Source organism: Delphinapterus leucas, chromosome 21 (assembly GCF_059928025.1).
Source record: "Delphinapterus leucas isolate spDelLeu-1000000601 "Yukka" chromosome 21, BTC_Dleu_Yukka2, whole genome shotgun sequence".
Lineage (NCBI taxonomy): Eukaryota > Metazoa > Chordata > Mammalia > Artiodactyla > Monodontidae > Delphinapterus > Delphinapterus leucas.
Genome location: NC_143149.1, coordinates 27,304,664 through 27,376,752, shown reverse-complemented (window position 1 = coordinate 27,376,752; position 72,089 = coordinate 27,304,664). Strand labels below are relative to the sequence as shown.

Below are 72,089 nucleotides of genomic sequence, written 5' to 3'. Positions count from 1 at the left end.
GCCTGGAGAGAAATTCGCTATTCAGTCTAGCTACAGAGAAATTTAGATAGTATGACCCTAAAACCACAGGTTTTATATATACTCTACCTACCTACCTACATATTTAAATCCAATTTTTCAGGAAATTCTTTTGACTTACTCTTTCACATATACCCAACACTATACATACAAGGTGTGATGGGCTAAACATCAGATTGTTAACACTGGCTATCTTGGAAACTGGAGGGTGCTGGAATGGGATATTTAAAACCAAACCAAACCCTAACCGAACAGAAAGACTCTAGTATACTCTAAAATTAAATTAAAAAAAAAAACCCCACAAAAAAAATTCTATCCATATTAACATAAAGCCCAATTATTACATACACATATGGAGGATAACTAGAAGGTAGCTTTTTTTTTTTTTTTTTTTTTTGGCAGTACGCAGGCCTCTTACTGTTGTGGCCTCTCCTGTTGCGGAGCACAGGTTCCGGACGTGCAGGCTCAGCGGCCATGGCTCACGGGCCCAGCCGCTCCATGGCATGTGGGATCTTCCCGGACCGGGGCATGAACCCGTGTCCCCTGCATCGGCAGGCGGACTCTCAACCACTGCGCCACCAGGGAAGCCCGAAGGTAGCATTTTTTTAATGAAACCTTTTTTTGTTTTTAAGAAGGTGGTGAAAATCCATTATTTTAACACTTTTTCAATATTACACCTTTCAAAAAACTATTCCTTATTTTATACTTGAATTCAGAGATCGACAAGGATATATGGGCAGTGAAGAATTGAGTATTTATTCTAGAATTCAGTATTACATTATACAGACAAACAAATATGTCATCAAGTGTTAAGTATGTAGGGTTTGAAGGGCTAGTACAAATCTACCGTATAAGATGGGGATTTTGTTTTAATGTTTATGTCTTCATTACGCTGACAGTGGCGTTAAGAGCACACACACAATGCCTCAGCGCTGATACCAAGAACCATATTACTCCATGCCTTCTACTTCCTAATCCTCTGCCCGTCAGATGGGCTGCGAGCGCTTTATTCAATGTTAAAGGTCAATCCCCCTTTCTGGTAGGATATGTTTGCCCGACAAAGTGTGCGCACAGCTTTTCGACAAAGGTTATTTAATCCACACAACCAACTAAGAAACTTCGTCACAGATCTTATTAACTTCTCGGGCTCTCCAGTCACCAAAATTACAGATATTCTGACATAACTCCACATCCCCACATGGCACCTCTCCATCTGGAAGTCCAATTGTCACCTTAAACATATCCACAACTGAAATCCCTAACCCAAGATGATACAAGATCCCGCATCCAACTTGATAAAAATGAACTTATTTACAAAGCAGAAACAGACTTACAGGCTTCAAAAATAAATTTATGGTTACCAAAAGGGAAAATGGCAGGAGAGGGGGGCAGGGGGGGAGGGATAAATTAGGAGTTTGGGATTAACACATACACACTACTACATATAAAATAGGTAATCAACAAGGACCTACTGTATAGCACAGGAAACTCTACTCAGTATTCTGTAATGACCTATATGGGAATAGAATCTAAAAAAGAGTGGATGTATGTATCTGTACGGCTGAATCACTTTGCTGCACACCTGAAACTAACACAACACCGTTAATCAGGTATACTCCAATATCAAATAAAAATTAAATTTAAAAAAGCTGTCTGGAGTCACTGTTGGTAGACTTTTTTCTCACATCTCAAATCCAATTATCAGGAAATCCCTCCTGTGGGCTTTCCCTTCAAGGTATATCCAAATTGGATCTGTTTCTTACTGCGTCCACTGCTCCTACTCTGATCAAAGCACTCATAATTTCTTGCCTGGACAAATCATTGTAATAGCCTCATAACTAGTCCCACCGCTTTCTCCCTTGGGCTCCAACAGTCTGACAGAAGCCAGAGCGATGGTTTGAAAAGGTAAAGCACATCATTTCATACTTTGTTCAAAACCCTCAACTCCTCATTCTCATATATTCCCCCTACTTGAACTCTCCCCACTTACTTCTACTGTAGAGGCTCTGCTTGAGCTTCTCCTTAAGTGTTATTTGGTATCTACATTGCTGACTTCCCCTTTCAGGTTCAAAGATTTTCTCAATAAGGGCCACCCTATCTACTCTAAATAAATAGCAGCCTCTCCTGATCTCCTTCACCTTGCCGTCTTTAATAGCACTTACCACCTCTGGAATTCTCTATAATTCACTTAGTTATGAGGTTTATTATATGTTTTCTGCCCTGCCTCTGCTTGAATGTAAGCCCTACAGGAACGGACATCTGTGTCTATCTAATCAGCAATGTATCCTAGCATTCTAGAACAGACCCCCAGATCTACTAGGCTGACAAAAAATATCATTTAATAATGATCTGTTTTGCTTTACTATACCACCCCGAATTGAAAGAACCGAACAATGTGAAGATTTTGTCCTTCTTTCTCGCTACCAAGAAACTTCTTCAAGTTTCCTCAGGAACTCCAAAGAACAAGGATCAGATCCCTGTAATGCCTAAACAAAATAATTCGCAAAATCTAGCTTGAGTTCTTCGTCTCACTGACAACTTGAACAAAACAAAGCCTTTCTTCTTCTAGAGATTCCAAAATGCCTCAGGGCTGCTTTCTTTAGTTTCGATTTTTCCCTAACTTAGTAAAATTTATTTTTTAAGTGACAAAATGTGTATTGCTATTTATAACTTTGGTTTCCCTATTCTTTGAAAGAACATTGTTTTGATAGTGCAATCACGTACCTTCAAGAGCAAATATAAAGAAACCTCTTGTCTATGAAGACCATGGGTTCAACATTCTACATTTAAATCATTAATTTATTATTGAAATAAAACACAATACAATACTGGAAGCTGAAATGATCTTGAATAGACTTTTAGCATGTAACTGACAACTCAGAAGAGACAGTAATAGTTTGTCAGGGATCACCTTTAGGAAACTACGTGGTACAGGTTCAGTGATTAGTGCCTTCCAGAGGACAGAGGAATGGATTCGCCGCATTTTAATGCATATATTGTTAATGGAGGCTTCCATAGCCCTGGAATTGACACTTCGGCCCCAGTAATCAGCTCATTTCAATTCCTTTGTATTCCTTCTCTAACAAAATACCTTAAGAATCAAAGCCTCGCAAAGACTAGCAACTAATTTATTAGAAATCCCAGGCGACTTTCTGTCCCAGGTTTGAGGCTAAGCAGGCTTACTGGTTTGTGTGTTTGTATCCTCATAAGGCACAAGTAAAGCTTTCCGAAGCCTCTAAGAGCAAACAGTCTGGGTTTGATAGAAAATGCAGCAGCCCAGTACTGAAGATGTCTCTATCAACAACATTCCTCTTTCTGAGCTACAAACACAAATACCATTTCTCCAAGTCTCTCATTCTAAAAAGACATTATGCTCTTCAAAGACTTGCCCTTTGTTTCACTCCGAACATTCTCCAAAACCCTCTTCTACAATGACTAGCTTGAGATGTAATTTAAATAAACTCAATAGCTAAGCGTGAAGACTGCAGTGTAATTCAACCAACAGAGCCTTAACTCCCTAATGATCTCATTAAAAGCAGGTTAAAAAGAAAAAGGGCTGTACTTGACTTTTTGCTTCCTCAGATACCTCACTCACACTTGATCAAAAATGTTTAATGTTATTAACACATCGCAATACCAGTACCGCTTCAGAGCTGCTTATTCAAAAACACTGAAAATAAAGCCAAACTAAGGAGCAGAACTCGGTCTATCCTTTCAGAGGCAGATATATGCCTATTAAGTCAAGCTCGGTCTTTTGCTTTAAGTGTGATTCCCTTATGGACAAATAACCTTAGCAGCAAGCAGTGAGGGATGGGGAGACCACAGGCCCTTGTAATAAGAATCTTACTAAGAACCGACGATGAAGGCTAAGTTTGCTTATATATTTGTATCAGAACATTAAAGTACAATGTTGCAACAATTTTATGCTAACAAGTCACTTTGTAGAAGCTGCTAAAGGAAAAGGGGCTTTCATATTTGTGCTTCTAACCTGTGGACTGTTATGTGGATACAGATCGTACTTTTAGGTTGTCGACTCAAGTCTGTATCTCAGCAGGTAAACTAAGGCCCCTGTGTTGGCTTTCTCATGGCGGCTCACTCAGTTTCTATCACATTGTGCAATAAGCTAAATAAAAATTCAAAAACTTTAAGTGGTGAGCCCGTCTGTGTTGATTATTATAATAAGAAAAACTCCAAACTAGAGATTCTCAATATTGCCCTAAGATGTGTCAATATCTAAGGGCCATGGCGAGGAAGAGCATTGCTAAGTGCGTGAATTATGAAATCTGCGTCCAGGTCCTTCTTAAAATGGAATTATCTGTTGATTAAATAAGGCCCTTTATCCATCTTCATTACTGATGTCAGCTCTGTGGCACAGAATTCAAAATTCCTTATGAATATTTACATTTATCAATGGTCATGTTCAAAGATTGTCTTCCTACTTAAATCACTAGTTTGGGGAACAGAAATATAAATGGAAACAATAGAAGTGGTTAATCACTTCCGTCTGTGTGGTCACCAGCAAACGTTCAGGACATAGTGGAGTAATGATTTTTATAAGCTGCACTGTGTATCCAGATGTTACCACTGAGTGTCGATAAATAGATGTTTGGTAAAAAGTACAGAAGAACAATAAGATATTAAATTTCTGGTCCACTGTGAATATAGCTAGTTTTTAGTTTTTACTATTCTTTTTCTTTCCCTGTTGCTTAATAGCCACCCATGACTATCTTTGATTGGGCATCAGAATACCCTGTTTATAGCTCCATTCAAATTTTCCCCCTGAAAACACAAATTCAAGAATAATTCTTTCTGAGCAAAAAGCGACATCATTAGCAGCGGCATCTTTATACAATGAGCATCATAAAAATCATCTGTGAAGAAAGAAAAGCAGCTCATTTTCAATGATGTGATACAGGCTTTGAAATTATGCAGGTAAATGCCCAAATGTTATGGAATGGATGAGAAAGAGGAAAAAAGATAAAAATACGATGAGTCTCAGTTTATGGAAGCAATATATACAACAGGAATAATTATTATGGAAAGTGAAAAGGAAACTCTTAAACCTATCAAAGAGAAAAAGTAAAAGGCTACATTCTAAGATTTAACAAAATTAGGCCCCCAATTTAACAAAATTAGGCCCCCTTAATTTTCACTTTCAAAATTAAGTGAAAACAATCACAAACACAGACAAATATCCTTTTTTTTTTTTTTTTGGCGGTACGCGGGGCTCTCACTGTTGTGGCCTCTCCCGTTGCGGAGCACAGGCTCCGGACGCGCAGGCTCAGCGGCCATGGCTCACGGGCCCAGCCGCTGCGCGGCATGTGGGATCTTCCCGGACCGGGGCATGAACCCGCGTCCCCTGCATCGGCAGGCGGACTCTCAACCACTGGGCCACCAGGGAAGCCCACAAATACCTTTTAAAGTACAAAGAAAATTATCTTAGAAGACTAGGAGGGTCTTGCAGCACTTCAGGTAAACCAGAAGGACCCACAAGAGGGCTGCCTGGTCAACAAAATGGATGTTGATAACCATTCAAATGAATGCCCTCCTAGAATGATCACAGAAGGAATGAGATGCAGACTTCAGAGAGATGGGCCTAATTCTAGCAGTAAGGGAGGAAAAATAACAAAAAAGGGGAGCAGAATGGAAGTCAATATTAATGCCAGAATGGGTGATCAAAGCATCCAGACCCTGGGCTGTGAAGCTTGAAAGAAATGAAAAGATACATACATATAATCCTTCATTTATTTTTCCAGCCTGAGTCTGTGGAGAAGAATAAACAGGAAAGAACTTCTATCAATGGAGCCTGTCTTAATTTTCAGGAGAAGGCATGAATTTCACATGAGGCTCAGCTAGAACAAGAGGTCTTGAAGAAGGCAGGGCGGGAGAAAACAGAAGGAAAACTTGGCTTGGTAACAAACTAAGGGAAGACAGACACTTGTCAGTGGTGGTGCTGAGGACAGACATGGCTCTGAGCCTTTGTCACGAGGTTCCAAGTTAAGACCAGAGCGTGTTCAAGTTCTGTCACAGGAAATACCCTCTCTCCCATCTGTCTTCATACACACTCCCCGAGTTACATTCCTGGGAAAATACTGATATAAATGAAAGATCAGATAGTCATCCAATTTTCGAGTTGGAAGAAAATTTTGTAAGCATTTCGTAAGACACTTTAATAGCTAGATGAATAAACTAATACCCAGAGAGGTGAGGTGTCTAGTTGATGTCGCGGCAGAGCCAGGGCTAGAACTCAGGCACCGCTTCCTCGAGGATGGTATTTGTGGATCCCAGTATGCCTGCCAAGGCCCACGCCCCAACTTCCTGGTTCTCAACAGTTGTGTCTGCAGCAGAGTCATTTGGACGCTTATCTAAAGGGGACTGCAGGAGGCAACAGCAAGAGACAGCACGCAGCCCTGAGCCAGGAAGAACAACTCCAGCTCTCACGGCATTGACACAGGCTGGGACGTGGGACCCTTAGCTGCAGCGCTGCAATGTCTGCACCTGGACAAACGTCTCCTCATGCAACAAAATACAAAGAAACGGTAAGGGGCTAAAAATAACTGTGTGCATGCACAGTTGGGGTAAATTCTGGAAAAGATACAAAGAGACCAAAAAGCCCAACTGCCACTTCTGAAGAACAAAAGTCTGGAGCAAAAGCAGGGGGTCTGGAGCAAAAGCAGGGCACTGCGCATGCCCCCTGCACTCAACACCACCAAAGGGGTGGGCAAAACACCTAGGCCCCCCCTCCAGCCCCACCCCTGGATGCATCCTTACCCTCACCCCATTTATCAGCTCACCCCCCTTGGGGAGCAAGCAAGCAAGGGAACCTATTATTTGTTCTTCCTCCCCACTGCTGCAGCAGGGGCCCCAGTGAAGCCTTGGCTGAATTTCTCGTCTGGCCTCTGACCAATTTCTATTGATTAAGGAGGCCAAGAAACATGGTTGGTAACAGCATCACTACTTTAAATCCAACAGGAGAGATGTTAATTGAGGTCTCTGTGTTTAAGGTGCTGCCTGATGATGGAGTCACAGATGAAAAACACTGCCTTCAAACAGCTTCCAATCCAGTAATACACTTATTTCAGGCCAAGCATCCAGTGGGTGCTCTATAAACAAGTTGAAAATGATGTTGCTAGAACCTGCCAACTGGTGCTCAGCACACGCTCCACAGTCGAAACAAAGGCTACCTCTCCAAGCATAATATGGGTTGCAAACCCCCTACATATGCTCACAACAGAAATGAGGATGGGTCTGGTCGTAAGTACAGTGTCAACAGCATGAATCTGTACCACAGTTTTTTAAAAACCTGAAGAACAAGAAATTAGGACCTAGACCAATTTGTCCCCACCTCCCTGTTAAAACAAAATGCAAAACAGAAGTTTCTGTAATTCCGGAAGAAGGAGCCAAACGTGCCTCCCACGCTTCTCCCACACACCTGTTCAGAGGGGTCAGGCCTGGGCTATGGCTGGGTCCTTTGGGAAGGGCTGTTCAAAGCTAGAGTCACGAGAAGCCTGCAGCTCTTTAAAAGGCTCAAGGCCCCACACACCAAGTACAGAAGCACAGGCAAGCACGGCGTTCGAGTCCTGGGACAAAGGCAGCACAGGGAAGGAGGTGGCCAGGCTCTGGGTGGCTGTGGTCACTGCTCTTATGTCACCTTTGGGGCATGCATGTGACTGCTGTGTGTGCACGCCTAGCAAAAAGGGACAGGCCATGGAGAAAACTAGGTGTGCAGCCATCCCAGACTCACCCTGTTTTGTCTTATCATCTCATCGGGGTGCTATTTTTATTTTGGCCGTGCCCTGCGGCATGGGGCATCTTAGTTCCCCGACCAGGGATCGAACCCGCGCCCCCAGCAATGGAAGTGCTGAGTCTTCACCACTGGACCGCCAGGGAAGTCCCAGGGTGCTCTCATTCTGATGGTCACTGTTAGCATCAAGCGGAGACTCCTGAGTTCAACTCCTCTATTTAACATTTTTATTAATGCTTAGGAAAAATAAAACAAAAACAAATCCAACCACACACACTCTACTCCTTACACCTGAATATTCTTTCTTATTCCTCCAAATGTTGAAAGTCCAGATTCAGCCTCCCAAACTCCACTGGGGGCTGGGGGGGACACTGACCTCAGTCTGTTTCTTCCCTACAATTTAATCCCCCATGATTTAAATAATTCACATAATGAATGACGTCACCCACTGGAGCTCAGATTATCAACTCCAACCACCTATGGAGATTTTTATGATTCATCCTTCTGGTGGGCCTCCTTTCCACCACTGTAAAGCAGTTTAGTTCACTAAAGCCTTATATAAAATTTTATTGGGCTTCCCTGGTGGTGCAGTGGTTGCGAGTCCGCCTGCCAATGCAGGGGACGCGGGTTCGAGCCCTGGTCCAGGAAGATCCCACATGCCGCGGAGCAACTAAGCCCGTGCGCCACAACTACTGAGACTGCGCTCTAGAGTCCGTGCTCTGCGGCGGGAGAGGCCACTGCAGTGAGAGGCCCGTGCGCTGCAATGGGCGGTGGCCCCCGCTCGCTGCAACTGAAGGGGGCCCACGGGCAGCAACGAGGACCCAGCGCAGCCAGAAATAAATTAACTAATTAAAAACAAAAACTTTATTAGTCACGATAGTTTGTCTTAGCTACTGCAACAAGCCATGAAATCTCAGGGGCCTCCGACAATGAAGGGCTATTCCTTGCTCACAGAAAATCCAAAGCAGGTCAGTGGGGGTGAGCCTCCATCCAGAACTCGGGGACCCATAATCCTGCCATCTTGTGAGGCCACCATCTCAACAGGTGGCCTTCAAGTTTGCTGAGGCAGGGAAAGTGAGAAGGCACCCCACTGGCTTTTAACTACCTTGACCCAGAAATAAGGTAGCATATTTATGTTCAGGGGCCAGTTAGTCTCATGGCTTTACCCCTAACTGCAAGAGAGACCAGTAAAACTAAGGAAGCACATGGACTATTGAATGTGCACAGACCCTAAGAGAGCAGTAATTATTTGCATATAATAGTAGCGTATACATCATATCTGGGAGGATCTTTTATCCATATTCCCATAACCCACATCTCAACAGTTGTCATCTCTCTTTTGGGAGCTAGGAAACATTCTCTTCCGGTGCTCTAATGAGGTGTGGGTAAGTTGAAAATCGTTTAAAAAATCCAAACCAACCAAAACAATGCCAAACAGAAAGAAATTCTTGTTTATGCACGTACTAAGGACCAGAAAGTAGAAAAGAACTGCGGTAAACAATCAGGAAAGGGGTGAGTAGAACATAAAAGGAAAAATCCCAAGTGGTAACATCTCTGATGAACAGATCACATGGATTTGCACCTGAATGTCAATCTCCTACAGTCCAAGTACACACACACACCCCCAAAACACCACCGTTACACTGTCAGTTGTTTGCTCATATGGCAGGCTCTTAATACTCCAAAGCGAATGGAATCTAATTGTTATCCTGGTGGTTTCTCATCTCCACCAATCCGGGTCCTTAGTTGAGAATGCTGACTTAAAAAGCTTAGATGTCCTTCACATCATTCTTAGAGCTGTTGAGGGCTCTTGAGCTTGTGAAGGGAACTCTTTCAACTTCTGGATGAGTGCCCATTATTGTGCAATGGTTGGGAAACAGTAAGAATCTGAGGAATAGGCTCATCACCCACCCATCTTCTCATCGTCCATCCAACCATCCATCTAAACATTCAACAAATATTGAATGCTTGCCCTAGGCCAGGTACTAGTCTAAAGTTTTCTGATATAGCAGTGACTAAAGCTTACAAAAATCCCTGTTTTCATGGACTTTACCTTCTAGAATAAATCTGGATTCCATAGTTTATAAGACACCTTTCTAGCTGGGCATTTCCTTTCATCTTCCTTTTCTTCCCGACCCCCCACAGGTGAACCAGATAGGCCTATTTCCAGATCCTACACCCTCTTACTCTTCCCATGTTGTCAGTTGAGATTGACCTTTTTCCTTGTAATCGAGGTCATCAGCACATTCGTTTCTTGGAGGCTCTGTCACCAACTGTCAGGGCAATCACACTGAACGAAACATTACATTCTACAATGGACAACTTGAATATTATTTCCACATCCTGTTTTGCCTGGCTCATTGCTCTGTCAGCGTGACAGGAGGACAACTCAGGTTCGCCTCTAATTTCTGTTTGCTACTCACACACCTGTACCATTGAACCTGTGTGGAAAAGTTGGCCTCCAACACTCCACCTTTATGCCATGCCTTCCATCCCGGTGTCATTATTTACTATCTTTCAGTCTTTCTCAAATCTCTGCTCAGAGTTTCACGTCACGGTAGGTAACTTATCATGGAAAGATCCAGGGTGAGAGGAAACTTGGGATCTATACTTATCTTGGCAACTAAATACTTGTTACTTTAAGCAAGTCACTTTTCCTACTTTTTTGCTTCAAGAGGAATCTTGGTGCAAAATGTGAGCCAAGAACATTTTCTCCCTCTTTTGTTTACCAAGGGGTGATGGAGAACACACGCTCTATTTTAATTTTCCCAGAATGGTCTATTTCCCACATCCCTTCCCATAAGCAGGCTTATCACTCTTGTTGGACTATGTCTTAGTTTCCATTAAAAACACAAGTTACAGTTCATAAGGTGCTTACCAGGGCATTCTATATTCAGATCAAAAGCTTCACACTTTTCTCAAAGTTGTTTTTTCTTTTTCTAAATAGTTCTTTTTCTAGCTTCTTCCCACTCCATTCATCGCAACTTAAGACCACGTATCAACTTACTGCCAATCCTGCCATCCTACTCGTGTCTCCAGGAATTATTCATATTCCCTCATTTGTGGACTGCTCTCCTGGTCCGATGCTCACCAAATGCACTCTCTCTCTCTTATTAGTGCAGGTTTGAAACTACTGCTGCTCAACTATTATATATAGAATGGATAAACAACAAGGTCCTACTGTACAGCACAGGGAACTATATTCACTATCCTGTAATAAACCGTAATGGAAAATATGAAAAATATAGCTGTATAACTGAATCACTTTGCTGTACAGAAGAAAATTAACATAACACTGTAAGTCAACTATACATCAATAAATTAAAAAAAAATAAACTACTGCTACCCAACTGTTGTATCCAGAATGGATAAACAAGGTCCTACTGTAGAGCACAGGGAACTCTATTCCATATCCTGTGATAAATCCTAATGGAAAAGAATATGAAAAAGAATGTATGTATACGTGTAACTGAACCACTTTGCTGTACAGCAGAAAATAACATTGTAAGTCAACTATACTTCAATAAAATAAATGTTTAAAAAATAACCTACTGCTCACTCCTGCACTGGCACCCCCCAACCCCAACTACGCCCCCAAGGCCTACACAACACCGACATCCCCTCTCCTTCACTGTGAAGCTTCTCCCAACCTGTGGGAATAGTGAAGTGCTCCTTGAGGTGACCCTCTGGTCTAACTACACAAATCTCAAGACTCGTCTTGCTTCCTTATAGTAGATTCGATCCCTAGTTTCTGCTTCAGTGGAAAACTTCATTTAAACACTATATACTTGAGGTCTGTCTTACGGTCTCCTTACACTTTGCTCTTGTTGCCTTAACTCCTTAAAGACAGAGACTATGAAAATTCGACAGCTTTCCTTGTCCAGCACTGAACCACAAAGCAAACACTGAAGTGTCTGCTTGTTTTAATTGATATAGCCATTAAATGGTTGGCAGTGATCTACCATAAGGCTTCAATATATTTCACTGTAATGGCTGCTTCCTTTTGATAACTCAGTGGATCTTTAAATACTCAAACACTGCAGTGTACCATAGCCATCAGGCAAAAATGTGTCCACCAGTAAATGTCTGTTTAATTTATTAAGTAAAACAAAAAAGTGGTTGTCTGCTGCATCTCCAATAACATCCCTAGATCCCAGAATACTAGACGGAGGAAACAGGGATACATACTAGCAACAGAAAGATGTAATATGACACTATATGATAAAAGCATCAGTAGGATGTTTTTACTATGCTTCTTCTGGTATGGATTGCTTTAAGGTCCACTAGGGAACTTGAATTAATACAGTAAAAAACTATGTAGTGTCTTCCCCAATGTTTTTTATGTGGGGTTGCAAGGTTGGGTTGCAATTCATTTTTATTATAAGTGCTTTCATTGAATGCTTTCTTAACTAAAATATGATGAATTTTATGCAATGCCTTCCAGTTGCAGGGATGGGGATGGCAAGGAGGTGCTTCGCCTACTTCCTGAATTCTCTATTCCTGGTGAAACATTTTAATCAAATCTACTACAGCATACAACAAATCACGAAAGATTTGTTAACTTAAGGAATCTCTTGAAATAGTCATTCCTTGGATATTGAGGGTTTGAAATAACTGAGGTGATGAGGGTGTTAGTGTCTAAACATTATCACTTTTAGATGCAGAGGAAGGTCACCAAATAGTCCTTCTCAAGCAAGAACTCCGAAGGAGGGGTGTGAGTTGGGTAGACAGCTGTGATCAAGGAATGGGCTCCATGCTACTAGAAACGGGAAATCCAGGGTCAAGTGCTGGGACCTCTATTAGCTTGCAGTGTGAACTTAAGCGTATTCTTGAAACCTTTGAGTCAGTTTTTGTAGTTGTGAAATGAGAACTCAAAGAGAGCTGTTGCAGACTTAAGTGAGATAATCTCTATGGAAGCACATTTTAACGACACACAGAAAATAAAAGTCCTTGAGGGGGCAGGGCGGGGGAATTGTTCTCAAAGCTGCCAAGTTGTGCTTCAGTCAATGCCGTACCAACCCCCACTAAGTCTTTACACTAAATATACGTCTGTCTGTCTTCCTTACCCAGCTAAACCATAACCTCCTGAATGAGAGTCCACAGTTGATTTCCCAGAGTGCCATAACCAGAAGAAAAGATGCTTAAAAAATGTCCGCTGTATTTATGAAAAGAATTACATGGATATGTTTTGGTCACAAAAGCATATTTAAAAGAGTAGAGTCTTTCCGTAAGATCCTGCACACCACCTTGTGGTGTCTCTAAACCCTTTTGTGCAGGCCTACGTTAATACATGTCTCAGTTATAATTATTAGAAGTTTGTCTTCTCAATTACTAGCTACATGTATTTTACTGTTTTGTCCTTAGCTCCTGGCTATTTGTTCATGATGTTACTTAATATTCTGCTGGAAAGTCATTTTAAAATCAAATCGAAAACGTAGTTACTGAGACCAGTGATTTGCTCAACACTGTTTACAGCACCCTTCGGCAATGGTGCCCAGAAGACAAGGAAGGAGTGGGTGAGCAGTTATGTAGCCATCACTCATTCAAGAAGGGCAGGAAGTTCCAACATCCTTTCCTTCATTCCCATTCCCCAAGAAAATGCCTCTGCCATATTCCTAAATTTCTCCCATCATATTTTGAGATTTCTTCTTAAGGTGCAAAAACTGATGTATGTCAGGCGTTAAGTATAATAATGGGGTTGGGAGATCTGATTTTGAGCTGAAAACCTTATATTGATCATTAAGGTCTTCTTGGGAGAATGCATTATAGTTTCCTTTAAATGCCCTTCTTCAGTTGAATGGAACTATTATGCAGACTCATGACATCTACATTTCTGGCTTCTCTGCCAGATAAGGGAGTAGTGAATGCTATCAAGCTCCTGGAATGGTAGGCAAATTAAGGTATAGAAATGATAGACAGGGAATCTGAAGTTGAGTTACTCTGAGTTATTAAATCAAGGCTGCATAGTTCCCCCCACCCCCAAATATATTTATACAGTCAATATGGGCTGTTCCAGTAAAAGGTGACACTGTTTTTGGTAACTTATAGGTTCCTTAGCTTAGGTCCTGAAAACACTCTTTAATCACATTCTTTGAATACCACCTATGAATAGATACTAGCCCAACTGCTTTCTACGCATGATTTCACTGACTCTAACTTGCAAGATAATACAATTAGGCAAGTATTATTCCTACTTCAAAGATGAAGAAAATGAGCTTCATGGAGCCTAAATGAATCGCCTAAGTTGAAGTCGAATCTGGTTGGCTCCAAACTTTAACCAAGTATATATTACCCTGATAATTAGAAGTTTTTACGTACGCCAGTCTGAAATTGAATGTTCATAAAACCTGTTTTCTCTGTGATCAGAATAGGTTAATAGCTCCCATCAGCTCCCATCACATCACTAGAGCATTTTTAACTTGCTGAGAAAGGTGTAATAATAGATAATATGAGATAATCAGCCACCACCCTCTACAACTCCCACCTCGCACACGGCATGCATATTTTCTTTTTCTCTCTGCAGAGGCCCCTTTTACTACTTTTCGCCCATTTCTAACTCCAATTAACAATGGCTCTCCCATTTCCCAAGCACTCCTTACCCCCTCACTTTTCTTCTAGCCCACCTGTGAATACAGCGTGCTGAAGAGAAGAATCCTAATTAAAAAGTCCTCAGCACTATCCCGTGGAAATTATACCTACTTTGCCAGGAGGTGTTCAGAAACTATGTGTTGTTCCTTGGGAATGACAGCAAAATGGGACTCTAGTCACTTTGCAAGATTAGAAGGCCCAGAGCAATTTGCTGCCACTGGCCAGATGAGAAGCCAATAGTCCTGGAAACCATTCTGGGTGGTGACGTAACTTGAAGGAACGAAGAATCTTGACTTCCATCAATACAATCCCTCTAGGAAGGAGAGGCCACAGACAATAGCACTACCAACATGGGGAATCACGGCTGTGCAAAAGAGCTCAGCACTTAATATCCAACTTAAACAACTCATTTTTCTTCTTAAGAAAAAAGAGCGTTGAAATACAACGTTCACCACAATGAGTTATTTTACCCAATATGAAGGATGATTATGGCTTCCCCAAGAGTTCAGGCAAAATAAACAGAAGTATTGACTGGTAGAGGGAGCTGGTGATCTTTTTCTTTATGATGGTCAGAAGCGCCTTCCTGTTTCCATTTACCTGAGGGTTCGTTTTCACGTGTTCTCAATGATTATTCACCACTCTAGCGTTGCCAAACTCTGTGCCTCCAGGTTAAGTTAGTTTCATCAACTACTGAGTTGAGTGCCATCTTGATTCTGATCCTAAGGAATTTCTGATTAAAATCAACAGCAGGTAAGGTCTGCTCTAATACTAATTTAAATTAGGGTTATTATCCTTAAGGAATAAGTAGGCACATTCCTGGATTTCTTTTAAAGAAGCTTACAAATTCATGAAGTCTCTGTGTGAGTGTGTGTCCTTTTGATAACATCACAGAATTTTAGATTTGGTAGAAAAAGAACAAAGGTCATCCGATACCACTTCCCACCCAAGGTTTTGCTAAAAAGGAACCACCCAGCCTTTGGGGGAAAGGCTTTGGTTATCAGAAGCTTATTCCATCATTACTCAGCTCTTGTTGTAAGATAAGGCTTTGTGACAGTGAATGAATTCTACCTCCTCACGACAGCTGCCCCTAAGTTCTACCTTTACCCTAAAAGGCCACACTGAAGGAGATGAATTTTCTCTGTTATCTATATGAAGTTCTTTAAATATTTTGATACGGTTATTGATAGGTTACTCAAACAAGCGTGATTTTTTTTTTGGACCTGTCAGTGTCAATATGGCTGGGATGCTTTCAGATATAAAATGGCCCTAGATGACTCGGAACATTAATGCTACTTACCTAAGGGGACGGACCTAGCAATCCCATGTGGTTCAGCTGAATTAAGTTATCTTCTACCCTGCCTTCATAGCTTAACCTGTTCTTTCAAACTGTCAATCCACCCAGTTTGAAACCAACTAACTCCGTGTGTCCACGCCCCTCCCCCTCTTTATCTTCCCAGACCACATTTCCCTGACCAAGTTAGTACTGGAAAGAACAGGTAGTTTCAGCTGGGTTCTCAGGTATCAGAGACCAGCCATCCATTACCTAATGGAAAGACAACTAGCACTTGAGCGAGGGGCAATTTTTAAGGAATGTATCTGAAGAACTGATGGGAGCATATGAATGTCTGAACCTAACATATTCAAAAGCTGCTTGTCAGAAGAAGCTTCGGAAGACACCGTAAGTGGCTTCACATGCTAATCTTATTCCAGTCCTACATGTTCACACAACCTGGAATTTCACCCCTTGTCCAAGAATCTCTAGGAGAGAGCATCCTTGACTTTAATTTGTATTCCAGTTGAAAAGGTGAAATTAGATGGCAGCAAGCAAGACAATTTCCGCATTTCCTCCTGACCTCTCGCTAAAGGAAACACAGAAAACCACTATGATACAACTATGCCCCATAAGACACAATAACCCACTGCACCTGTGAACGTGCGGTCATGCTGTTTACAGAAGTCCTGTTAGGCAAAGATTTCTCTTAGTTTTAACGTATGTCCATACCAACCCTCATTTTAAAATGGTCAAGGACATTTTCGGTATATAAACTTTCTAAAAATCCGAAATTGTGACTGTCAATACAGGATTGACATTCCAGCTAAAAAGGACTGCATTTCTGGTTTTGAAAGGGGGTCAAAGAGAAATGATCTCATGGGATAATGAAAATTTTTGTTAAGGGAATATCTCCATCTTGTGGGCATTTAGGACTCGTATTCAGCACCATTTCCAATGTGTTGCATTTTTACAGTCTGATTCAAGAAGTACTGACTTGAATGTGAAGCTCTTATGGGGGGACAGAAAGAAATATACGGGTCTTATTCTGAACACTCACAATCCAAGTTCAAAAAGGGAGACACACACATATCTAATAAAAGAGAGAAAGTGCTGATATAGGACATAAGGTTTTAAATAAGCAGGATTAGAGAGATGAATTTTGACTACAAGGGCAGTTTTAGAGCCGGTGAGATTTATACTAGAACTTGAAGTCTTTATTAGACTTCAGTAAGTCGGTGAGGCAGCAGCTCATTCCCAACATTATGATCAGCTTGAGTAAAAGCATGAAGGTGGGTATATTAGTTTCCTACTGCTGCTAACAAATTACTATAAACTTAGGGGCTTAAAACACACGCTCATTATCTTAGAGTTCTCTAATTAAGAAGTCTGACATGGGTCTCATTAGGCTAAAGCCAAGCGCCAGCAAGACTTGCCTTCCCTTCTAGAGGCTCTAGGGGAGAGTCTGTTTCCTTGTGATTTCCAGATTCAAAAGGCTACTCACACCTCTTGTCTTAAGGCCCCTTCCTCCGTCTTCAAAACCGGTAACAGCAGGCCGGGGTCATCTCACGTCCCCTCACCGGGCTCTCCTCCCAAAACCACACCCACCCCGACCCTCCTCTTCCGCCTCCCTCTTCCATTTTTAAAGACACGTGATTACACTGGGCCCACCTGAGCCCTCCGGGATCCTCGCCCTAATTTAAGGTCAGCTGACTAGCATCTTCGATTTTACCTGCAACCTTAGCTCCCCTTTTCCATATACCTTAACATATCCACAGGTTCCAGCAATTAGGACCTAGCGGGAGGAGGGGGAAGGGTATTATTCTACCTGATCACAGTGGGAGAAGAACTTAATAAGACAATGGTGGGGGAGGGTAGATTGGAAACAAAAAGGAGGATGAAACATAAGAAACAAAGGAAGGATGAAAGGCAAGATACAACAGGAAATGTGAGAACTGTGCATCCTCAGAGGCTTTTGAACATGGAGAAAAATGATTTGAGCTTGTTCTGAAGAATATAACCCTGGCAGCAGTATGGACGAGGGGTCAAAGGCGGTATCTACCGGCGCTGGGGAGGCCAGCTAGATGAGATCAAAGAGCCCAGGTGGCTCCTGATACGGGTCTCAGCTGACACTGATTGTGTGAAGGAAACATCAGATGTGAAAAACGCTGAAGGAAGGACAAGATTTTGACTATAATCTGGGTTCTGGAGGGGAGAATGGAGGAGTCTAATAACATCACTCAAATTTCAAATGTGAGAAAAATATTATTCTGTTGTCAGAGTGTGAACATAGTAGGTATTTCTTAGGTGGAGGGTCTGTGACTTAGGAAACGGTCAGAGGTAGGGATAAAGGGAGGTTTACTTAAAGCTATAGACGTCAGGGAGATCGGCCAGGAAGGCTAGATGATGAACAGAAATAGACAGAAACGGATCTTCGAAGACTACCTCCACTTAAAGGGCGCACAAAGAAAAAACACAGGAAAAAGGCTAAGAAACAGTCAAGGACGACTCAAGAACAAGATCACTTAAAGAAAAAAACAACAGGGAAAACTGAGAAGTGCGCATATGCTGAGCAAGATAAGAGAGAAGACCTCCAAACCCAGAAAATTACAAATAAGCTGTGGGCACCCAAGCGCTGGAGTCATGCAGCTTCCCCAAGGCTTTTCTTGGGATGAAAGTAACATCACAAATAAATGCAGGTATGAAACTACTGGCATGGGAATCATTAGTCAACAATTTCCGGATAAATCAGTACAAAATTAAGAATCTGCAAGTGACTATGGGCAAGTTGTCACCAAAGCATAATGGCAGCCAACGTTTACTGGACATTTTCTACATTCCAGTCACTGTACAGCACTGTGTATTTAGTGCAACAAATTTTTTTGAGCATACATAATATCCAGGCACCTTTCTAGGTGCTGAGAGTATATCAATAACCAAACAGACAAAATTGCTAACTTTGTTAAAGCTTCCGTTCTAATGGATTTAATTCAGCCAACAGTCCTCTAAGGCAGGTCTCGTTACTAAATATGTTAAATTTAAGAATATTCTGTGTATAATTGGTATTTTAAATACACCATTTGTATCGTTTGAGAATTCAACATTGTAGAATATACACGACACCATCTTTATGATCTTTAAGTTTTAAATGGTACTGAGTAACTTAAATAACTGAGTAACTTTTAAAACTAAATTTAAGCTGGTAGCACTATGAAAGTTTTTCTAAAGCTACAAGTAATATTGTAACACGCAGAAGAATTAAGAACTACCATATTTAAAACTTTAACTTACCAGATTTACAAGTGTTATTTAAGCACGTGGGGAAGTTTATTTGTTAGACAATTTAAGTACTTAAAAAGAAAATCGAATACATTAAATTTATAAGTGCAGTTTAAAATAAGTTGATTTCAGTAACTAGGTTGTAAAAAAAGAAACCCTTTCAAAGCAATTGCTAAAGTTGCTGGATTTAGTAAAAGAATAATGAGATTTGTAAATTGAATTTAAAGACTTAAGAAAGAACTGTTTTTAAATTTGTAATTTTAATAAATTGAATATTACTATTCAAAATGAAAGTAGCCCTTAAATAATCTTTCTAAGCATTAAGGCCATGTTTAAGGACACCAAAAATCTTACCCAGACACCATGAACTACCCGGAGTGTCTGTTTCCTCATCTATTATGAAAGGTCTGGATTAAAGAACCTTTGAAATCCCTTCCAGCTCCTTCGAAGCACCTGAAGGTTTGTGTCTGGCCTGCTGAGCAATTCGTTAGCTTATCCATAGCTGGTAATATTTATAGTCTTCTACAAAGGGCAACCAGGTCTAATTTCAATTCTTATCACAGAACCATAGTTATGACCTTAAGCAAGATGTTTCTCCTACTCCCGCGAGAAGCAGACTTCCCAGCACCTGCTTACGGGGGTTGTCGTGAGGGCCAATGAGGCAAGATTCGTTCGTTTATGCAGTGACTGTATCTCTCCAAGATGTGCTCATAACAACTTTCTGTTCTCGTTTGCTCCTACAATACTAAACAACATGTGTAAACAACGTCCAAAGGGCGGGATGTATGCGGGTCTTCTCCAGCAGGAATGGAACTGCTATTACTATGTGTTACGATCTATTAATGGTCCTGTATATTGGAGTTTTTCACCTCCCCCAGGTGATGGATGGGCGTGCCATCGCCTCACACAGCTCTGCTTTGCTTCAGCTCATGGAATCTTTCCAGACGCAACCCTGAGCATTCATTCCTCTTCATCGGGGTGTAGCACAGAAGTAAGAGATGCAGAACGTAAAGCAACGTGGAAGCGTGAGATATAAACCCAGCGATCGAGAACTCTGGAATTAAAAGGCCTCAGCTTATCTACAGAAACAGTGGACTATGAATTTGCCCACAAATCTCCTGCATTAAACGTCCACTCTCAACCCAACTCGCCCATCACCACTCCTGTCAAAGAGTGTAATGAATGCACCGTGACTTTGCGCTAACTACCCAGGTAACTAACTCATCACATCAACCAAGTCAACAATACAGTAGCCTCGGCTGGGGGGGTCTTGTTCTCAGAACCACCACAGCTCACACACAAAGCACAGTGTCACATCCGGCAACTCCCAAGCATAGAGAGCCCATCTGCTTGCTTTACTGGTACCTAAATGCAAAAGTGGAATAATAATAAGGCAAAGATCTGCTCAGGAACCAATAATGAAACTCATTAAATAAACAGACCACTGGGTGGACAAAGTCTGGAAAATATAAATAGTTTGACTCACTGCTGCTGATGGCGAGTGAGGACAAATGAGCCTTCCAAATGTGTTGAAGTAAAGGGAAGGGTGATCCAAATTAGCCTGAAGGGCACAGACACGGAGCAGAGCAAGAAAGGGAGGAAAACAGCCGGAAAGAGACCGATAAGGAAAAAAATTGTCTCCAATATGGGAGCAAAGGCTTTGAGCAGCCTGCAGACCTTGAAAGGATTCTGAATCAGAGGCTAAACAAAGAGGGGGAGGATGCAGGTGTGATAAATAAAACATAGCCTCAAAGATCAATGAATAAAAATTAATTGGCACTGTGGTGTAGCATTGTAGCCATTGTATTTCCTTGGTTTAAACCTTATCTACCCAGGGGATTTGGAGTAATATGATGAAGCCATGTGTGTTTCAGAGGTTTTGTGGTCCTGGTGTCATTTCAAGTGAACAAATCCACGCTTTTGCATTTCATGCTGCAGCATCTGGACTATTTCCTGATGGGGAGTTTGTTTTAACCGACATTTCCACGAGAAATCTTGAATCTGGTATCTCTCAAGCTGTCAAGACAGTCTCCCTGGAGAGATTATAACCTTCTTTAGGGAAAGCAAGCCTCAGGAATATTTTGAAAAAGGGAATACTTCCCCCTCTTTTGCTCAGAAAGCGGCAGAGCCAGCATTTACCATCTCACTGCCCAGTTCAGAATTTTTTAACTTTTCTGGGAGTAAAAACAATTTGATAATCCAAGTTTTGTAAATTTGCAGTTTGTATATGTAAAAATGAGCTTATTTTTCCTTTCCCTTCGCTCCAAACTTTCAAACTATTCAGAAACCAGCTCTCTTGCTCAGATGAGCTGGGTGGTATTACTAGTTACTCTCACCATTGGCAACGCTGATGAGCTACCGAGCTGAACCCTACAGCAAAGAACTCTCCCACTTAGTTACACTTGTCTAAAGGCCATGGCAGGTCTAAAAATACCTAGTGAGACCTATGTTCATGCAAATGTTTGTCAGTTACAGAAAGACTGTCCAATGGCATAAAGTCAAGCTAAAAGTATCTGCAACAGTGTGTTAGAAATCAAAACAGAAGGCTCATTAGTGCAACAGGAAGGGTCTAGGTTTGAAATAAGATGCTTTCCCATTTGACAGTATATGTGGACACCACTGCTCCCCCATTAGTAAGCCCTGTTTAAAAAAAAAAAAAGATAACCTTTCCTTCACCTAATCTGATAAATAATGCATTGGTGATGGTGACAGGTCTGTAAAGACTCTGGTAGAGATTGTGGGGACCATGCGTCTTCTTAATTCCTCCCTGTCTAATACATGCCACGACCTTCAGGTTTGTGATTTGAACATTTGGCCTCAAATGTCAAAAGGCTTGTGCAGCGAGCCTGGCAAATTCAGCTACATGTGATTGGATTCACCACAAATTCCAGAATTAATGTGTGTTCAACAAGCAGTTATACTTCAATAACATTTCAGCATGAAAGAATAATGGGGCCAAGAATTTAAAAATTGAAATGTTATTACCCTGCTTCTCGTTGTTATTGGCAACACTATCATCTCTGGTTCGAGGCTCAGCATTGCTGCCTGAAATCCTCCAGCCTCAACTAACCGAGGAAGATGCCCCAAAGGAATGAATGGAACAGTGTCTCGTGCGCATAAAGAACCAAAAGCTGTCATTCATAGGGAACCAGATGAATTAGCCTCAGTGAAATCAGATGAATTAGCCTCTCCAATGTACCCTCCCCACTCCTCATACCACCCTGCAAAAGAGCTAGAAAAAATGAATTACTAATACATCAAGCAATGACTTCAACTGAGATACTCTACCAGCTCACGGACTTTCTGAAATGTTTTCCCCACACATGCATGGGAGAGGAGGCCAAAAGAGGGGGAAAAAAAAGAAGTACAGAAAACAGAAGGGAGAAAAGTTTCTGTACTTAGATGATGAAACTGCTACTTATTTGGATAAGAGTAAGACATAACAGGAAAACCCAATAGAGTCTGAAGCTTGCATTAGGTACCTTGGCTTTAAAAAGGCTGCTCGTACTGTTTCATCCCACTGCTTTCCTCTTGGAGCACACCTCTGACCCGGGTTGAGTACCAACCATCCCCAGCATCCCTGGGCTCTGCTCTTGGTGTACCTGTTTTCATACATCTGGAAGTGTCTTAAGTATTTAAGATGGGCATCATAGTTTTCCTTAGTGGCATAAAGCAAGGGCTTTCCATGCCAGCCTTGTTCTCTTGTTTTCCTTTAAACTCTACTAATTAAAGATTCCGTGTTGGAGTGAAGAGGGACTGAATCCCATGGCCAACAGGTCAGTGCTGGTGGCCTCAGGAAATGGCAGCGCTATACAACTACCGCTCATGGTGTGCCCTCTGCAGCAAGCAACTAACTGACAGGGTGGATAGCCACCATCAGCTGTGTTTCTTGCGGAACGTAACCTGACGATCAGTTGTGCTCAATGACAGAACTCATTTCTGGGTTCATTACAAGGTAGGGAAAGATATCGGTGGGCATTCCTATGCCAGAAAATGGTCTCCCCATGAGGGCAGTGAGCTTCCTCTTCCGCAGAACGAAGGGGTTGCACTGGGCACTCTCCAAGGCCCTGCTCTTGCTGACATTTCGTTCTGTACGAGTGGGGACTCTCCTGCAGCCACATTGTGAAGGCGCAGAGCAGGCAGCAATGCTCTTTAGCAATCCCCGTAAGGCTCAATGCCTAGTTCACCATAGAGCTCATCAACTAATAAGGCTTCACAAGGTCTTTACAGGATGCTCCGTGCTTTACTGCCAATTTGAATAGGTCCTTGGAAAAATCGCTTGCCATTTTTCTTTCATGAGATTCCTGGATGTCTTGGGATTGTGTAAAAATTCCAAGAACATTGATATTTTAATAAGCTCCTTCATTCAAAAGTAATGACTCAGCCCACACTGTGCAGACACTGGGTTAAGCACCGAGAGTAAGAAAGTAAATAAGACCCAGTCAGTGTTCTCACACCGATTCATTTTCCATTGGGCTCCTACGGGACTCGAAAGATAAGTACCCAGGAAACTTATTAAAATGGCAGACGTGTCCCTTCCCCATGGACCTGGGATGCTAGACACCATTCCATCTCCAATTTACCCACTGAGAATCAGGCCCCAATTCCTGCCTGCAGGTAGCACCCAAACCAAAAGGATGGATGTATTCAAACAGCTTGAAAGACTCATTTAAATGGGGAATACGTGGTTCTGTTCCAATAGAACCTGATAAGCTATCTGTGCCTATCAGAACTGTGAAGGTATATTCAAACTTGTTACCTTGGGGATGATAAATAGTATGATAAGAATCAACAGTTAGACCCTGGCCACTGCCATCCTGTTAGGACAGAAAAGGAAAAACAAAGGAGGAAGAGGTCAAAAGTCAGAATTGGAAGTTTACCAGTTCTTAAACTGGAATGGCCTCCAGTCTCAGGCTGGAAGAAAAGGGAAGAATTAAGTTTTTATTACTTGCCAGTCATTTTACAAGCTATACCATTTAATCTTCAGAGCAACCCTAATTAAGGGTAGGCATTATTATCCCCTTAAGAGAGGAGGAGAATGAGGCGCAGACAGAGAAAATAAGAAAAAACTTGCTCAAGAACATACATTAATAAATCTGAGCCATAACCCAAAACCTTGTCTAAATGCACTACAAGTAAAACAGGTAGAGGCGTTTCATGCATTACACAAATTATAGCTCCTAAGGACGTTGACAATGGGATATATGTCTAGTGGGTGTGATCTTGCAATACCCCCAGTGAGTGGTCGCCCAATAAGCGATGTTTCCCACTGTCCTTTGCTAACAAGCCAGAGAACATTACTAAGGAGTGCAGCATGGAGGTCCAGATTCCTATGGAATGAAGCAAGGCACTAATGAATTTAACAACTCATAACAAACATTCTGAGAGCTACGGTCAATTACAGCAATAACTCTTTTTCTGGTAGCCCACTGTGGTTAGGCAGGTTCTGCCTCATCTGGCACATTGGTGTCGGTACTTTTAAGAAAAGTGATGCTGTCACAAGACACACTGAAAGTTTTCTGAGAGAGCATTACCCCTCCATTCTTAGAGTGCTTTAAGGACATGATGCTAAGTGTTAGGTAAAAGTGAAGATCTGCAACTAAATACTAAACCCCATAGGGATCCACAAACAGGAGCTAATCTCACCCAAACTTACCTAATTGTTGTGACTCCTTGTGTCCTTGAGTAGTGAATCTCCAAGTGTGCGCCCTTAATCAGCAACCTCAGCGTCACCCAGAAATGCAAATACTTGGCTCCGTCCTAGACCTACAGAATCAGAAAGGCTGGGATGGGACCCAGCAATCTGTGTCTAACAGACCCTCCAGGTGTTTTTGATACACACTCACGTTTGAAAACCACCAACCGAAAGAGAACAACAGTCTAGTAACCCAGGTTCTAAATAAGAGGGAAAAAAAAACAAGAAGATCCATTGAATTATAATACTAGGTAATTTTCTAATGAAATTCCTTCCAGAACGTGGAATTCTGATTGCCTATTTTAATAAATGGATTCTCTTTCTTAAAATAAAACAATATCTAAACTATGCAGGCCCCTGGGGATTTACCTTAACTGCTAGGAAATTCAGTCTCTAAATACCTGGCTGTTTTGTGTACTTCTTTCACAAAAGCCATCCTGTATTTTGTACATGATATTAGAATGTCCATTTCTAGTGTAAAAGCTTTATTTTAGGGAATAAAATTATAGGAAGATCATGCATTTATTACTACTTTATAAAATATAGTTACTTTATATCTGAAAGCAGGATGAGATGCATACTGATAGATACATCGATAGATAGGTAGATGGTAGGTTGATGGACAGCACTGTACCTTCTGTCTACATAGTAATTTTCACTGGAGCAAGTCTAAAGTCTCTATACACCCTAAAATCTTGCCTCTGCTACCTTGTCAACTGCATGAGAGTAAAAAGTAAGCCTTATTTATAAAGGTGCTCAATAAATGTCGAATGAAAGGATGAAATCCATGATGTGGGGGTATTTTTCATCTGAGACTCAGACTTATCAATGAGCTCGAGAAGGTTTCCTGGGTCAGAAAAGAGAAGCTGCCAAAAAGGACAGACGATTCTTCCCCAGGGTAGGAGACGTAGAACTTTCCCTATACACTTTTAAATTCTAAACTGGGATCAGTGTATTAAACTGACAAAAAGCCAGATTAACAGGACAGAAGGCCAACAAATCTTACTGATGTTTTAAAATTTTATGTGATGAGAGTTTCACAGAAAAGAAGTGAAAACTCAAAGAAGCTGTTAGACTTGAGAGCTTATATACCATTTTAACAAAGGGTGATAAATTGCGTGGGAAGTGACTAGACAAAGGAAAAGGGGTTTGAGTGAGCTTCTAGATGCAGTAAACTGGAAAGGTAAGTATATAAGGAAGCTACTGCAAGATAATAATTACTCAAATAATGTCTGTGCAGACTTCTCTCAGGGCTGACTTTCCATCTCTGGTTGATAATGGTGACTGTCCTCCTGGTTTGGGAGACAGGAGGAGGACACCTTCACACAGGGAAATCGATGCTCTGCTTTTAGATAGACAGGGGGAGGGCACAAAGCTCTTCTTGGGTTTTCTTCGTCTCAACTGCCTTCAGCTCAGCGGCATATTTGCGGGTGGCCTATTCTGATCCCCTTCACCTGAATCTTTGAGTTGGGGGAAGAGAATGCCTCTACTTGCTGATTCTCTTGTGTGTTCCTATGCGCAACCTCTTTTAAAATCTAGAACCCTGCCTGTCCGGGCTGGAAAGGTTCAAGAACAACTATGGCTACTCCTTCCCACCCCTGTTCTATATAACATGGAAAATGGAGACAAAAGAGGGAGGGTTTGTTGGGTTGATGGATCCCAGAGTAGGTCATAAACCCAAGACTCCAAGATCCAAGTATATCACGTGCAGTTAAATGTGCTATGCAATTATAAGGAAACAGTTTCAGTATTCACAATTTTCTTTTATGCTTTCATCTATTTCTCTGATTCTGTATTTTTCTGCTATAAGGAGAAATGGCGGGGGGTGGGGGGGGGCGAGGGGAGAAAAAGATGGCTTACAAAAATCAAAGCCAGCCCTTTGTACTGAGTGTGGGCAGGAGGTTAATTTTACTCTCCAGCTAAAGGAGGATGAGGAATGTCCTGGTAGGCAGGAGAGTGGGCGGGTGGCAGATGTCTCACTCTGCCTTTTAGAAACACATGTTGGAAAGCAGAGTCCTGAATGTGCTACCCCCTCGGGATGCAAAGCAGCAGAGGCCTGCAAGGAGGGAACACAGACAAAAAAAGAACTAGGCCAAACCACAATTAGGAGAAGAAATTAACTGAGAAAATGCCAGAGGACTTTATCCTCTTTTTTCTCCGTTCCGCGAATAGAATTTTACAACTAAATACTAAAGAAACAATTATTCTCTTATTTGATTTGTTCCTCTCTTAACTGTTCTTAGGACTCTTTAGTCAAGATGGTCCCCATACGTCTCTCAAATTATAATTATCAGATTATATCAGACTAAATCAGATTGCTGGGACTAGAGGTTGCCAGAAATTGGAACTTTCACGGGCAATGCCACACACTTCCAAGTTAACTTTGCCTCTGTAATGCTCCCATTTTTCAAGACCCTCAAGATACAGTACATTTGCTTTATAAATCTCAGATCTCCATTTTGATGGAGACAGGACGTAGAATGGGCAACACTGGTGATGACTCAAAAAGACCTCTGGAATTCTGGGATGATAATTCACTGTTCCCAGTACCAGCAAATGTTACTGGACACAAGAACAGAAATTCAAGTAGAAAACTGCAACTTCATCCTCATGCCCTTCATTTGAGGTCAGTAATTAAATAGATTTCCTCACTTTCCAATGAAGACATCCAGCATTCAAAAAAGTGGCTGTGGGTTTTCTGATTCTGCCTAAGTGTGAGAGCCAGAAGCCTGCAGGACAAATGCATTATTTAATTTTCCACTATCACACACTAAACAGCTTTTTTGGACTCTAGACATCAATTTGTTCCAATACTAAAGGCCCCAGTGGTAAAAAATACGAAAATATTCAAAGGAAACTAATGCCTCTGAAACTCTTGGATCAGAATACTAATGCCTCCATCTGAAGAGGCCGTAAGTCATAAGTTATCTTTCCATTAGAAACCTTTCACATAAGTTCATCTGGACAATAAATACCTGTGGCTCACAGAATGGAAGTCAGTCATATCCATTAATTTTTCTATGTAATGCCCTTCGTTGTCTGCATGTTTTTTGCAACTTCATCAGCAACACTGTTTTTTGTGCCTTAAATCCTAAAGAATTCAAAGAAAGCTACTACTATGTGTCTTTTCAGCTAACTTTGGGTGGTAACTAGGATAGCAGCATGTGGATTAGGTACTTGAAAACGTTGGTTAATGAAAGAAACTAGAATAATTCTCTTCTCTACACACACACACTCACACACACCAAAACTCGAAGCAATTAACAAAATTGTATGATGCACTAGCGGCTCAGAGCATCGATTCACACACTAATTCATTAAATATTTAGTGGTTGCTATGTGCCAGGCACTGAACACTGCACTTTCAATTGGGTAGGTACCGCCTTGTCAATAAACAGCTTACCATACAGGGAGAAGTAACGTATATAATCTTGAATTAAACAAATGTGTTAAACTAGTGCTCACTGCCTGGGAGTGGGGAGGAAGGAGAGAAGGGTTCACAGGAAGTGTGAGGGGCTTCACAAAAGAAAGCTCTAGTTTCGGTTTGCCTCCAAGCAGGAAATGGCTGTCCCTTATTTAAAGGAACTTCAGATTTCTGCTCTCAATATCGCAGTGCGTAGAGCGATGTGAATTTGCAGAGAGAACTCAGCTACCAGAAAGACCAAAGGTACAGAACACTCAGTGATGGACCTAGAGAGTTCCAGCAACAAGGGCAGACTTACAGTGACCTATTTTCAGTAATAACAGGAAAGAAGCATCATAGCAGGGCCCAGATCCTTTAGGACACCCAGACGAGAACAGGGGAGGACCAAAGTTACAAAGCAGCACACTGTTTAAGGGTGTGAGAGTAGATAAACAACCAGGTCCTACGGTATAGCACAGGGAACTATATTCAATATCCTGTAACAAACCATATGAAAGAATATGAAAAACAATATGTATATACATATAACTGAGTCACTTTGCTGTACAGAAGAAATTAACACAACATTGTAAATCAACAACACTTCAGTAAAATTTAAAAAAATAAAATAACACCCCAGCCCATCTAAAAAAAAAAAAAAGTGTTAAGAGATGAAAACTCCAGAAGGTTTCTCTTGGGGTTGGAATCTTAGCTCAACCGCCTATGTGACCTTGGCATAGCATCTTGCCTCTCTGTACCCCGTAACTTCATTTATAAAATTGAGATAATAATGCCTACTGCTTTGGACCATGGTAAAGACTACTGTCTTAATGCATCTAAAGAACTTAAAATCATGCCCAGTGCCTAGAAAGTGTTTAGTAAGGATCTGCTAATAAATGAACTATTTACTTAGTCACCTAGGTTATACAGATTATTACTAGAGTCTTCCTGAGGAAAAGCAGATTGCTTTCAGAAATGACTATAGTTAATCTTCATTTGTTTGTAAGGATATTTGATATCATTATATAGCTCTCACTAGAGAATGTATAGTACCTGTGTCATAAGCCATCATAAGAATCATTACTTTATCATTAGACATACTCAAAAGCATTTTTGCCTTCCTAAATTCTAAGCTAAAGAACCAACTGAGATATTATTATAGATATTGATATTATAAACAGGTAAGAGTAAGCCCAGAATAGGAAAACCCAGATAAGTATATGGTCGGCTATCTTATGGAAGATTATTTTCTTTATAGAGGATAGTACTAAGCTGTTTTGGGCAAGGCACAGGACATGTAAACAATGGTCACCAGAAATAACAAGGATTAAATGTTTAGCGATCCATCGAAGTGCATTTCATCAATCCAGATTCATTCAGCACTAATCAACAAAACACCTTACTAAGTGCTAAACATTTGCATTTTTCTGCCCTCGAAGAGCTTAAATTTTAGCTGAGGTACTGTGTCTAGTATAATAGAAACTTAACAAAAATGTGTCACTAAATAGTTCTAGAAAAAAACAGAGTAACATCCAGACTAGAGTATTTCATAAGAAAGAAATCAGTATGAGTCAAAATGGTCTAAAGAAGCTTTGTGGAGAAGAAAGATAAAAGATTCCAGGACCAATGTCGATCCCTATGGATTTCTCTCCACACCACCAAGCAATTCTCCAACACCAGCTGGGTGTCCTACAGTTCTGACAACTATCTACCCCGAGACAGCATCAAATCCCACAGGGTAAGGGCTCAGTCCCACAAGGATGCCTCCAAGTCAGAGGGCAATCACAAGTCCACGTTGTTCCCTGTGCTCCTGATGAAATGATGATAAATCAGAGGTTCCCCCCAACACGTTGCCTAGGTTCAACTAATCTGCTAAATTGATGACAAAAAGCGTTGCTGCTATAGCTGAAAAATTCTGAAACAAGCAAAAGGGGAGGTAGCAGGAGGGGGAGATTTTGGAGAATGTTGGCAAAGACTTTCAAATATGAGAGGACGTTTAAAGGGAAAACCAGAAACTTTCAGACAGAGGAGTATTATTTCCTGGTAGAATATTGTTGAATTTCCCTATCTTCTGAAGTTCTCCTGTGACTAGTTTAAGACTGTAATTATAGCATCAGAGAAAACACTTGGAGCTAGATTTTCTGAAAATCTCAACACTAGATGGAGTGGAGGGAGTGAATAATAAATCCTCTAGGATAATTTTCTCTCTCCCTGCAATGTCAGCATCCACAGGTTAGCTCACCCAAACCATCTACTGTTTTAATTGCGAATGCCCATTTACTGGGTATCATTGCCTACAAGACACATTTGTAGCCACTTTATATGTCATGTATGCCTTACAATATCTCCAGAAAAAATATTAGTATTTTCTCCATTTTACAGATGAGGTAACAAGCTTAGAAAGGCTTGAAGAAATGACTTGAAGATCAAAAAGGAATACATGTTAGTAGAAGGACTCAAACAACAGCTCCAAAGCCTGGACTCTCACACCTCTGCTCTCCTAGACCCATACCTTTATGCAGCTGGTAAGAATTTTATAATCTGAACTTCTTGGTTGGACTTGAAGCTCTCAACCAACAGCTAGTGATTTGTCCTTGGGCAAAGCACATAACCCCTCTGAATGCCACAGTCTTCATATATAAAAGTTCATCAATTCAACAAGCATTTAGTAGGCGTTTAGTACATTTTGCGATAAGCATTTACTACATACTTATATCTACTAAACACTTAGCATCTCCACTTGTTTGTCATGTGACCTTAGGCAATTTTCTCCACCTCTTTGCTATTGTGAAAAATAAAGAGTATTTACTTCATAGAGTTTATATATATATATATATTCAATGAGCTATTATATAGAGAGCACTTAGAATTACCTGGCTGGCACAAAGTAATCACACCATAATGTTCATTCTTAGCTCTAAGGATACTGGTAATAATAATGACAGTGCAGGTGATGGTGATGATGCTAAGTGTTATCAATCCAGCCCCAATGTCTCTGTGTAAAGATAAAAGAGACTCATGCTTGTGAAAGCATAACTGTAGAACAGTACGCAGATAGTAATTCCCATTTACCCTCAAGGTAAAGCTTATAGGCAATGGCAGTTCTGTCAGGGAAGAAGTGATCTAGCCAAAATGGACCATCCATTCACTGTCTTGGGCAAGGCGGCATTAGATATGAAGAACTAACTGGGCTTCCTGTGTAAGTTTAACCATTTTCAGTCATCAACTAATATCCTGCCTCAGACTTTACAAAGATAGGAAATGAGGTAAGAAATAGAAATCTTCATTTAAAAAGAGAAGAAATTCTTGAAATTCAGAGAGGTCGAATGAGACTCATTCATTTATTCAAGAATTCCACAAATATTTACTGAGCCAATCCAGTTATCTTGCCAGGGACCTTTAAAGAATTTAAAGGAAAAAAGAATTCGTCAACCGATGACATCGGGTTAATATAATTCCTGTTTTTTTTGTTTTGTTTTACTTTTTCAAAATTTGACCTTCTATATCTAAAATCAAAATGCAAAATTCTATGGGAGTTAAAGAACTAAATATAAACATCAAATTCATGAAGCAGCTACTTGAAAATCTAAGTGAATGCTTATCTGATTTTGAGTTGTAGACTCTTTTTAGTGTAAAGACAAAGTAATATGATATGTGAATTACATGCCAATAAAAACGTTCTCAAAAATGTAAGAACCTAAAAAAAAACACATACAAGTAAAATTTCTGCATATTGAAAATGAAAGGAATCATTTATAATGGTATTTTAGAATTACCAATGACTGAAAAAAATGTTCACAGTATTCTACATGAGTATAAGCATATTATAAAGCTGTAAACACAATAATTATTACTGCTTAGATTTCAATGTTTTTACGCTTTTATGTATTTTCCAAATTTTCTAAATTAACTCTCGATTACAGAACTGTTAAGACTTTTTGTTACTGTTGTTAAAAAGCAAAGTAAAAATAATTGAGAGATCAATCAATGAAAGACTCTAAAAGAAGGCGAACATTAGGGGGCATCTGAATAACCAGTAGGGTTTGCCACTGGGCCGCATTCAAAGAGTTTCTGATTTAGCAGCTCCTCAAGTGACACTGATGTTCCTGGACCACGCTTTAAATTACTGCGTAACAGACAAGATCATGGACTTCTGAGCCAGACTGTTTAGGGTTAAATCCCAGCCTTGATGCTTCCTAAGTGTGTAAAGTACTTAATCCCTGAACTTCAGTTTCTTCATCTGTAAAACGAAAATAGAGAGGGTACATAACAGTACCTACCCCTTAGAACTGTGATAAGATTTCTAAGATTTATAGCATTCATTTATAAGTAGAATGAATTAACAGATGTAAGGGAACTCAGAATAGCATTTATTACAGAGTAAATGTTACATGCATTGCTTTAGAAGGAATGCAAATCTATCACTTCCTATTTCACTAACAATGTCAAGTAACAGTTTTTAAATTTCTATCACATTTTGGAACTTACTCATATTGATTAATAACTCCTTTTTTTTTTCAATTCTTTTGTAAGTACTTGCCATAAAGTCATTCAAAATCTTCAAAAAATTATGTTTACTGAAGGGCAGGTAGTGAATAAGGTCAGAGGGAAGGCCAGTGGAGTACTGGACCTATGAAGTACTGCACTGTGGCGCAAGGGATAGGAAGCTGGGGAGCTGTGCTCTGAAGTCAATGGGAGAAACGTTTAAGGACTGATATACAAGTCACTGGGTCAGGAGAAACGTAAATAATTTTAATGATACAGTGTTACCCCAGGATGAAAACATCACCCATACCTAGGATGACTTCATAATTTCTCATACCAATTGGGACACTTAAAAAGTGACCATAGGGGGCTTCCCTGGTGGCGCAGTGGTTGAGAGTCCGCCTGCCGATGCAGGGGACGCGGGTTCGTGCCCCGGTCCGGGAGGATCCCACATGCCGCGGAGCGGCTGGGCCTGTGAGCCATGGCCTGCGCGTCCGGAGCCTGTGCTCCGCAACGGGAGAGGCCACAACAGTGAGAGGACCGCGTACCGGGAAAAAAAAAAAAAAAAAAAGTGAGCATAGGGAGGTAATATGAATTGTTACCTTGGGTCAAAAGGCATAAATGAGAGTTCTAGCTATAGTACCCTCCAAAATCACCAAATAAAAATTCCTTCTTTTTCCTATAGTCAAAAAGGATAGTTTTTATGAGGTTTGTATTACTGTGGGGACTTGGGATTCTGATATAGTCTTAGGAAAAAGCATGCTGTATTCAAAGTGATGGGGTTCAGGGCAGGCCATCCTAAAATATGCCACTTTGCCATACTGATTATTTCAAAACAGAGTTACTACTTAAGAAACAGCTGATGCAAGAAAGTCACTCTGACCCTCCTCTACCCCACTGAAGGCAGGTGCCGTTCATAGAGAACGCTGTATAAACAAACCTTGTTACTTCTTTACTAATTTTTTTAAAAAATTTAATTAATTTATTTAATTTTGGCTGCGTTGTGTCTTTGTTGCTGCGCGCGGGCTTTTCACTAGTTGCGGCGAGCGGGGGCTACTCTTCGTTGTGGTGCGCGGGCTTCTCATTGAGGTGGCTTCTCTTGTTGCAGAGCATGGGCTCTAGGCGTGTAAGCTTCAGTAGTTATGTCACGTGGGCTCGGTAGTTGTGGCTCGCAGGCTCAGTAGTTGTGGCTCGCGGGCTCTAGAGCACAGGCTCAGTACTTGTGGCGCACAGGCTTAGTTGCTTCGCGGCATGTGGGATCTTCCCGGATGCCACCAGGGAAGTCCACTTCTTTACTAATTTACTACCCCAAACGCACACTTTTTTGTCTTGTCAGTTCTTCAGAAATGTATTGCTTATCTGTCTAAAACAGGTATAAAAGCTGCCTGCTTTGATCACTTCTTTGAGTCTCATATATCTATGAGCTCCCACACATACAAATTAAATTTTTCTCCTATTAATCTGCCTTAAATCAGTTTCATCATTGGACCAGCCAAAGAACCTACAAGAGCAAAAAGGAAAAGATTTTCTCCCCTACAAAAGAATAGAAACTTGGGAGTCAGAGACCTAGGTTCAGGGTGGACCAGGTCAGAAATTTATGTTTTATATACATATAATTCTAAATTTCTGTTGTCATTGATCTTCCAAAGGTTGGGATTATTTAAGGCAAAAGTTTCTCCCCCTCTTATCTGAGTTTAGAAGATGAATAAATTGGGAAAAATACGCATTCTATGTGTTACTTGAAAGGGGAAAAGAAAATCAGGCCCTTCCACGAAGACTGGGGGGAAATCTACTATAACAGACTGATTACTTTCCAGGAAGTAAGCATTCTTTGTTTCAAGTAATGTTTCAAGTAATCTCAGATTGAATGTGCTTCCAAACTGAAATTAGCTAAGTCCCCCAAAGAGGTTGTCACTTGGTTCAGCAGGAAGAACTAGCAGAATATGCAAAGGGTATGAAACTAAGCATAACAGCGAGCCCTGGAACACATCTGCACTTAAGTAGGGCAGAAAGGAGAACAACGGGGAAGTTGATGTTTCTTCCAGTAATGCCTCCAAACTCAGTCACCTTCTGTCAAGAGGATGCACATTCAGAGATGGGTTAAGAAAAGGTCCCCTCAAATGCCTTTGAACACTGGATAAGAGATAATAAATCAAATTATTTTATTAGGCTATATCAAATAATTTAACTTTTTCAACAAAATATGTGTGTTTAAAAAATGAGTGAGGAAAAATACATACAACACTAAATATCATGAATTTCCACATTAGAAGCAGTGAAGAAAGTGATCCTTTTTCTCTGGCGTCACAACTTTTTAAAAATTGTATTGAAGTATGGTTGATTTAAAATGTTGTGTTTAATTTCTGCCGTACCCTTTCTTATATCTCTATTCTAAGAGAAACTACAAGTAGCATACAACTCCACTTTCTCTCCCCATGATGAAAGATGATCAGCTTCTAATATATCCCCTTCAGACACATTTACGTAGAGACTTTTATATGCAAATCGAATTCTGTATTACATTCCAGGTCTTAACTTTATGACAACAATCAAACCTCAAGGTAATACTTCAGAAAGCACCAATTCATTAAAAAAGTGTAGTTTTTAACCAAAATTTGTTAGAAATGAGACTTATTTCTAGTGTGAAGCTATTACCATCAGCAGGCAAAGATCGCGAGCAGAATGAATGCATCGCTTGCTTTCTTGCTTAGAACTAGATATTTACCACGTTCTCACTGGAATCCATAATCTATATTTTGAGAATCACCAAAGAACTAAATTCACCATCATTTATACAAACCTGCATCATGATGGAGTCAGAACATGTCTGGCTGTGAGCTTTTATGCTCCCATCTCATCTTACTTTTTCCCATTTATTCCAGTCTGAGTCTGCCAGCTTCTGTGGCTTGCTTCCCCTGCCAGCAGTAATTTAGTGATCTGTTGAGACTGCACCCCCTGCTGAATCTTCTCCATGTGCTTCCCCTAGATAGTGTACCTCATTGTCATACACAGCGAATTGACTCACTAATACAGAAGTCTCTACGTGCCCCAAGAAAGCAGATGCAGTAGGGACATATTTTACAAGTGTTCTTAGAATTTCCATCTTGGTAACAAGCAGTAAGTCGTTCTGAGTCAAATAAACAGAGATTTTGGTTTTTAGCACCTAGAGAAAATAAGCCCAAGATGTACAGTATGGTATAAAGAATATGCATGGATATGGAGTCCAAAGCCATGGGGTCATTTCTCTCCTTTCCCAATTAATAGTTGTAAATCCAGAGGCAAACTGCTTAACCTCGCTGAGCCTAATGGTTTCTGTTATAAAATGGTGTTGTGATGTCTATAATACACTTTAAAATACTTAATCATAATGTGTGGGGGGGTGTATGTGTGTGTGTCTGAATGTTTAATAAAGTTTTAATTTACTATCAAAGATAGTTACTTGCCTAAATTGTGTTGGCTCTCATATAATCTAAAGGTTACAGTAGCTACTGCAAACACTTTATCTCTGAACAGCAAAATAGGTTTCATTAAACATCATAAACTATTTTTGAAGTGGGTATTCATTGGCCAATGTTGTGGTCCTCAAATAGTGTGGATAGGCTAGAAATTTTATATATATTCTTACATGAATAAGTTGTACGAAGACTTCCTTTGAAATGGGACCTGAACTTTGGTTTTTAAATCTAGTCCCTATTTCATAAGATTCTGGTAACCAAGGCCAATTATAAAATTAAAGAACTGTTGTCTCTAGAATAACTGTTGTGTTTGTTACAACCATTTTTTATGCAAACTGTGGATAGAACTTATAAAAGAACAGAGCACTGGATATTATTACTGATGTAACATAATTATGATTAATTTCATACTTTCCTTCTAAAAAATATGTGCATTTGTAACAAGATTTGGCCCAAAATATAACTTTGTATGTGGCAGTAAGGTTATGCAGAAAGATACATATAACCCTCACCTACCTATAATGACTGCAGGTTCCTGATGTTTCAAAACAATAGTAACCAGTACCAGAAAAAACCTAATGATTATGAACAGCCAAATTTGGTTAAGTCAATTTACAAAAAATAGGAGGAAAAATAATTAACGACAAAAATAACTTTATATTTTACTGGGATATACAGGACCTACAGGATATATAGGACTGTAAGGACGACAGGTGATATTATGTACCTGGTAATAGACAATACTAAAAAATTAGTTTGTTATCATTCTGTAAATCAAACAGGTCCTAGAATCAGAAGTTTACTGGCACATGGCAGGGTTCTTGACCAAAGCTCTTGAAGAATCTCTCCTTCCTGTTGGTTGCTCCCTTCTTTATTTTTTTCTGGTTTTCTTCATCCATTTTTTTATTGAAGTATAGTTGATTTACAATGCTATGTTAGTTTCAGGTGTACAGCAAAGTGATTCAGTGATACATGTACAAATTCTTTTCCAGATTATTTTCCATTATAGTTATTACAAGATATTGAATATACCTCCCTGTACTATAGAGTCTTTGTTGTTTACCTATTTTATATATATTAGTGTGTATTTGTTAATCCCAAACTCCTAATTTATCCCTCTCCTCCTCTTTCCCCTTTGGTAACCATAAGTTTGTATTCTATGTCTGTGACTCTATCTCTGTTTTGTAAATAAGTTCATTTGTATCAGTTTTTAAAGATTCCACATATAAGTGATATCATGGGATATTTGTCTTTGTTTGACTTCACATAGTATGATAATCTCTAGGTCCATCCACGTTGCTGCAAATGGCATTATTTCATTCTTTCTTATAGCTGAGTAATATTCCATTATATATATACCACAGCTTCTTCACCCATTCATCTGTCGATGGAAATTTAGGTTGCTTCCATGACTTGGCTATTGTAAACAGTGCTGCTATGAACACTGGGGTGCATGTATCTTTTCAAATTAGAGTTTTTGTCTTTTCTGGATACATGCCCAGGAGTAGGATTGCTGGATCATGTGGTAGCTCTGTTTTTAGTTTTTTAAGGATCCTCCATACTGTCCTCCGTAGTGGCTACACCAGTTTACATTTCCATCAACAGTGTAGGAGGGTTCCCTTTTCTCCACACCCTCTCCAGCATTTATTATTTGTAGACTTTTTGATGATGGCCATTCTGACCAGTGTGAGGAGATACCTCACTGTAGTTTTGATTTGCATTTCTCTAATGTTGTTGAGCATCTTTTCATGTGCTTGTAGCCATCTGTATGTCTTCTTGGGAGAAATGTCTATTTAGCTTTTCTGCCCATTTTTTTAAACTGGGTTTTTGGTTTTTTGATATCTTGTGTTTCTGGATTGGAAGAATTAATATTCTTAAAATGTCCACAGTGCCCAAATATTCCACAGATTCAGTGCAATTTCTATCAAAATTTCGATGGCATTTTTCACAGAAAAACACCCTAAAACTCCTATGGAACTACAAAAGACCCCAAATAGCCAACACAATCTTGAGCAAGAATAAAAGAGCTGGAGGCATCACATTTCCTGATTTGAAATTACATTACAAAGTTACAGTAATCCAAACATTATGGTACTGGAATAAAAATAGCCCAATGACCAATGGAACACAACAGAGAGCCCAGAAATAAACCCATGCTTCTATGGTCAATTAAATTTCTTCAGAGGCACCAAAATATACAATGGGGAAAGGACAGTCTCTTCAACAAATGTTATTGCTTAAACTGTATATCCATGTGCAAAAGAATAAATTTGGACCCCTACCTTATTCCATACAGAAAAAGATCAACTCAAAGTGGATTAAAGACTTAAATGTAACATTTGAAAATGTAAAACCCCTGGAAGAAAACATAAGGAGAAAGCTCCTTGACATTGGTCTTGGCAATAACTTTTTGGATGTAGCACCAAAAGTACACACAACAGAAACAAAAATAAAAGTGTGGGGCTACATCAAATTAAAAAGCTATTGCATAGCAAAGGAAATAACTAAATTAAAAGCTAAGCTATGTAATGGGAGAAAATATGTGCAAACCATATATCCGATAAGGGGTTAGCATCCAAAATATATAAAGAATTCATACAACTCAACTGCACAAAAACAAAACAAAACAAATAACCCAATTAACAAACGAACAGAGGATCTGAATAAACATTTCTCCACAGAAGACATACAAGTGGACAACAGGTATATGAAAGGGTACTCAATGTCATTAATCACCAGAGAAAGGCAAATCAAAACCACAATGAGATATTACTTCACACCTATGAGAATAGCTATTAAAAAAAAATAAAAACATAAGAAGTACGGGCAAGATGTGGAGAAAAGTGAACCCTTGTACACTGTTGGTAGGAATGTAAATTGGTAAAGCTATTGTGGAAATTAGTGTGGTGGTTCCTCAAAAAATTAAAGCTGGCACTACCATACCATCCAGCAATCTCACTTTTGGGTATTTATCCAAAGGAATTGAGATTAGGATCTTAAAGAGATATCTACCCTCTCATGTTCATTGCTCTGTATTCACCATAGCCAAGATATGTAATCAGCCTATACGCTCACTGAAGGATGGATGGGTATAGAAAATATCCAGCCTTAAAAAAGAAGGAAATCCTGCCATTTGCAACATCATGGATGAACCTGGAGGACATTATGTTATGTGAGATGAGCTAGACATAGAAAGACAAATACTGCATGATCTCACTTATATGTGAAATAGTTTCTCACAGGGGGAAATGGGAAGACGATGATCAAAGCGTACAAAGTTACAGTTTTGCAAGATCAATAAATTAGGGATAGCTACTATACAGCATAGTGCCTATAGCTAACAATACTGCACTGTATACTTACAATTTGCCAGGGAGGTAACCTTACATTAAGTTTCACACACAAACTCACACACACACAAACACACACTCACACACATAAAACAATCATAATAAACGGATGCAAGGAAACATTTACTAGCAACGGATATGTCTATGGCCTTGATGTCAGTGATGGTTCCACAGGTATATACTTATCCCCAAACACATCAACCTGTACACATTAAATATATACTACTTTTTACATGTCAATCATACCTCAATAAAGTGATTAACAAGACAAAGATATTCTTGTACAAGAAACCCCAATGCTCATGGCAGAGAGTGGGAAGTTAGTTATACCAACAGGAAATTGCATGTCCTGAAGACCCGCCATCTTTCCCCAGCCAACATTTTAGAAAGCATCGAAACAGCAGACCCTTATTAAACATTAGTTAAGGGAGCAGATAAAATCTGGTCCTTGCCCTCATTTGAGAACATTTATAGTCTAGCCATGGAGATAAGATCACCATGTATGAATCACTGAACAACATATTAGAAAACGCACAGATCAGGAACAATATTAGGAAGACCAAAATAGCACCCATTAATCAAGGAATATATACAAATTAATTTATGATGCATGTTTTATGTGGCGGAGTTGTTTAGGGAAGATAAAAATTGGCAACAGCAAGTAAGATTTGCATACCACCTCCACAAGCGTTAACATCCCTTGTCTTCAAACAGGACAAGAGTAGCCAGGGAAGGCTGTGTGGAGGAGGTGAGATTCAAAGGGCTTCTAAGTTCAGTGTGGTTCAAATTTAACAAAAGGCTTGAATGCATCATGAAGGTACCAACAGAAGCAGTCACTAGACTATTTGTTTGCCTGGATGGCAGCTAAAAATTCCAAAAAAAAAAAACCCAACGGAGTGTACAAAAATCTTTAAGTTCCTCTTTTATTATTATTATTAATTTTCATAAAGCAGGCTTCATAAAAAGCTACCAAAAGTGAACGTATTTTCTGAGAGGCATAGGCTGACAGAGTTTGGAAGAATGTACTTTCTAAGGGTGATTTATGTACCTGTGATGTGCTCCAAAGATGCACCAGGGACTTTAAAATGAGGTCAGCAACACACATTCAGAGGGCTTTTAGGATCTCAGATAAGCCCAGACGGCGGTGCTTAGTTTCTTACCTATCAAGAAACATTTCTCCAAGATGAAAGGATGGAGTGAGTTAGAGGCCTCTGGGGGTCTGTTGCTACTGCTTAGCAATACAGGTCACCGGAGTGACAGAGTTGAACCTGGGGACAACTGTGGTAAGAAAACAGTGAGAATGAGTGAGCAGGTTGGGGAAAGAGTACTCGATCTGCAAATACCTGCTTTGTGACCTTTACATCCTTGTATCATACAATTGGATCTATCTTCTTCCAACGGAAAATAACTGCCCTATCTCCTTTTATTTACCTTTAAAAGGTAAATTATGACAGCCTGAGAGATTTCTGACACTTTGACTTAGTGAGGAGTTCAGTATAGTTATAGATTTCTTTTTTCAGCATAGCAAAGTGTCCTAGGAAAAGATACTTGCCAGACCTAGCAAATGACACCCTTCCTGGGAATGACAGGGATCTCAGATATACTTCTGTCCAACCACTCCTAGTGCAGGTAGCAAAAAACGAACCTGAGAATTTAGGAAGATGCTTTCCCATGGCCCCAGGAGACTTCTGCTAAAACAAGCAGCATTACGTCATGGACATAGGGTTCTAAACCAGGCATTGGTTCCTAAACTTACCCAATCAGTGAAACACTTGGAATGTGTTGATTTGGGAAGAAAAGCAAGAAATATTGATACTGTTCATTCATTTGTTTTGTCATCTATTGCCGCCCACTGGCAGGCAGGAAGCAGTAAACACCAAAGGGTGAAAACATCAATCTCAGGGAAGCTGCCAATTGAGAATATCCCAACCAAATTGGGTTCCCTGCAAATTAAGAAAAGGCTACCCTCGTGCTATTTTATTCACAGTGGCACACAGTGGATCAGCTTGCAGAATGCAGCCACTGCACTGGGACACGATGACAATCACTATTTATTGAAAGCCTGCTGGAGAGCAGACGCTATTTTAAGTACTTTTCATGTCTTTCAAGCAATCTGTGAGGTAGGTATTATTATCTACATGACCCAAACTAGAAAGAGGTCTCAGATGGTTTAATTCACTTGCCCGTGGTCACTCAGCGTGGCAAAATCAGTCCTTGCACCTGGGCTGACTCACTTACCTCTTCAGAGTTCCAGCCTCTGTCTCCTTTTCTCCCTAAATGGAACTCTCTTTACCCCCAAATACAAGCTTAGCCCCACCTTCTCTAAAGCCAGACCTCACCTCAGAATTTCCCGATATCTGATTATAACCTCATGCCCTAATTCTGGTATATGTGCGTCTGTTAAATGTTCCCTACACTTGGATAAACTGATAACCCAAATTCTCTATCTCTGATTCTCTACCTTGTACGTTCTTGATCATTAACTTACTAGAGTTTTAACCTGAACTTCAACCCTGTACTTTAAATCTTGCTACTTGATGAAGACTTTGCCAAAGGCAAATTATGCAAAAGCCAGGGTCAAAGCAAATCTCCCAGTAAAGGTGGTTTGTCTGTCTTATGTTAAATAGTCTTGGCAAAAAAAAATTTTTTTAAAGAAAACAAATATATATATATATATATATATATATATACATACACATACACATACATATAGATTACTTGAGAGCATATGTGAGTAAAAAGGCATTTAGGGTTTCCTATATATAAGGTCACCGTACATCTTTGCCTAGATAGCACAGGGAAAAATAATTAGTATTTTGTAATAACCTATAAGGGAAAAGAATCTGAAAAAGAATAACTGAATCACTTTGCTGTACACTGGAAACTAGCACAACATTGTAAATCAACTATACTTCAATTAAAAAAATAAAACAAAATATACCAAGAAAACATAAAGCTGAAGAAATGAGAAAAAAAGTACTGAAAAATAAAGTAAGGATTTAAAAGGAGCCAGATATAACTATAATATCAAATAAGTTAACATATGATTCAGTATTCTGGCCTCCCCGTGAAAGAAAGATAATAAGTTTACAAACCAAGGATCCATAAGAAGATAAAAAAATCAACTGCTCGGAAGAAACCCAACTGTTCCTGATACTAAAGTTCAGAAAGCAGCAAACCATTTCTCCTTAAGGGAAATCATAAAAGGGGTACTGCAATCCCACGAACAAAGATCATAACAACATCTTTACATCAGACTTGAAATTTTTCTACTGTATATCTCTTTCTTATAGCATCTTTTGATATTGGCTAATGGCACCCTCCAAAGCATAATTCAGAAGAGAGGAAAGTGTGAGTGATTTTACAGGAAGCTAATAACATACCATTCAGGTATGCGAATGTTGGTTCAGTCTAATCCTGGGACAGATATTAGCACACTTAATGGTCTAGAGCATTTAATGGGTATTCATCAGGCAATCATCTATAAATGTTGTTCTATTTCCCTTAACACTGATAGATATTGGGAAGAATATCTGTTTGTCTATCTATTGCCAGAAAAGAACTTAGTTGATCATTTTACACAGATCAAAAGGATTACATTTTTGTCCACTGCAGCTATATCTTACAGAAGTATCATCTATTTCTTCAATGCTGAAGAGGGAATGTAATACATTAACACATCAAGAAGCCACTGATAGTAGCAAAATGTGACAGTTTTCAAGGAAACACCTGACAGTCATGCCATATGTTTAGATGTTCATAATAAAAATGATACATCCAATATCCATCCTAAGACCACGAGGGCATGCTTTGTCACTAAGAATAACCAAGCATGAAAAGGAAATATTCTTAATGAAGTTCTGTTATAGTAACTGACAGTAGTAAATAGAACAATATTCAAGTATTGCTATTAAACATGTATTTTAAAATAGTTTCACTTGCAGCCACTATAGAAAACAGTATGGAGGTTCCTCAAAAAACTGAAAATAGAGCTACCATATGATCCAGCAATTCTACTCCTGTACATATATCTAGAGAAAACTCTAATTTTAAAAGATACATGCACCCCTATGTTCATAGCAGCACTATTTACAATAGCCAAAACATGGAAACAACCTAACTGAAGTGTCCATCTACAGATGAATGGATAAAGAAGACGTGGTGTGTGTGTGTGTGTGTGTGTGTTTATGTATTATTCAGCCATAAAAAAAGAATAAAATAGTGCCATTTGCAGCAACATGCATGGACCTAGAGACGATCATACTAAGTGAAATAAATAAGACAAAGCCAAATATCATATGCTATTACTTATATGTAGAATCTAAAATATGACACAAATCAACTTAATTACAAAACAGAAACAGACTCGAAGACATAGAAAACAAACTTGTGGTTACCAAAGGGGAAAGGACGGGGGGATAAATTCAGAGTTTGGGATTAGTAGATACAAACTACTATATATAAAATGGATAAACAACAAGGTCCTACTGTATAGCACAGGTAACTACATTCAATATCTTGTAGCAACCTAAATGGAAAAGAATATGAAAAAGAATACATATTTAAATGAATAGCTTTACTGTATATCAGAAACTAACACAACAGTGTAAATCAACTGTATTTCAAAAAAAAAAAAAGTTTTACCAAAAGACTGTTAGTACTAATAAATGAATTCATTCAAATTGAAGGATACAAAAATTAATACACAAAAATCTGTTGCATTTCTACACGCTAACAACAAACTACCAGAAAGAGAAATTAAGGAAACAAACCCATATACAATTTCACCAAAAAGAATAAAATACCTAGGAATAAATTTAACCAAGGAGGTAAAAGGCCTGCACACTGAAAACTTACACTGATGAAGGAAACTAAAGAAGACACAAATAAATAAAAATGTAGTCTGTGCTCATGGGCTGGAAGAATTAATTGTGTTAAAATGTCCATATCACCCAAAGCAATCCACAGATTTAATTCAATTCCTACCAAAATTCCAATAGCATCTTTCATAGAAATATAATGAACAATCCTAAAGTTTGTATGGAACCACAAAATATCCCAATAGCCAAAGGAATCTTGAGAAAGAAGAACAAAGCTGGTGGCATCATGCACCCTAATTTCAAACTACATTACAAAGCTACAGTAATCAAAACAGTATGGTATTAGCATAAAAATCAGACATATAGATCAATGAAACAGAAAAGAGATTCCCCAAATAAAACAAACCCACATATCTGTGGCCAATTAATTTATGACAAAGGAAGCAAGGATATACAATGAGGAAGGGATAGTCTCTTCAATAAAAGGTGCTGGGAAAACTGGACAGCCACATGCAAAATTATGAAAGTAGACTATCATATACCATGCACAAAAATTAAGGATTGAAGACTTGAATGTAGAATCCTTGACATTAGTCTTGGCAATGAGTTTTTGAATCTGACTCCAAAACCAAAGACAACAACAGCAAAAATAAACAAGTGGGACTACATCAGTCCAAAAAGCTTCTACACAGCAAAGGAAATAATAAAATGAAAAGGCAATCTCCTGAGTTGGAAAAACTGTTTGCAAAATCATGTATCTGATAAAGGGTTAATACCCAAAAACATATAAAGAACTCAATACAGTGCAATAGCAAAAACAAACAAATGAACAAAAAATCCAATTTTTAAAAAATGGGCAAAATATCTGGAGACATTTTACCAAAGAAGACATATAGATGGGAAACAGGTACATGAAAAGATGCTCAACATCACTAGTCATCAGGGAAATGCAAATCAATATCACAATGAGATATCACCTCACACTTGTTAGAATGGCTACCATTGAAAAGACAAGAAATAACAAGTGTCGGCAAAGAAGTAAAAAAACAAAAGGGAACCTTTATGTACTGTTGGTGGGAATGTAAATTGGTGCAGCCACTATGGAAAACAGTATGAAGGTTCCTCAAGAAATTAAAAATAGAACTACCATATGATCCAGTAATTCCATTTCCGGGTGCATTTTTTCAATAGCCAAGGTATGGAAACAATCTAAGTGTCTGATGATGGATGAATGGATGTGAGATATACATATATATACCTTGAAGGCACTATACTAAATGAAATAAGTCTGAAAGAGAAAGACAAATGCTGTATGATCTCAACTATATGTGGAATTAAACAACAGCAATGAAAACAACAAAAGGAACCCATACATACAGAGAACAGATTGGTGGTTGCCAGTGATAGGAGACAGAGGATGGGAGAAATGGGTGAAAGGGGCCAAAAGGTACAAATTTCCAGTTATAAAATAATTAAGTCATGGGGATGTAATGTGCAGGGTGGTGACTATAGTTAATAATACTATAGTGCATATCTGAAAGTTGCTAAGAGGGTAGATCTTAAAAGTACTCATTAGAAGAAAAAATATTTGTAACTATGTATGTTAACAAATGTTATCAAGACTTATTGTGATGATCACTTCACAGTATATACAAATATTGAATCATTATGTTGTACACCTGGAAATAATACAATGTTATATGTCAATTATACCTCAATAAAAAAAGAAAGGTTTGAAAATATGAGTACAGAACTCTATTTTTTAATACAGATTTATCAAAGAACCTGAAAGAAGTTCCAGGAAAAATATACATAATAATTGAAATGAAAAATCCAGTGGATGAATTTATAATGGATTAGACACAGCTGAAGAGAAAATTAATGGACTAATAATTCTTTTTTTTTAACTGATAAATGGTATTATTCCTTCCACAGAAAACATTAGAGAAACTCTGAGCCAAAAATGTATGCTGACTTTCTGCACAAAGTGTAAAGGTTTTTTTTTTTTTAAATTATGTGTAACACAGACAAAATTATTTAAGTCAATAAGTTTTTAAGGAATTTCACATGTTCTGATTCTTTCCACTGCCAATCACCTTAGTTCCTCCAAACTCATAACCTTCAAGATAAAATAGCCCTTTCAAAAAGAAGTTGTCATGTGAGTCAGCCCACAATTCTTTTAGTTAGGTTTCTTTGATGTCCAATGGAATATAGACACACTTCAAAATTCCCCACCTGTAACCTTCGGGATCCAATTTCCTCAAGTGATTTACTTTAGGACCATGTTTAGGGTCGGGAGATGGATCTGCCTGGTTCTGAATTTGACATCCTCTAAAAATGAATAAGATTCAAATCATATTCACTCCTAAGCCATCACACCATAGAAGAGTACAGATCATTGGGATATGCCAATACCTAAGATAAAAAAAAGTTTGACTGTTAGGTTTTTCATAGTTTACTTGGCAGCTCTGTCTTGTACTTCTTTCCCACAGATCTAACAAGTAGTTCCATGAGTAAAGGAAAGTACGCAGTTACTCTGAGGCGTTTCCAACAATGTAGGTTTACAGAAAAAGCCCCATCAGGATAGACCTCGACAAGATAATTCTTAAGAAACAATCCAATAGGAAGTCCTGACAAAGATATGGAAAACAAGCTAAGGTTAAAAGACATGAAAGATAGTGTGTGAAGGTCTAACATATAAAACTTGGAGTTCCAGAAGGAGATGACTGTAGAAATAAAGGGGCAGAGGGACCCTTCAAACAAATAATGGCTGGCATTTTCCAAGAATTGCTAAAAGACACCAAAACTCAGTTCTAAGAAGCACAATAAATTTCAAATAAGATAGGGCTTCCCTGGTGGCGCAGTGGTTAAGAGTCCGCCTGCCGATGCAGGGGACACAGGTTCGTGCCCCGATCCGGGAAGCTCCCACATGCTGCGGGGCGGCTGGGCTCCTGAGCCATGGCCGCTGAGCCTGCGCGTCCGGAGCCTGTGCTCCGCAACGGGAGAGGCCACAACGGTGAGAGGCCCGCGTACCGCAAAAAAAACAAAAAAACATATTACCTTTAATGGTGCTCTGGATAATGTTTATATTCACCATAGATTTAAACATCTTCAAACATTTGAAACTTTATTTATATATTTAATATTATGAATACTTTAATAGCGTTACAGATAGACCTTACTGAGCACTTAAATTACTGTTAACATCAAATATATTTAAATTATAATGTGAAGAAATAAAACATTTATATATTAAGCACTCTGATAATGTTTACAAGCTTACTAAGACTCAATTTAAAATCATGGTTCTCAAATGTAAAATAGATAGCTAGTGGGAAGCAGCTGCATAGCACAGGGAGATCAGCTCAGTGCTTTGTGGCCACCTATAGGGGTGGGATGGGGAGGGTGGGAGGGAGACACAAGAGGGAGGGGATATGGGGATGTGTGTATATGTATAGGTGATTCACTTTGTTATAATGCAGAAGCTAACACACCACTGTAGAGCAATTACACTCCAATAAATAAATTATTAGTCATAAAAAAATCATGGTTCTAAATTAATTATTAAAATTAAAATTTTGAATAATTAAGTTAGAATTAAAGTCACAGGCTAATCTATTTTTTATAATAATCCAAATGTTAAATATTGTAGGTACAATTTTTTACAAATCCTTTTTTATATAAATATTAATACAATGAGATAAATACCTCTTTTACTTCATGATAAAACTTTCTAAGCGTTTGACAAATGCTTACTCCCAAGGAAATAATTATTTCAGTCCCCACAATGTAACCTTGGAGTTGACTTCCCAGTGTTCTACAGCTCTCAAAATGACCAGAAATTCAAGCTAAGAGGCTGACTGCACTGTTGACACCCTCAGAGGAACTCTGAACACTTTATACTTTCCATGTCTATGACTTTATAACCCCAAAGAGGCAAGTTCCAACACCTGAAATTCAAGTTTTACAGTATCTCCCCACTCACAGCTGTCTTAGATATATCATTTGATTGGATTTTAAATTTATTTGGCCCTTAAGACATATTTTCACTTTATCTTCAAAAACGTTTGTTTCCCCTTGTACAGATTTTTTTTTTTACTGTTTCATAGGCTTAGAAACATTATAATGACACATTCAGTTGTATTATGGTCATCACACATGGATCTCACACAACACACAACTGTGTTGTCACAATTTCCAAGGCCATTCTTCCTAAGTCGTTTTAAGGCAATTTATTTTTCCAGTTTTCCCCAGAAATGCATGAAAGAAATGACTAAAACTTAAGAGTAAAGTCAGAAAATACGTTTTTACTACTGCAAAGTTATACCATTGCCACTCCTCTTATTCCTGAAGTGAAATGTAATCCTTACTGTCTGTATTAGTATCTGGATCATATTTAATTGTTAATGAGTTTTTTTAATTTATCTGTTTATCATGTTTAAGATATCCAAAACAAAATTAAGGATCTGCCAAATGGTTGATCATATATAAAATAAAGATAAAATGATTTGGAGATGCCCCCATAAAATCAAGTAAAAAGCATTTTTTGACCCAAATTACTGAACCTCCTCCAAAAAATAATACTCCACAGTCTTTCCAGTTTTAAAGGTCATTGACATTTTTAAAAATAAGTTTAGCACTAGCTAATGTAAAAGAATAATGAAGGGTACTGAAAGACCGAACAAAAATCACACATACACGTGAACACACACATGTGCATGCATACACACACACACAACTTGAAGAGACCAAGGGCTGATTCCCATCCTTTCATTAATAATTGACAGCATCATTGCTCTTGGTCTATCATTTGCCAGAGAAAATATTTTAACTCTGTAACATAAATTATAGGTTTTATTTGTTGGAAATTGATCTAGTAAAGAACTTTTATGACAGTTCTCAGGTACCTAACTTGCTTTTGAATTTTGGTATATCATTAAAAATACATGGTTCCTAATGAATGGGTATATGAGCCACTTCTAAGTTAAATGTGGCACTGTAGTAGATAATTACTACAATGAGGTACCACCTCACACTGGTTAGAACGGCCATCATCAAAAAATCTACAAACAATAAATGCTGGAGAGGGTATGGAGAAAAGAGAACCCTCCTACACTGTTGGTGGGAATGTAAGTTGGTACAGCCATCATGGAGAACAGTATGGAGGTTCCTTAAAAAACTAAAAACAGAGCTACCACATGATCCAGCAATCTTACTCCTGGGCATATATCTGGAGAAAACCATAATCTGAAAAAAATACATGTACCCCAATGTTCATTGCAGCACTATTTACAATAGCCAGCACATGGAAGAAACCTAAATGTCCATCGATGGAAGAATGGATAAACAAGATGGGGTATATATATATACAATGGAGTATATATGGCTATATATTAAGTCATAAAAAATAATGAAATAATGCCATTTGCAGCAACATGGATGGACCTAGGGACAGTCATACTGAGTGAAGTAAGTCAGACAGAGAAAGACAAATATCATATGATATGGCTTATATGTGGAATCTAAAAATATGGTACAAATGAACCTATTTACAAAATAGAAATAGAGTCCCAGGTGTAGAAAACAAACTTATAGTTACCAAGGGGGTAAGGGATAAATTGGGAGATTGGGATTGACATACACACACTACTATATCTAAAATAGATAACTAATAAGAACCTATAGTATAGCACAGGGAAGTCTACTCAATACTCTGTAGTGACCTATATGGAAATAGAATCTAAAAAAGAGTGGATACACGTGTATGTATAACTGATTCACTTTGCTGTATGCCTGAAACTAATACAACATTGTAACTCAACTATACTCCAATAAAAATTAATTTAAAAAAATACATGGTTCCTAATAAATGGTATATGAGTCATTTCTAAGTTAGATAATCACCCAAGATTTACAGCAGGAGAATCACAATTATGCAAGGGGTGGGGGGCAGGGGGAATTGAAGAGGAGGAAGGAAAATGATAATTTTATTTCTGGGAAACACTTCCTTCTCAAAAAAACCAAAATTATCTAAAAAAGCTAAAAGCAACTGTTCTGTATTTTCATTTACGAAGTTAAGAGATGATATTGTTACACAGCTATTACTTAAAATTAAAACAATTTTAAAACCGTTCCCTTTAATTTTCCACATTTCCCCTGCCCCCAGTAAAGGTATTTTCATTTTGGAACAATTCTAAGGCAACAATTGATGGCTTTTAAAATCACAATTGAACCACTGATCCTTATTAGAACTTGCTATATTTTCACTAAAATGTTATTAAATTCATTTCTATATTTCAGTATTATGAGTCAGCTAATATACAAAAATCCGTATGAGATTGTTTAGATTTAACTTACTATAAAATCCTAAAATTTCATAACAGTCATTATTAGGCTTTGCAATAAAAGTTAAAATTCTTCCTTTCTCAAGTCAGGTAGTAGATTTTAGTGTTTTATCCAAAGACGTATTTTAAATCCTTAATGAAGAAAAAAAAAAGCTAGTTTAAGGGCTTCCCTGGTGGCTCGGTGGTTGAGAGTCCGCCTGCCGATGCAGGGGACACGGGTTCGTGCCCCGGTCCGGGAAGATCCCATATGCCGCGGAGCGGCTGGGCCCGTGAGCCATGGCCGCTGAGCCTGCGCGTCCGGGGCCTGTGCTCCGCAGCGGGAGAGGCCACAACAGTGAAAGGCCCGCGTACCGCAAAAGAAAAAAAAAAAAAAATGCTAGTTTAAAAGGTAAATTATCTTCTAAATAAAGTGAGAATAATAGAATATACTGCAAACAAAACAGACTAGAAGTCAGAAAAAATAACCTGTTAAATAAAATTTAACTGATAAAGTTTCACTGATATAAATTAGAATATAGGGTGATTGTTAGTGAAAATGGTTCTCTTCATTAACATGAAGCCAAGAATGATTTTATATTACAATATAAACAGTTTTAGGATTTTCTTTATTCTTATGGCATCTGAATACTGATGGTTTATAAACCAATTAAATTTCTGTTCATATCCTATGCTAATAAAATACACAACTATTATTTTTCTTTTTGGAATTATCTTGTTTTTAGTACAATAAGTAGAAATCTGGAGGGAAACAAAATTAGAATATACAAAATTCTCCTAATAGGAATTAGCATCTTTAGAGGAGCCTCATATTAAATCTGGCACCACTGCCTTTAGGACACTTGAAATAATAAACTCAGCATATGTGTCCCATTACACAACTATTTTTTAACACTAGTCTTTCACAACAGAGTTGAGTAAACTTTTATGATTATATTTTTGTTGAGAGGGATTGATAGAATTTACACATTTAAACATGTATAAACTACTATTTCCTTCTTTAGGAGTTAACTGGTGAGTTTTTCCTCTTGTATATCATTCACATCATAAACCAAGAAAGAAATTTTAGAAAATCCATATGGAAAATATATATAATTTAAGGCTCTATGTTATATCCTTAACAAATGGACTAAGAATATATATTCTTATATATATTCTTTTATATATATAAAAAATATATACATTTTGAGATGAAAGAGGAGATTCCAAGCTACCTGTGAATATTACTGACCAAGTGGAACAATCTCATCTCTAGCCCTCATCACTACATTAGATTATCCATCCTACAATTTGCTTATTGCTATTTTTAGAGAAATTTGACGTACCAGTAGAAATTTATCATCCAAATCTTCATGTGAAAAAGGTAGTCAATGAAGATAAGTTTCAGCTTTCAGACTTAGCCTTGGAAATCAAGTAAGTCAATTCAATTACTCAAGAGTTTATGTGCCTCATATGTGCCAACACTATTGATTGTCAAGGATATAATAATGTATAAGACATGGACACTGACCTCCAGAAATCTCACAAGTAATTTGTGAATATCCTTTCTGTTTGTGTGTTTGTTTATTTGACTACAAACTCACTATTTACGTGTGCAACCAAGTGAAACATTCTTTATTAGAGTCGTGAGAAATTAATTGTTCCTGGCACTAGACAAAGCTGCCTTGGCCTTGAAAGTGATTGCAGATCAAAAGTACTTAGGCAGGACAGCCAACTATTTGGCAAATTAAATTAAGAAATTGGGAACCTTTACTCTCATGTAAATATGAAAAATACACAAAATGTGGTTTCAATGCAAGTGAGATGAGAGACGGCTTGCTATTTAACTGACAAGTGACCCATTTTCCCACGTCTTTCCATCATCAGACAATTTTTCCTTGCTTTTCTACTACCAAGCAGACAACGTTAATTTCATAGAATTATGCACCAACCTCAGGATGCTGTAACCCAAGGGATTCTAGTTAGAATTAAAGTATTCAGTATAAAGGGTAGTATAGCAAAAAGGGACTGGGACTTTTCAGCATCTGGGACAGTACCATAGGGCCAGAAAGAGAGGAAATATTTCATAAGAGAATGAAAATGAGAAATCTTCCAGTGGAGTGTTTCCCAAATTTTTCTGAAATGTTGAACTGTGACATAATAATATATTATTTTTTCAAAACTGGGAGAATTAACTGTTTTGGGGAGGGATAATAATAATAGACGTCTTCCTGTATGTCTGATCCTATTTTAAACATTTTACATGGCTAAACTTGTTTACTCCTCCCAACAATACTATGATGTAGGTTGGCATTACTTTCCCTATTTTATAGATAAGGGTACTGAAATTAAATGACTTGCCCAAGATCACACACCTGGTACACCGCAGATCCAGGATTCCAAGCCAGATATCCTAACTCCAGAACCTATGCTCTTTTTTTTTTTTTTTTTTTTTTGGCGGTACGCGGGCCTCTCACTGTTGTGGCCTCTCCCGTTGCGGAGCACAGGCTCCGGACGCGCAGGCTCAGCGGCCATGGCTCACGGGCCCAGCCGCTCCGCAGCATGTGGGATCTTCCCGGATCGGGGCACGAACCCGCGTTCCCTGCATCGGCAGACGGACTCTCAACCACTGCGCCACCAGGGAAGCCCCAGAACCTATGCTCTTAATCATTCCTCTGTGACATAATAAGGAAGACAGTTTAAGTTACAGTCAGTATGTTTTTAAATATTTTATCATAAAATTCCTTTTAATACTCTATGTATTTAAAGTTAATCGTAACTTGCACAGAAAATTACTTTCTTCTATTTAACAAGTGGTCCGTGCCACTTTATTTTAAGCATAATTTATTATGACTATTATTATTTGAGATAAAGCACAACTTATAAAAGATTTTTAAATTAAATATTACATTGTATTAAGTTTGGAAGCCAAACGAACATTATAAAAATGTAGAGTGAAACTTAACTATGTACTACAGTCTCAAAATAGTACAAACCTGTTTTCAATATCTGATGTTTAGGGGTCTTGTACTTTATTCATAAAAAATCCTTTGGTATAAATTTGTAATGTTTGTGTGTTATTTCTAGATGATGACATAATAGAGATTTTAGGGTGTTATCTTCAAGCACTTCTTCACAAATAATCCATTATATTTACAGAGGCTTTATACCTCCCAAATGAAAAGCCAAACAATATAATTTTTACTATATTTTTCCTTCTACCATTGTTTGCCAACAGCAAAAAAACTAGGTCTTGACATTTTAAAAGGTAGTTTTAAGGCAAATTCAAACAAAATATTAGGTTCTATAGTGACAAAAAATAAGATCAGTAGTTGTCATAGGCTGGGGCTGGGATTGGAATAGACAAAAAGTGATACCAAGAAACTTTCAGAGGTGATAGAAATGTTCTTTACTTGATTGTGGTGGTATCAAAACTCATCAAAGAGTACTCTTTAAATAGATATAGTTTATTGTACGTAAATTATACTGTGATAACATTGACAAAATGGGGAGAAATTTTTATTTTATAACGTGTAGAATAAGCTTATGAAACTCACTTCTCCAAGGAATATTTTCAACCTGAAAGGTTAAATAATAAAAAATCACAATGTCACAATAAAATAAATTCAGGAAAGGTTAAAGTTCAATACATTAGAGATACTGTGGCAAAAGTATCTAAAAATTTTGACATTGACATTGTAAATAACAACTGGGCTTGAATAAATTCACCTGGGTCATCACTACAGAGGCAAAACACTAAGTTAGTAATACTCTATCCACTAAAGTATTTATATAGGAAGAACAGGTTACATGGAGAAAAATCTAATTAATCGCTCAATTTATAACCTCAGTTTATTTATTATGAAAAATCTATAGTTAAAAATCTCTGGTACAACACTTTTTGACCTCTTAATGCCACTAACCCCCACTACACCCTGTTCTGCATCACCAAAGAAGAAAGGGGGATACGTAGCTTTTGAAAAACACAGTCCATATTCATGCTGACAATCATTTATGATGTGTGTTTTATACAATGTAAATGAAGCATAAAATAGCCAACAGATTTCACTTTCATTGCTACCATATTTTCCATTTAACTAGCAAACTGGGGCAAAGAGATGGAATTACTACAGTTTAGCAACATCTCCAGTTCTCTCAGTGACTAATCAATTACCATATTAGATTCCTTTGTAAATTGCCTACTTTTCCAGTGATTATTTACTGCTTATTTGAAGGCACTAAAGCCTTTAACAAAAAGTTAAAATGGTCAGGAGAGTAGCCACCATCTCCCCAGTGAGGGTTGGTTTCTGCAGTTGTTGTTTTTCATGAGTGAGCTACTTCCTCACTACTACAGATTTTTGTTTTGTTTTGTGTTGCCCAAGTTAAGCGATGTTAGAAAACTGATAGCTGAGTCCTTGATGATCAAGGTTTCAACAGTAACTTGTTAACTGACCTCAGGCATCCAATGAGATACATGGATATCCAACAAAAATTTACTCTGTGTGTGTGTGTGTGTGTGGTCTATATGTGTGTGTATGTCACAGTTTCTGAACACCAGCGTGTTTTCCTTATATTGAACAACAGAAAATGTGTCCTAAGTGGGGCGCAAACGTGTCAGGAAGAAGCACCATCCATTATTCTGCAAGAAGTAGGATTAAAAATATGATGTGACATACGTTTGGGTCCCTCAGTCTAGTGTCAGTGAATGAGGAGGAAACCATATAAGCAAGTTTCTCAGCATATCATGCCATGGGATTCTGAACTATCCATCCTCAGTTCCACCTGAGAACTACACTTCATTTATCTGTATCCAATATTGAGCTTTCAGAAAAGATTTAGTTTGAAAAACAAGTTGGCTGTTGAAAGTGTTTGTAAACTACAATTCCATGATACACTCACCAGACCCAGGGTACCCATGAGTTTTAGATGCATAGGTTTTAAGTTGCCCTGGCATAGAGTGCCTTGCAATTTTATTAGCAGGAAAGGGCAAATGTATCCCAGAAGCCTGTGACTCATGAATGAGCATTCCAGAGAAAACACTGGTTTGATCAATTTAACTTCATACTGGAGATTATCAGTGAGGGCAAAATTGTCAAAGAGAACCAAGAATAAATTAATCCAGCCTGGTCAGTATACAAGAAAGGACAGGGGTTAGGAAAGCATAGTGCAGGAAGATTCTAAATGAAATAATGACATAAACAATTTCTCCCCTGTCTACCCACATTTCATCACTATTATATCTAATATCCCACTCTTCAAAGAGCAGCATATGCCAAGGGGGAGGGGGGTGGGGGAGGGATGGACTGGGAGTTTGGGATTAGCAGGTGCAAACTATTATACAGAGACTAGATAAACAACAAGGTCCTACTGTAGAGCACAGGGAACCCTATTCAATATCCTGTGATAAACCATAATGAACTGAAGCGCTCTGCTGTACAGCAGAAATTAACACAACATTGTAAATCAATATACTTGAATAAAATAAATTTTTTTTTAAAAAAGAGCAGCATAAATCCCTTTGTCTCTCAGGGCTGATGGTGGACAAAGATATCCAGCTCTGTTTGTCATCCATCCTGCTAAAAAAGATGAGAAGTTCTTTGATGATAAAAGCGTTTCAGCAAGTAGAATTTAACACACAATACAGTGGTAGCCTGAAAAATCCCTGGACTTCTCATTCTGTTTACTGACTGGGTGGATGCTACCTGAGGTAGCCACAGGTGGGTTTTTAGAGATCCATGTTCACCCATGCATGTACATGTATGTGTGTACTCACCTATGTATATACGAACATCCACTAGAAGAGAAAGAAGGGACTTAGGTAAGCAGACGAGAGAACCGGGCACTGAATCCCAAGCATGCCAGCATCTCTTTATATGTAGTTGCATCTAGCGGACTTGACAGAATAATTCAAAAATGAAAAAACAAGAACAAAAACAAACCTTGAAATCTACATACTCTCTCCAGCTGGAGCTGGATAACCGCCAATTCTACCATAAGCTGCTTTGTCAATGCAAGAGGAATAAAGCAGGGAAGATGTATTTCATCTTTAGTGGAGCCACGTGACTGTAAGAATCAACTCGTCCATCATGTTCCATCACTGAGAAATTTAGTAAACAGTAGCAGAATAAAGAGTCGATAAATGGGCTTGCATAATACCTTGGCTTTTACTTGCTGTGCTTTTAATTTGGTAAATAAATGCCTTCCACTGGGTGCGCACCCTAGAGGCCAGGCAATGATGTGGATTAAGTACTCTGTTGGCTCTGCACAGTGGAATGCATCTCAGAGGTCTAGCTCACTATAATGGTTCTGGACCATTCAGCCGAAATCTCCCTGCTGTTTAATTTCAAACACTAAAAAGGGGCATGCAGGGGCAACAAGACTCAGAAGTTAAAAATACCACTTTTTAATAGTTGTAAGTCTGCTCCCTGTACAAGAAAGAGATAGATGCCTTCAAGGTAAGAATACAAGCATATGGATGCTTACAGAAGACCTTCAGAGGATAGTTTACTTATTATATTAAGTTAACCTGAAAACAAGTCTGCTAGTGTAATACCGGAAAGCAATATTTAGCAAAGGAAAGATCCCACTGTTCTCCTACTTGGTTTCACAAAAGTAATGCAAGAAGTTTTCTGCATGATTATTTTCTACATTGTGAATTCTACGATCACTCAGAGGAGAAAAGAAAACCTTCACAGAGGTTTCCGTGGCTCCTTTATTCTCCTTATTTCATCCATATTTTGTGAATCTGTGCTGGTCAGATTATATTTAAAGTATCACTTTTTTTTTTTAACCCTTCCCCCTCCCAGTGTCCTCAAGTCCATTCGCTACATCTGCGTCTTTATTCCTGTCCTGCCCCTAGGTTCTTCAGAACCATTTTTTTTTAGACTCTATATATATGTGTTAGCATACAGTATTTGTTTTTCTGACTTACTTCACTCTGTCTTACAGTCTCTGGGTCCATCCACCTCACTACAAATAACTCAATTTCATTTCTTTTTATGGCTCAGGAATATTCCATTGTATATATGTGCCACATCTTCTTTATCTTTTCATCTGTCGGTGGACACTTAGGTTGCTTCCATGTCCTGGCCATTGTAAATAGAGCTGCAGTGAACATTGTGGTACATGACTCTTTTTGAATTATGGTTTTCTCAGGGTATATGCCCAGTAGTGGGATTGCTGGGTCGTATGGAAGTTCTATTTTTAGTTTTTTAAGGAACCTCCATACTGTTCTCCATAGTGGCTGTATCAATTTACATTCCCACCAACAGTGCAAGAGGGTTCACTTTTCTCCACACCCTCTCCACCATTTGTTGTTTATAGATTTTTTGATGATGGCCATTCTGCCTGGTGTGAGGTGATACCTCATTGCAGTTTTGATTTGCATTTCTCTAATGATTAGTGATGTTGAGCATCCTTTCATGTGTTTGTTGGCAATCTGTATATCTTCTTTGCAGAAATGTCTGTTTAGGTCTTCTGCCCATTTTTGGATTGGGTTGTTTGGTTTTCTGATATTGAGCTGCATGAGCTGCTTGTAAATTTTGGAGATTAATCCTTTGTCAGTTGCTTCATTTACAAATATTTTCTCCCATTCGGAGGGTTGTCTTTTCGTCTTGTTTATGTTTAAAAAATATGGAACGCTCCACGGATTTGCGTGTCATACTCGCACAGGGGCCATGCTAATTAAAGTATCACATTTAATATATAGTCCTTGAAGTCCATTCAGAGGAAAGTAAAGAAACTTAGAACCATGTTTTCTGAGGAACACTTGAAAGAACTCAGAATCACTCAATCTAAAAAGAAAAGGCAGGTGGAATATATTGATGGAAGTGGGAGTGTCATGGCCAAAATCCTTATTTTCAAATACTTGAAGGGTTGTCATGTTTAGATGCTTTCAAAGGGTAGAAGTTACAGAAATAAATATTTCAGTTAAATTAAAGGGGAAAATGAGCCGTTTAGACATGAAATGGACTGGCTTAGGAGGTGGTGAAATTCCTATCATTGGTGTTGCTAAAAAATAAACTAGAGGATTAAATGTCAGGATATTCAAAAGGATGTGCAAAAATCATATTAGAGGTTAGTCTAAATGGTTTTGAGGTCTCTTCCAACCCTGAGAGGGTTAGAAAACAGGTCATGGTAATGTCACCAGAAAGCAAATCTTCACAAGCACACAGCCTGCCCATCTAATCTCTCTGAAGTGGGGAGCAGGGGAAGGGGTAGAAGGAAAGGAAGCCGATGACTAGAAAAGTAGTCAATAGGAGGAATTCAACTGGTTCTGAGGCAGAAGAATCAGAGCCCTAGAGAAACACACTGTCCTTGAGCAAGTCAATCTGACCTTCTCAAGCACAGTCTTGTTCAAATTTCTATAAACACTTACTTAACTCATGGGCATGCTGGGTAGCTTACCATAATCCTGAGGTGACATGGTATACAGAGCACAGCAGTGTTTTAACCTGGGGGTCTCCGAGTGTATATACATCAGCATTTACCACATTTTGTGGCTGGATAAACAGAAGCACCAAGAAGCTTAAAAGCGTAGCTAAAAGAATAATGCATTTAGCCAGGGGCTGAAACAGAACCTTCCCAGATTTCTGCCTTTTTACTGACTGTTGCGACACAGAGAGTTAAACAAGTAATGGGCATCCAAGGGGGCAGAAGGCAGAGTGAAGACAACTTCCCCGGCACTCACCTCTGCTAGAAGAGGGGCAGTTTCAACTCTGTACTTGACCACCCACACTCTAAACAAATAGCCCCGTGGGACTTCCCTGGCAGTCCAGTGGTTAAGACTCCGCACTTCCATTGCAGGGGGCGCGGGTTCGATCCCTGGTCGGGGAACTAAGATTCCACATGCCTCACGGTGCAGCCCACCCCCCCAAAAATAGCCCCACTAACCACTATCCCACAACCAAGGGGTAAATGGAGAGAAAAAGTTAGCACTCCTATAAAATTCACTGTTTAAGTTACAGCAGCTAATACGTCAATCCCTTGCTTAATATAAAAACAAATTTGTTATCTGCTGAGTTAAAAAAAAGAGCAGTTAGAGTGGGGGAGAGGCGTGAGGCCTAGGCCCCCCTCAGGAGGCTCATGTGCGAAGCTGAACCTGAAAGTCACTGCCAAAATCACGCACAGAACTTCGTAAACAGGTGCTGAGACCTCACCCCAGGCTTACCAAGTCAAAGCCTCTACGAATGAGGTCTAGGAAAGCTTATTTTGTAAAAGCTTTATAGATGATTTTGCAGCTCACGCAAGAATCCCGGGGTTTGTATCTCATTCCTAGACAGATACCCTAGGTCTGACAGGTCCAATGTGGTAGCCACATGAGTTACTGAGCCTTTGAAACATGTTAATCCAAACTGAAATGTGTTGTACATGTGAAAGACACACCAGAGTCCCCAAACTTAGTACTAAAGAGATTGTAAAAGATTGACTGCATGTTGAAGCGATAATAATATTTTGGATATATCCTGTCAAATAAAATATATCATTAAAATTACTTCCTCTTGTTCCTTTTTATTTTTTAATGGGGTAAATAAAAAATTAAATATATGACACTGGTACTCTATTAATTACCTAGTTATATAGGTGCTGTATTAATTATCTCTTACATTCCTATAGACTTCTGCATTTTCAAAGTGTGTGCTTTGCCATCCACTGTCTCACTTGCCACATTATCCATACAAAAGCTCAACCAAAGGAAATCACTCAAGCTCACTCAGAACTACTATCCTCTTTATTAACTTCTTTCAGTTTATAAACTCCTTGCTGCTATCTTATGTCCTAACTGACTCCAGCTCGAGCTCTTTACTTTCAATTAAAGCCAACAGCAGTCACCCTTCATACTTCTGTAGAAAAGATGCTACCTAGTTTTCCATCCTTCAGGAGATATTTTCCAATGGCTGTATCTTCAAAATATGGCACCTATTAAAAATTAGTCATAATTACTAATCTGGCGACCAACCGTTACTTGCCTGAAGTGGTGTTAGCTCAAGTATTTGTCACCTTCCTATGTATTGTACCCAATCATTGACAATTTGAGTCAATTTCTATGCCCATGAGTCTACTAATCAACAGAAGGAAAGAAATAAGTCATATGGTTTCTAACCTGAATGAAGAAGACCTCTGCTCGTACGTGTAAGAGATGACCTAGATCTATCATCTAGAGTAGAAGCAGTGACAAGATGGGGAGAGAGAGGACATTTCAGAGAGAAGAAATGTTCAAGAGGGAAGGTCAGCGGGCTGCTGTGATAATGGCATCTGTAGGGCACGACATAACCAGCCTGGCTCCTGTGAATGTACTTAAAGACACACGAGCAGTGACAGTGGTTCGTGTGTGTGTGTGTGTGTGTGTGTGTGTGGATCAGTACAATCTGAGGTGGTGCCCTGCTCAGTACAACCACCTTATACGTTCTTGCATCACCTTATATGTTCTTGCATCACCAACTGAACTATAAGCACAGGTCTCCACGCAGGTGGAATTACCTCCTGCCATAAAAGTGACCAAACCACCAAACCACTGGCTAAGTCACACTGCAGCTGCTTCTCAGAAGCAAAAGTATCATTCATTTCCACTTGATGGAGGTCAGTTTTTTTTTTTGTTTTTTTTTTTTTTTTGGCCGTGTCACAGCATGCGGGATCTTACGTCCCCGACCAGGGATCGAACCCGTGCCCCTTGCAGTGGAAGTGCAGAGTCTTAACCACTAGACCGTCAGGGAAGTCCTGGAGGTCAGTACTGAAGGAAGAGTGACAAGACCTGGATTGCAGCACCAGCCATTCAAATAGTAACCGTATAATCCAAAGCAAGCCACTAAAACATGGAAGCTTTGTGTCCACCTCGTGGGATATTTATTTGAGAGCCTCAAATAAGACATTTGCACTCTTCACCACTTTAAGTTCCTAGGATCACAGCACAGCAGACATGAAGGAGCATGGACATTGGAGGTAAACAAGTAAATCATAAATCACTGCTTCTCAGTCTCGGTTCCCAAACTTCAAAAGAGAGAAAACGCCATGTAACTCATGTAGTTATGCAAATTAAATGCGATCATTTGTATAAAGCATCTGGCACATAGTATGCACTCAATAAATAACAGGGCTCTTCTTCCTATTATTATTATTCCAAGTGATGTCAAGCCGCATCCAAATAAATATGCACACAAAATTAGCATTGGTTTTAGTCAAATATGAACAAATAATTATCTGTGTGCCTATATACTGAAATTTATAGGGAAGCAGAATGGCAACGTTCATGGGAGCATCTGTCACTGTATATTATGGAGGCGATTCTTCCATTTGTGAGTGCTAGAGTCCAATGAGTGGTCTCCCACTAGACATGGCAACTAAGTTGCTAGACCGTCACTAACAATGGAAGATTGGTTCTTTAGAGAACAGTCAAGCCCCCGCTCACATCAGGACCACTTTGAAAACCCTCGGTTCAGCAAAACAAAGAGTAACTGAGAGAATGGTCTCCCGATGAAACTCAGTCCGCTCCAAGTTCTTTCTAAGCATGACACGTCTTTACGAGACATTCTTCTGTTCTGCCATTTCCACAGAGTTCTAATAACAGCGGCCCAACTGCAGCCATCACTGTGTATCACACACTCACGGGAAAGGGGCCATATTGAGATCTGTTATAACTGGCGGTAACTTGGAGAGTGTAAGGGCATGGGTCGCTATACTTGAAACAGCTCCGACAATCCTGGTGCATATACACTCAACCATACACAAATAACCACTGCAAAGGTAAAAGAACCAGAAAGTCAATGTTGAAAAAGTGTGCTTTTAATGGACATGAAGAAGGCAGAAGGTACATTACCCTGTTCAAAGTTTGATTTTTATCTTGTATCTTCCAGGGGTCTTCAATGAAAATTTCTTTATTCAGAAAGGCCCACTACAGATAGATAGGTAGGGAGAGAGAGATATATATATGCCAAGTTTAAATCTTCTTTTTCACCATTTTAAAAGCTAAATGATGGTATAAAGAAAAGTTTAGTCAAAAGTGATCTAAAACTGAAGGGCAGGGTTATACACATATATGTGTATATCTGATAAAGAAATCTTTTTGGCTGTAAAAATACATGCTTATAAGAAACGAATAACTCAATCAATATTGAAGCGTATAAATTAAAAACACTAGTGTGTATACAAAGCTGCTGCCAAGTAACAAATGGATAAATGACAAAAAATTCCCAGTCTGAAAGCATAATTTCAAAGTCTCTAAAAGCAGGAGACGTACTCATTCCATGAATTGCTTCAGTAGGGATCTGATGTGTATGTGTCAACAAAGTGCCTTCCTTCCTAAACCCTATTTATTCCCCAATACTAGGAATTCCCTTCTCCCCTTTCCAGTACAGTTATTAGGTGAGGTCTTGAGGCCAATGTCACAGCTGACTCTCCAGGCAAGGCTGGCAGATCGGGGGCAAGTCTCCCCTCCCAGTACAGAGGGGCGGAGGATACTGCATTTCAGCTTGTGCCATTTCAGATGTACCGAGAGGCCTTGCTTGGTCCCCAAAGGCCACGGCTCTCTCACCTACTCCTATCGTGCTTCTGAGAGAAGGAAACACTGATGCATCCTCAGATTAATGTCATAACCTTTCCTGAGAGCAAACTTTGCCGGGGGGTGGGGGTGGGGCCGGGTGAAGTAGCGCTTGGCGGCAAATAGTCCCTAGATGGGAGGTGAAGAGGGACACAACATAGGTGGGAAAAGGGGGCACTTTATACCTTCACAATGTAGCCTAGACCCAGCCTTGCAAAGAAAGATAGCAGCGACCAAGTTATAACTTAAGTTAGTCTCGGGTAATTCCACAACAAAGGAGTCACACATCATTTCTTTTTTCTTTTTTTTGCTGTACGCGGGCCTCTCACTGTTGTGGCCTCTCCCGTTGCGGAGCACAGGCTCCGGACGCGCAGGCCCAGCGGCCATGGCTCACGGACCCAGCCGCTCCATGGCACGTGGGATCTTCCCAGATCGGGGCATGAACCCGTGTCCCCTGCATCGGCAGGCGGACTCCCAACCACTGCGCCACCAGGGAAGCCCCACACATCATTTCTGACCTGTATCCTACTTGACTTGTCAGACACTTTATATAATGGTGATTTTTATAGCTCTCCCGGGTCTACCCTTTCTATACTAAGGTGTGAGAGAAATAACACACTTCCTTCCAATGTACTGAAATAGCAGCCTCTCCGGAAAAACCCACGGTATTAATGGATCTAATTAATATGGCATCAGTATGATTTTTCCACTCACTTACACCCTAAACTGTACGCTATTACAGAAGGAAGGGGAGGACAAGAAGTACACCCTGCTCCCCAAGGGGGGGGACTGGTGTCTTCACAAATACATCTGCTAGTCTATTCTTTTTTTTTTTGCGGTACGCGGGCCTCTCACTGCTATGGTCTCTCCCGTTGCGGAGCACAGGCTCCGGACGCGCAGGCTCAGCGGCCATGGCTCATGGGCCCAGCCGCTCCGCGGCACGTGGGATCCTCCCAGACCGGGGCACGAACCCGTGTCCCCTGCATCGGCAGGTGGACTCTCAACCACTGCGCCACCAGGGAAGCCCCTGCTAGTCTGTTCTTGAGTTGTGGCTTCTACCGACTCCAGACTAATTGTACTCAAATTGATGGAGCCAACAGACACTTCATCCTGGGTTCCATTTTCACATCTTGCTTTAAGAATATACCACGAGGCAGCTGGTACAGTACCATATTGGCAACTAGCTTTCTGAACAGCCAGAAGGACCTAAGTGCAGGCGAAAGAAATAGGAAGAGAAGATGCTGTGTCAGTTGATTGTAATGAGAAGTTTCCTAGGAGGTCAGATCTTCTTCTTCAATCTCCAGTCAAGAGGCTATGTGTGAGTTACTCACCAGGTTTGTGAATGCTAGTAAATTATACACATATTAATAAAAACTGCACAGCTTTTACAAGGGGGTTCTTTAATTTCAAATTCTTTTCTTATAGAAAAAAAAAAGAGGAAAAGGAAAAATATAGTTGCTCAAATGATCCTTCATTAGCTGGCCACAAAGATGCAAAAGATTCCTCCCGGCAGGAAGTCCAGTCAGCTGTTTAATTGGCATGACTTGTGACATTGGAGCGTCCAGGCTACACAGAAATCCACAGGTGATTTGTATCATCCTCACTGCAAGGCAGTGATGCTGCTTAAGTGCAGGGGTTTAAAAGTAGGTGCTAATGAGCCAGTTGTTTTACTTGAGGCTGTATTTTGGGAACCATGCAGAGCTGTGAATTCTTCTACTAACGAGTGATTCTTGAAGATTTCTGGCTGCTTCTGCCACTGCACACAAACAGGGGATGGTTCAGATTTTCAAAGTCCCAATGCCTAGCAGAAGTCAGTAACCATCCCATGGGTTTTCAGACTGTGTCCACACAAAACTTATTTGCAAAGCACAAATAGAGTCACAGATGCAGAAAACAAACTTACGGTTACCAAGGGGGGAAGGAGGGGTGGAATGTATTGGAAGATTGGGACTGACATATATACACTACTATATACAAAATAGATAACTTACTGGAGAACGGACTTGAGAATATGGGGAGGGGGAAGGGTGAGCTGTGACAGGGCGAGAGAGAGTCATGGATATATACACACTAACAAACGTAAGGTAGATAGCTAGTGGGAAGCAGCCGCATGGCACAGGGATATCGGCTTGGTGCTTTGTGACCGCCTGGAGGGGTGGGATAGGGAGGGTGGGAGGGAGGGAGACGCAAGAGGGAAGAGATATGGGAATATATGTATATGTATAACTGATTCACTTTGTTATAAAGCAGAAACTAACACACCATTGTAAAGCAATTATACCCCAATAAAGATGTTAAAAAAAAAATAAATAACTAACGAGAGAACCTACTGTATAGCACAGGGAGCTCTACTCAGTGCTCTGTGGTGACCTAAATAGGAAGGAAATCTACAAAAGAGTGGATATATGTATATCCACTATATATAGTGGGTATATGATTCACTTTGCTGTACAGCAGAAACTAACTCAACATCCTAAAGCAACTATACTCCAATAAAAATTAATAAAAAATTAAATAAATAAAATACAACAAAAGAAAAAATATGAAAATATTAACACCTGTGCACCTTCATCCTTCCAACCTTCCAAATACTTCCTTGACTCAACCATGAAAGTTCTAGGAATGTGTGTTCAACAGTTTTGAACACCGCTTTTAAGACACTGTAGAGACAGAGGGAAGAGTTGAATATTCCAGAGTCTGCTGGTGAGACTATGCCTATTTACCACGTTAGCTTTATGTAGAACCTGATACTATTAATGAGATATGGAATGGCAATGGGGCGGGGCTTTCCTTCCAGTCAGTTTCCACTTTCTCTTGATTTTTTTGGTTTGTTTGTCGGCCTCACAATCAGGAATCCTGAGCAGACTGTGAACGGCATTCTGACAGATATTTTGAAGACAGGAGACAATATGCTTTTAGCATCTGTCCAATTCAACACAAGTACTTGTGTTCAATCAGCCTGTAATGGGGGTCTACAGCATGTGGAAAAGCCGGACTGCGATACAGGCTTTAGAATCATCATTAATGTATATTGAAATAAACAATATGCCCCAAATGCCTTTACATGTCAAGTATGAAACCAGCTTCTAGCCCCTGCAGATGGAACAAAAATGAAATGAAACGCTGGCAGCGACTCTCCAGCCCTGGGAGGGAACAGGTTGAATCTCTGAGAACAACTGCTCCCCGGAAGCTGCGAGATTGCAGTTAGCAAACCAAGGGAGGCCGAGGTGACTACAATAAACCTCTGAGATTAGTTCTGAACACCACTGATGTGGGCCCTGGGCAGGGAGAGGCAAAAGGAACAGGACAGACTTTTTTTTTTAATTAAATAAAAATAATATGTAACAGCAATTAGCTTTAAAGTGGTTTGATCCCCAACTCTGTTTTCAAAACTCGGCACTCAACCCTGCAGCAGGCTTGGCACCTGGAAAGAGGAAAGCTCAGGGCTTTCAAAAAGAAATGAATGCGCTCACCTGACTGACACTAGCTCACCTAAGTGGTGTTCAGTGGAGTTGGAAATGCGCATAGTTAAAATCCAACAGTCAGAGTCAAAAGTCCCATACAGCGCGACACAAATACGCTGCCTTGGACATTCTCACATCTGTGACTCTGGGATAATGATTCTTTTGTTGGATGGCTTAGAAATATAGAAGCAGAAACATGCCCAGGATGTCTCTTTGGCAAAATCGCTTTTAAAATGAAGAGACAGTTTCCATTTCAACAGGGAAATTCAATAACCAAGAGGTGAACATATGTCATAATAAATAAGCAAATGAAAAGGCATTAGCATGTTTAAAAGAGGAAATTTATTTGTGTAACACTTAGACTCATGTCATTTAAAAAAAAATCTCTATGTTTGACTTGTTACTTCAAGAAAAATAAGAAGGGTTGATTCATTCCATGTTATATTGCTTTCCTGCACACCTTTTTTTCCCAAATGTTTCTGTTGGTGAAAATAAATCATTTGTACAGTCCACTCCTGAGCCACATCAATCCTACTTAAAATGTATATCCAAACCTAATACAAATCCCCAAACTCATTCTTTTTGCGGTATGTGGGCCTCTCACTGCTGTGGCCCCTCCCATCGCGGAGCACAGGCTCTGGACGCGCAGGCTCAGCGGCCATGGCTCACGGACCCAGCCACTCCGCGGCATGTGGGATCCTCCCGGACCGGGGCACGAACCCGCATCCCCTGCATCGGCAGGCGGACTCTCAACCACTGCGCCACCAGGGAAGCCCCCCAAACGCATTTTGCCCCACTGAATCTGATGTCAAAATCAGCTGGCACGTCTGCCGAGTTCTGGATATTAACTCCCAATCGCAGATCCTACATTCAAACAGTTCATTTTAAAGAACCCTCAAATGGTCAAGTTCCATCTCGATAATCGTGGACTTTAAAAACTATACAATTATATACCACATCTTCTGTTGATGGGCACTTGGGTTGCTTCCATATCTTGGCTATTGTAAATAGTGCTTCTATGAACATGGCGGTGCATCTGTCTTTTCAAATTAGTATTTTTATTTTTTCCAGATATACACCCAGGGGTGGAATTGTTGGATCATAGGGTAGTTCCACGTTTAGTTTTTACAGGAGCCTCCATACTGTTTTCCACGATGGCTGCACCAATGTGACTCACAGACATAGAATACAAACTGGTTACCAATGGGGAGAAAGAAGTCAGAGGGAGAAATCAGGGGTATGGGATGAACAGATCCAAACTACTATACATAAAATAGAGAAGCAATAAGGAGTTACTGTATCACATAGGGAATTATACCCATTGTCTTGTAATAACCTATAATGGAATATAATCAGCAAAAATACTGAATCACTATGCTGTACACCTGAAATTAACACAATACTGTGAAGCAACTATACTTTAATAATTTTTTTAAAACTCACTCTAAAACCTGTACAATCATTGTTATATATTCATCTGCTGCCTTTCAGATGAAGTTTGCCTACAACTGAGACAAACCTGTATATGGCAGGTCATCATTTGTAAATAAGGTCATGCACATTTTCTTCTCTCCCAGTTGGAAACTCACAAGAGTTACTTCGGACCTGATTCTTATTACCAGAAACGAAATGTCATAAACTCAAATACTTGCTAAAACACAAAGCTAAACCCAGTGAGGCCACCTGTATTTTCTTCTGGCATTTATCCTGATTAGAAATTTGGAGGGCCATCATCAACTTTCCCTCCTACGGCTAACTGCTAATTTTTTGTATTTACATTGTCCAGGCCTTTATAGATCAACTTGCTTATGAAACACTGATTAAAGCAAATGCCACGTTCAAATGTGCTCTCAATTAGTCATTTTTAAGCACAAACAAAAAAGTCAGTAGAGTACGATACAAAGATAATTTTTTTTTGGCTGGGCTGTCTGCTTTTTTATCTTACTCTCTGCATTTCCTTTCTGTCGTAAAATCTGGTTCTCTTTTTCTGATTTAGTGATTAATTTAACGATGGAGCCAGCAGGTGCAACCCCTAGACCAAATCAATCTTCCTATGGTTATGCCTGAGCCTTCTTGGTACCCTGGAATCTCACATCATATAAGGGTGATGGCAACAGCAGTGGCGGTAACAAAACTCCACTTTGTTAAGTACTTTGCAGTTTGCAAGATGCATTCCCAGAGGAAATCAAACCCAAATCTTTTAACATAAGCTCAGGTGTCTTCCTATTCCATTGCTGTTCACTTTTTTGATCCATAAAACAATTCCAAATTTGATGTAGCTTCCACAGTTGATTTTTTTTTCTTCTTTATAAATATGGGTGGAATAGTTGAAGCTTTCTTAAACCTGGGGATTGCTGGCTTTTGGGGGGGGGGGTTTGGCTGCTCTATGTGGCATGCAGGATCTCAGTTCCTTGACCAGGGATCGAACCCACACCCCCTGAAGTGGAAGCGTGGAGTCTTAACCACTGGACCACCAAGGAAGTCCTTGCCTACACAGTTGAGATTAAGAAAGTGGGGGGCATAGAGGGAGAGCTATCATGGCCTTTGTGACTAGTGATGTATCTTCTGAAATACTTAATGCTGAAATGGTATAACTAAAAGTGGACACAAAAATCCGGGGAGTAGCACAAATAGCTGATGATTGGAAATTCAAAATAACGACCTAGATAATTCTCCAGTAGCAAGTGAGAGGGTGCTGCATGCGTTCTCCATGATCAACAGGTAAGAGAAGTACATAGCTACCTAGCCGAGAAGGAGTCAGATGGAGAATATTCAAGAAAGCGAACAGTGATTGCTTTGGGAGGTTAGGGAAAACTAAGTGGCTGGGGAACAGGAGAGAGGGAGACTTTCTCCTCTCTGCTAACCTTGAATAGATTTTAAATAATTCATGATGTGCATTTGTTGTTTATTTAATACATAAATAAATAAAATTAAAAGGAAAAAATAAATAAGTCAGATGGATTGCATGGTCAAAGAGGGTTTGGGAATTTACTTTTCAACCCTGATCTCACATCAGAATCACCTAATAATATTGAGTCACTTGACTATCCATTTAGAAGAAAAATAAAGCAAGATCCTGACGTTTGTCAGACCGTAAACCTATACAATTATGTCAAGATCAATTACAGACTTAGAAACAAAAACGAACTGTAAAACTATTGGCAGAAAATCTAAAATAATTTTTTAATGATATTGGGAGAAGCAAAATTTTTCTAAGCAGAACATCTCAGATAACTTTTTGTTTTAATACACTCATCTGAATCCCAGACCTTCCCTTCCCCAAACAAAATTTTGATTTCGTTGGTCTGAGATGAGGCCTAGCCATATGTTCCTTGAAGAAATTCCTGGCATAAATTGGATTCACAGTCCTAGTTGAGTTCCATAAACTGCACTGTGGCACTTTATTAGAGGACATTTTCTAATAAGTGACAAGAGATAGAGAAAAATAATGAGTCTTCCTGTTCAGGGCCCAGTCCATGTTTCCATGTTCACTACTGAGATTGAAAAAGAGATCAAGTTTATTATGATTTGGAAAACTGACCCTTAAGGAGTTGGAGGAAAACTAGGAATAAATGAAACAACCAGTGTGATGGACAAGAGAATTTCTTCAAAAGTAAGAGTTTGCACGTCTCCATCCAGGTCAGAGCTTGCATGTCTTTGGTAAGATGGGACAAACAAAACAATGTATTATTTTTCAAGAAGCTCAACTTCCTCTGCAATTATGGTCATTTTAAAGTTTGGGTTCTTAAATCCCTTTTTTAAAAAGAAATCTGAATGATAGTAACTCATAGTGTTTGTTTTCATTCTAGGGTTTTAGGTTGGTAAATAAGGAGTTGGAAGACCTCCATCAGATTCACAGCTAGGCTAGAAGATCTTTTAAATATGACAAATGAAGACTGTAAGAAGGATATAGAATATATCAAAGGTAGAAAAAGAAGGCTACACTTTGAGAATATATGCAGATATCATGTGTTATAGCTACATGACAACAAAGTCATCACCATAAATTCTAAACTTTAATGACAACTAAAGTCCTGTACTAAGAAATGGAAGGGGTTCAGAATAAGCTTCCCCCAAAAGTGCCACTTTGGCATGTGGATTATTTTGACTTGAAGACAATTAAGGCTCAGAAGACTCAGGAAGAGCTTTTTGCCTCCCCTTAACTGCCTAAAAGAGTTTAGACAGGGGAACTGGTCTGGGAAGAGAGTTATCACCAGTGATAACTACAAAGACTGTGAGCTAGGTGTGGTGCATCAGTAGAGCTCACAGGGCCTGTTTGTTCAAATTTCTCCGAGTCCCACGGTCTCTACAGGGCATGGCAAACATCTGCATCTCCACGTGAACTGCCTTCCTCCCCCTCTGAAGGCCCAAACCCCTGCCCCCTTCTCCTTAGCTCAGGATGGCATATAAGCCTCAACTGCCAAGACTGCCTGTGGGTCTCAGATTCTTATGGAGCTCCTATACGTATGTAATTAAATTTGTCTTTCTCCTGCTAATCTGTCTTAAATCAATTTAATTATTACACCTGCCAAAAGAAGCTAGAAGGATAGAGGAAAAATGTTTCCTCCCCTATAACATACAACATACATATTCAAGAGGACACGAAGAAGACATAAGACACAGTTACCGCCATTGAGTAACTCAGAATCACAATTTCATCAAAGGTTCTTGGATTTCTTTTGGATTTCCACTGGAATCTTTACTGCAGACCTTCTAGTAAGATTAATATAATAGACCTAAAGGGAAACTGAGCTGGTAGGATCAATTAATGCCACAACAGGTGATTCTCAACCTTAACAGTGCTTTAAAACAACTTGAAGAGCTTTACAAACAAACAACACACTGCAATCAGGAACCTGAGGATGGCTATAGGACTCAGGTAATTTTTAAAGCTTTCCAAATGAGTCTAATGGGCAGCCAGCATTAAGACCCACTGATGTAAAGTTTATACTCTATGAGATTCTATACTTCAAAAAATGTGTAGACCTTTTCTACCAGGAAGAAAAAGAAAAGAACTCTCTGCTCCCAGTTTAAGAGATGGATTGAAGTAGTTCCACTTTTTGTGATTTCTTAGGCCAGCCTCACTACTTTCATATAGTATTTGAAAAGATCTTAGCCATTCTTTAAGTTGAATGGATGATTTGAAGAACTTGAAATAAGTATTTTGGGCTTTGCACACAATTACAAGTTCCCTGGGTAGGGAGACCCTTTCATCAAGATCGGATTGTCTACCGTTACATTTTGTCACGTGACTTAGATGATGGCAGAAAGTCAAAGGGTAATCAGCATCAACATCACCAGCCCATTTAATGCCTGTTATCAGTACCTTGATAGCTGCTACTTTTACACTTAGAATGGTACAGCCAAAGGCTCTTGGTAGCATAAGGCTTCCGGCTACATTCTTTTTTTTTTTTTGCGGTACGCGGGCCTCTCACCGTTGTGGCCTCTCTCGTTGCGGAGCACAGGCTCCGGACGCGCAGGCTCAGCGGCCATGGCTCACGGGCCCAGCCGTTCCGCGGCATGTGGGATCTTCCCAGACCGGGGCACGAACCGGCGTCCCCTGCATCGGCAGGCGGACTCTCAACCACTGCGCCATCAGGGAAGCCCTGGCTACATTCTTAATGAGTTTAAGAGGGAAAGGAACAAACAGCTGAACGGCTTGAGTC

The 72,089-nt window shown here is 39.4% G+C and overlaps 1 non-coding gene and 1 pseudogene across 1 annotated transcript; both read right to left on the bottom strand.

Annotated features, from left to right (window-relative positions):
* Positions 1-46,573: 46,573 nt before the first annotated feature.
* LOC115803242 (small nucleolar RNA SNORA18) lies at positions 46,574-46,702 on the bottom strand. The gene has a single exon (XR_004023924.2). It is a non-coding gene; the product is annotated as a small nucleolar RNA SNORA18 (small nucleolar RNA).
* Positions 46,703-58,053: 11,351 nt separating this feature from the next.
* On the bottom strand, positions 58,054-58,148 carry LOC115803236 (U6 spliceosomal RNA; annotated as a pseudogene).
* Between the last annotated feature and the right edge of the window lie 13,941 nt (positions 58,149-72,089).